The sequence below is a fragment of the Balearica regulorum genome, chromosome 3 (assembly GCF_011004875.1).
Source record: "Balearica regulorum gibbericeps isolate bBalReg1 chromosome 3, bBalReg1.pri, whole genome shotgun sequence".
Classification (NCBI taxonomy): domain Eukaryota; kingdom Metazoa; phylum Chordata; class Aves; order Gruiformes; family Gruidae; genus Balearica; species Balearica regulorum.
Window position 1 is genome coordinate 95,119,584 of NC_046186.1, and position 71,524 is coordinate 95,191,107.

A 71,524-nucleotide genomic window follows, 5' to 3' on the forward strand; every position below is an offset into this window, starting at 1 on the left:
TAATCCAAGAGTACCCTGAGACTAATAGACAACTTCCATTGCACTCAACACCCATTACCCCCCCACACCAGGACCTTGAAAGCCCCCAGTGCTGCCGTACCCTATGATGGGACCTGTGAGTCCCATACCTGGGCCAGACATCCTCCAAAGAGCCTGCTGGGGAAGGAGAGAAAAGCAGTACTCTGGGGAAGAGGGGCATCAGCACAGGTCAAGGCCAGGTAGTGCCAGGCAGGTATTCTTAGAAATTGCTCTGAAAGTCCAGCTTTCAGTTTGAGCAAATATTTGTGTTGGTACCTAATCACAGCTGCCTTTCTCAAGTGCTCCCTGGTAATGCCTTCATTCATATTCCTCTGTATTGTTGTATGTTTGTGGTTAAGAGCCTCCACAGACTCCTCTGCACAGACCACAGAAATGGTGTTACTTCATGCTCTGGCAGATAGATGGGATTGTACTGTGTATATTTACATTTTTAAAAAAGATATCGCTAATGCATTTCTGTAATGATAATAAAAAAAGTCTTTCTTGCCATTACAGTAATAGCTTTGAGCTAATTGCTTGCATTTGCACTCAAATATAGTTCTCCCCTCTCTGACTCATTTCCATTTTTATGGAAATCAGCTTGCTTGCTAGACTTTTAACTCACAGTTCTTGAGGACCAGCTGTTGTCTGACTTCCTCACTCAGGTAGAAACTTACTCTGCTGATTGCAGTAGGACCACTTATGGGGGAAGATGCTACTTAGCACAGGTAAAATTGCCAGAACGCAGTTTACAGGCCATAGGCTGTGCTGGGAGATGACGTATGCTTTCAGTGCCTGAGGAGGTACGCCCTGAGGGATGTAGGCGGCCAGAGCCACCCGCCATAGGAATTAGCTTTCCTGCAGCTCTACCTATTGCCCAATGGCAATATTAGAAATTAGAAGATAAATAAGGGAGCTCTTAGCAACTCTCTCATGTCATGGGCTGCTACAGAAAGACTTCACAGCGTGGCAGTCCCTGTCCCCTCAGCCTCCCGGCTGATTGCTGGCACAAGGTGCCTGATGGCTAACTAATTTCCATGTTAACAGTCCGTTGTTCCCCACAAGGGTCTATGCTACTCTTGGCACAAGTCAAAAAGTGGGACCAAGGTTGCTTTAAATTCCTTTGAACTTCCTGTCTGACAAGTTCTTGGAGCCACAGGGAAAGACAAAGGACTATGAAATTGGGAGCTTGCTTTGGTCAGCCAACAGGTAAGGCAGCCTGTTCCACAATGGATAAGCTGAGGCCATGATCCAACAGGATCCACAGCGGCTGGCAGTCCTGCTCCAGTAACTACAGGATGACTTATTTTCTCTTGAGCACCAAAGCAAGAAAAACACGACTAGGACATGCATTTGGAGTCACCTTCAAACATTTACTGATGAACGCAGTGACTGACTCTGGCAGAGGATTGTTGTGCTTTTCACAGGGGAGCACAAAGCTGATCAGAAAGTGGCTGCTGCCTAGATGCTGCAAAGCTGCTTCTGCTTGGAGCAGACCCAGACTAGCTCAGAAAAACAGATCCACAAGCAACAGACCCTGAACACACAGGAGGAGAACTCCAGGTCTGAAACCTGCGTTGGACACTGACCTGCAAAGGAGGGGATGATATTCCACTGCCTCCCCAATGTTCACATGCTCTTTTTCCACATGCAATCTGGCCATGCAGAATCAGAAGGTAGGAAGGGACAGCTGCCTGAAATAGGGATACCTGCTGTGCCAGTGCCTTTTCTTCTCCAGGGTGATTGAGAGAATCATTAACACCTGCTCAGAACCTGTGTTGCATCTCTGCTCAGCCATTGTGAAGTCCTAGTAACCTAGCACGGGGAGGGGAGCTGGTCTTGAAATACCTGTTTGTGTTGCTGCCAAACTCAAGTTTGGGCTTGAGTTCCCTGAGCTAAAGGACTACATTCAGGTGCAACCCTAGCATCACTTTGCTTGTGTTGGGTGAATTTCCCTAGGTGCCCCTGCCAGAAGAGCAGGGTCTGTTCTGGCCATCTTCCCTTTCCATTCAGCAGCTCAGCTGTTTAGAGTACCACCGATATATTCCCTACATCCCACTTTGCACAGATCCATGTACTCAACTCTCAAACATCTCTTTGCATGTTATTTACCAGTTCTTTCCTCTTTTTCATTCATTCCAGACTTAGAAAAAGCCTTCCAGTCTTTCTGCAGGCAAAGCATCTACAGGTGTCCCCAGGAACTTTGTCCGAAGGTTGCCGTGTCCACTTCAATGCTGGACACAAATTGTGTGACTGTACCCCTGAAAACTGAATGAAGATACTTTATTACTGTGTCCTACTGCATAGATGTGGCCTTTTTTTCTCACTCGTGAACCAGCTGAGGGAAAAATTAAATGAGTATCTTATGGATCTACATTCCCAACACAGAGTTTGTTGCTCTATGTCCCTAAATCTATCTGTCAGCTTCTATCACACATCAGGGCCCTTGCTGGAACAAGGGCTACACCATTCTTAAATTAGCTTTCCTTGTTGGTGTTTAAATGAAAAGAGACATCTAATTTGTGAGTGAAAACGTTTGTCATTTCTTAGGGGGATCCAGACACACAAAATACAATTAACATCTCTGAAGAACGTTGCACAGAGGTTCAGCAGCAGCTGACAGGGAAAATGAAATGAAAACAAATAAAATCAGTTGTTCTAATACATAACTCGAGTGGCAAGTGTAATCTTCTCCTTTTATCTGAGGTTGGAATTGCCTTCCTGCAACAGCTTTCATTATGAAAATGCGGCACTTCTCAGCACCAGAATATTAAGACAACACATGCCCACAGGGGCCCAGATCATTTTAATGAGGAACAAACAATCCAGAATGCAGCTTTTATGTTTTTTCTGAGCTAACACCTGCTTTGCAGCAAATGAACAATGGTAATGATAAGCAAGACAACTCACACATATCTGGGCTGAGATGTGCGTCGTCGGCATCTTTTTCTTCCTACCAGCTAAAGAAAGGCCCGGTGGCCATTGTTACTTTTAGGACTGACAAAACCCTTGGCCACAGGCTGGGGACAAGCTCTGTGTTTTGTCGAGCTGTCAGTCTTGTGGGAGGGTCCTGAACTCCTCAGGAGGCTGTAAAAGTACCCAGGCTAGTAAAGGTCCCCCAGTCTCTCAAGTATTTTACTGAGGGCTGGATGGATCTTTACCCTTATTTTACTGCTGTGGCTCAGGACTTGTAAGACATTTGCTTATAGTCAGAGAGCGAATTAATGACCCAGGCAGAGGAGAAAACGGAAGGTCTGTTCCCTGCTTTGTGGCAGCTCCTTCAAGGGTCCCCAGCTGCATATTTCCTCCCCCCTCAAGTTGGGAGTAGGAAGAGATGGACAAAGGAGGAAGCCACATACCTACCTGTAGTTTTCTACAACTAGTTATTTTAGATACCTTTCTTAAGGCCTGACTGAATGAAATCAGCACCCAGAAAAAAAAAAAAATCCTTATGAATTTACTAATTCTTAAATACAGCTTTATTTTTTCTCTGAATGAGCAGGTAACAGTAATGGCTGTGAAAGTTACATGCCGGAGCTCCTCAAAGTGGAATCTCCCATCCAGACTAGATTTGATGTCTTGGGGCTGAACCCTGCCAAAGTTTATACTGTGGTACGTTTCCCACCTTCCTGGGAACACCCTGTGTTTTCTGCCACTGCTTCTGTCTCTCGGAGAGCAGCTGCCATGTGCTGTCCCAGTTCTGGCTGATGAAGGCAGCGTGACGCCTGGCTGGCACAGCCGACCTGGAGCCAGTGCAATGCCTCCCGCAGAGAGATGCAGCACACTTCAGGGAGAGATAAGCCACCTGGATGGAAATGACCCAAGGGCTGATCCAGGCTATGAGTTGAGCCATGCTGTCCTGTGCAATAATTTAAGAATAGTGAAATGTAACCTAGTGACTGAGATCCAAGTGGTATGGCAGCTAGTGAAAATATTATTAATAATAAATATCTTTAATTCAAACAGGGATTTCCCAGATAAAGACATCCTGGCACTTACTGGAAAAACAACAAATATTAGCTTTGAGAATCATGTGACCTGCCTTCAGTTTTTTGCCATCGTTGTTTTCCCAAAACTGTTCTGCATGTTTTATCCTTGGTCTGCTTCTATCCATTTTTTTTCACCACAGACTGAATGACGGAAGAGAGAATATGCTTATTAAATTCACTAGCAATAAGCTGCAAAGGACTGCATGTACAATGGAGGACGGGGTCAGGATTCAGAATGACCTTGACAAGCTGTAGAAATGGCCTGGGGAAGGAACAGGTTAGAGAAGACGTACGTGCAAGATTTTACACTGTTGAATAACCAGCTGCACAAAAACAGGGTGGAAAAGCATCGGTCGGATAAGAGTTTTACAGAAAATCAGCAATAGACCCAATAGTACCTTAACCCGCAGCAAGAAGCATACAGGGTGCTTATTAGAAAATACTTTTTTAAAAGTATGGAAAGCAGCTTGGTCACATAGATTGCCTGGGAGTGTCCCATCTGTGGAGTCTCCCATCACTCAAGAGCTTCAAGGAGATATTTGGACAAATGTCAGGCAGGAACGATTTGTGTACCAGTGATCCTGGGTGAGACAAGGCAATGGACTACAGGATCTTCTATACCTCTTCCAGCTCTATATTTCTATGGAGCCACGAGCTAGACTTGGTGCAGGACGGCTCCATTGCTGCACAGGGGATTCCAGCTGGGGCACGGGAGAAGGAGGACTACCCAGTTTATCCAAGGCCTTGAGATGGCCAGAGGCTTGAGATTTGGGACAGCCAGGGGCACAATTAACCTTGTAACCACAACAGAATCATTACTGTAAAACAAGCCTGGTGAATTTGCCAGTAGCATCTGCAGAGAATCTAGGAGTAACTTGACCTAAGGATTACTTTTCCTCTAGTTTAGGACTGAATCACAGTTTCTGGTATGGCCAGTAAGATGACTGTCATCACTTAGGTAGTGACTTGCACAGGATTTGCAATGCTGTAAAGCCCAGACACTTGGAAAAAGTTCATGTCCAGAGGAAACTCATGTAGCTGAGCAGCCAGTCTGTGATCTAGCTCTCCCTCTCCAGTCCCGAGAGCTTACAGGTCTCTTGCAGACCTGCCTTCAGCTCAGGTTATAAAGGGGGTCACACTTTTAAGCTCTGGAAGTTCCCCAGTTCAGTCCCTGGTGTTAGCCAGCACAGCAGTCATCCCAGTCACATTGCTGCTGTGTTATTTTTGCTCTGTGGATGTAAAGAGGATTAAAGTCTTCAGAGCTGCCAATCCAGATTCTTTTGGTAGCAGTCTGCTCATTTATGCAAACAAAACCTGCAAAGCTGGAAGGAGACTGACACATAAGATTTAGAGCAGACTGTGGAATAGTGATGCTGCATTTTGCCAGATAGCAAATCTATGTGCATCTCACTGGGAAACCAAGTGGAGACCTCAAAGAAGATGGAGGAGAGCAGAAAGAATGCCACAATTCACCCACACACATTGAAAGGAAAAGGACAGGAAGACCCCCAGAGCCTAGAAATGACAAGATAAGGAGAGAATGTAAATAGCTTCAACAGAGAACAGGCTTTGAAAACGTGAAATTATTTCTGTGCCTTCTGGTTAGTTCTATTTCCCTTAGGGTCTCCACCGTAGTTGGTGGGACAGCGTTGGAAGTGACAAAGGACAAAGAGCACTGTTTTTCTGTTGGCAGGACTCTCTTTTCCTTCCTTCATTTTCCTTGGAACAAGATCGTGACACTCCCATTCTCCACAGCCCGCACCATTTCTCCTTTCTCAGAAGCAGATTTCAAGATTTTCTGGTTATATAAAAACAATAATGAAACCCAATTCAGAAGCATGAACTAGAGATGTCAGCTCTGCCTCTCCCCTTCTCCCTCTCTCTTGTCGTTATTAAGGTGAGAAGGTCATTGCTCCTTTTGGAAAAGGATAGAACAATTTCTTTGCAAGACAAAGGATGTATTTTTACTTAGTCCTCAAAGCATTATTCCTCAAAAATGAAGATCTGTTTCAGGATTACACGCTGAACATCTACATGTAAAACAGAGAATTTCTAGTACAATTAGGGATTTCTCAGAAGGCTCATGAAAGAGAAATTTTTCTAAAAAGGACTTAGTCTTCCATGAGCTTTTGTTCAGTCTGCCAAAAACTTACTATCTTTGTCTTATCCATCATAAGATATGATACATCAGGAAGCATGACACAGCTTAAATGAAGGGTGATATTTTGTAAAAACAACTGACCTCATGCCAACACCCATCTGCATTCCCACTCCACTCACGTCCCGGTTTTGTCTCTCTTGTTTACCAGGGGCTGGAGCCCACCCAGAGCACCAGATGCACACACGGGCATCCGCTAGCAGAAAAATACGATTGAAAGCAGTTACTCGTGGCTAGTATGCTCTAACTTTTGTGTGGGCAAACTCAGTCCTGACAGAGAATGGTGGGAGCAACAGCCCTGGCTTTTGAAAGCCTCTCTGTAGCAAGACCAGGGAGCATAATGTGAAAGCAGAAGTTGTTATACATTCACAGGTTGTCCCAGTGCCGTTCTGTGGGGAGATGGGCCTGCAGCTTCCATTCAGACTTTCCATGCTCCTCCGAGGGTACAGCAAGGGAGCCAATTAGCACTAACGATGGCAGAGGTGATTTAGTGATATGGACACTTGTGTATAAGAAAATGATGGGTGCTGTCAGATCAGTGGAATAAAAAATCATTCCTGGAGCAGCCCAGTCACGTCAGTTAGCTAGAGGCATCAGGTGTCCAGAGAGATGAACTGCAGATCCTGACCTAAATTTAGACTGATGAGCTTTTTTGGTTTTTTAATTTTGCTCATTACTCTGCTGTACTGCTCTTATCCAGCAAAGCACTGAGCCATACGCATAATTGAAAGCACATCCACACCCTGTTATTCATATACTGAAAATTACAGATGTGCTTATCTGAATTGCTAAATGCAAGATTAAGAGCATTACATGGTTATCTCAAGCACCCAAAACTCTTCTGGTCATGCATCCCACAAAGCCAAGATGCTGACAGAAGTAGCATGGGAACTGCTCACGATCCTTTAGGAACTGTAAATGATATGACAGTAACTGCATAGCCACATATATAACTGTTCTGTACATCTCTGCATAGATAAACACATAAAGAAATACTAGTTACATCAGTATTTCTCAAATACATACCTACATAGATTGCCCCCTCCATCTCTTCAGCCTTTCCTAGGTCACCTTGAATCACTGAAATCTTGCAGATGCAGCAGGATTCAGGGCAGGGAAAGAGGGAGGAATCAAGACTTGTCATTTTTAACTTTTGCAGTTCCTAGAAGAATTTGTCTCATCTTTCTTCTCCGCCTTTCCTTTTACTTTTAGATCCTTCACCCCTCTACGAATTTTTGGTAGATGCTCCAAAAGCTCACGCTTTCCCTCCGGGTGAGGCTGCTCACAGATTTTCTGCACAGACTGTCACCGTCTCTTCCATCTGCCTTTCCAAAAAGAAACTTCAATTCTTTCACAGTCCCACACGGGCGCTCACGGGTACACATCTATTTGCAGCATGACTCGGCAAAATTACCTCTGTGCCTCATTAAAGCACCCTAGAAACTCCCACAAACAGCACCAGAGTCTGCGTCTGTAAGTTCTGAAACTGCTTAAGAGTCTGGAAGAGTCCAGACTGCCAAAGAATTTATGAAATAGAGTAAACAGAATCTACACATAAGGGTCTGTGCCAGGCCAACAAGCAATCTCCTGTCCCGCCCACAATTGCAAGACCAGGCATCTTTAATTCCCACTTGCTTCAGGAGTACTCAGCAGGACCAGACCACTAGTTAGTACCTTTTCAAGGGGTGATCCTGTCTGATTGGATGCCTTATAAGATAGGCATCTTACAGAGTATCTTACTAGATGCCCGATAAGAAGTACATTCATTCACTATGGAAGTACATTTTGCACCCAACCCAAGAAGAGCACAGCTTATCGCAACTGAGCATGCAAACAGAATTGCAAGATGTGGAGAGAAGAAGGAAGAAAATTAATGCTGAGAGCTGTAGATCGCCCACCCATCTGTTGTGCAAAGCTAATTTTTTAAAGACTGGAAACGAGTGCAGGAAGGTCTCTGAGCTTTAGGCTAGAGAATCTGAACAGATGAAGGAGAGTGTCTTTTTATTCATTTAATTTCTCTGGTTACTTTGAAGTCGCCGCGGAAGATTTGGATACACTGAGAAGTAACTGGTTTGCTCACTCTTTTCCACAGAAAAATCCATTCAGTAGACAAACAGTTACATTTGATCCAACCTGCCTGTTTAAGAATACATTGTATTATAGGGCACCTGTAGTTAATAGGGCTGTGACATCTCAGCCGTATCAGACAAATTTAATTCAGATACCACAATATAAATGCAACCTTTGCTTTCAATGTGTTCATCAAAGAAGCTGGGAAGTGGAGGTGTGCCTTTATTTCTTTAGAGAGTATGAGGAAGTCTCAGAAGATGGTTATAGATACTAAATCTGTTTAGATTAGAATTGTTTCATGTCATTTTCTCTAGGCATTAAGAGTTAGCATCAATTGGCTTCCTTGCTTCTTTTCTTTACTACAGAAATCCAGGGCTGCTGTACAACAGAAGAGTTTACATCGACTCGAATAATAGCAAAATTATGGTATTACAAGAGTCAAGAGAATTACAATGTGCAAAGATGGAGAGTGTTAAACTGGTCTGGTTACATTCATTTAAGTCCATTCACTACTGGGCATTGCAGATGAAAAAGAATGTTTTTGTTAAACGTTCAGCATCGCTGTCTTCAAAGGAGCTGCAGCAGCCGACATGTCACATTTACCAAGCACACTAAATTTCCTCCAGCAAGATCAAGAATACCAAAACCAACACTGTGGCTGCTCCATGCTTGGAAAATGTAATGAAAAGGGAAAAAAAATAAAAATTTTTAAAAAGGCCTGCTTTTTGTGTTGGTTTGTTTGTGTCAGTATTGGCAAACGCTATCATTTTTCCAGTCTTTCTCAAAATACTCTGAAATTGATATCCAGAAAGGGTAAGCTTCTGTAATTCACAAAATCTTTCACGGGGTTACCTTTTAATAAATGCCAGATCTGGTAAAGCAGGGCAACGCAGACCCCAGAGCGCGCTCCATGCCCGGTCCAGGGTGCCGCAGTGACACCCCCTGCCCCGCCTGATCTGCTGCTGTGCAAGTCCTGCCTCTCCCCCTCCTTCAGCCTGAAGGCATCGGGGACCGAGGAGCTTTACGCCAGAGCTGGAATCCAGCACGCCTTCCATGCTGGGCCACCAGTTTGTCTGGCAGCAGCAGGATGGAGCAGCTGAGAAAGGCCATCAGCATTTACACCAGAGACAAGGGGTTCATTTCTCACCAACCTCCACAGCTTCTCAGAGGAACATAAAGTCATTAGCACTCACTCAACACTAACAGCCCAGATTATCTCAGCACATGACCTGAAGATCCATAATTTCCCTACAGTCCAGTATCCCACCTCTCCCTTGCCCGCCAGTCAGATGGACTCCATGGGCAAGGGGACAGATTAGCCCCAGGAACTGTATAATGCTCTTAACAAAAGGATAGAAGGTCACTTGCTCAAAGTCTCATCACAACCAAACTTGGCCTTTTTAGAGAGCATCCTTCCTTCAAAGCATATCCAAATTCCAACTTCCTTTCCTCCAAAACAAAAAAAACCAAACCCAAACACCAAAACAAACAACTCTGGCTAAAACTAAGATAAATAATCTTATTAGATTTTTTTCACTTAGAGAAGAAAGTGTTTCCTACATCTACTTTGCAATTCAAGACAGGCAGTGACGGTGTGCTGTGAGAAGCTGGGCAGTGGCGGCACAGAAGTGCCTTTCTCTCTCTCAGGGAGAATGAGCGATGCGGGTCAAGGGAGGGACGGGGGCAAACCCAGGTGAAGAGCCAGGGGTGGCACAGGGCGAGCAGAGGCAGCGGGACACTCGGATGGGGCACAAAGCTGAGAGTGAGGCACAGCTATAGGGACAGTTTGGGCTCAGAGGCAGCAGCCCAGATTTGAGGGAAAAGCACACAAAGTGGATGCCGTGACCCTGACAGACACCAGAAGCAAAAAAGACCCCTCACAACACCCGAGCCTTTCATCCAGCCCACAGTTGGGGTCCCGTTGCCTTTTGCAGTGCCGTCCTCCCACCCCAGGGCAGGAACACGCAGAGCCCGGGCGCAGAAGTGATGCAGGCACAACTCCTGAGCCAGTTCCCAAGAGGAAGGGCTGGTCCAGGAGCAGCGGCTGTTTCGGGCCCGCTGAGCCCAGAGGGAAAGACCCACGAGCCCTGCAAACCACTGAGCATCACAGCAAAAGGGGCGACTGCCCCGCCACCCCCACACACAGATCCCCCAGCCCCACTCTCCCGGCTGACAGGGTGCTGGGTGCCGAGCCCACCCCAAAGGAGATTTGATCATAACTCATAATGAGGTCGTCTTCTTTCACGCGAGCGTTTCCATAGCAACAAAGAGGCATTCTAATCTCCAATATAAAACACACAGTGAAAATGACATGGTTTGGTGTTTGGGGTTCTTTTGGGGAGGGGAGAGGTTGTCTTTGCAGCTGCAAGCAGCCCTCCCTGGGCTGCAGCATCCCCCTGGGCCGGCAGCCCCCCAGCAGCGGCTTGCGGCCAGCACCACCACGTGGCCACAGCCACCCCCAGCCCCCCGGTTCCCCAACCCCAACCACATCTGCAGCAGGGCAGGGGGCAAAAGTCAGGGGCAGACGAGAGCTCAGCACAGGGAAGCCGCGTCTCCCCACTGAAATCCTCTCGGTCATCAAGCCTCCCTGCCGCAGCACAGGCCCCGTAGGTTGCTGGAGCAGAGGGAAGTCAAACTGGGATGCAAGTGGGCTTGTGCTTTAGTCTGGTGGGGTGCAAGGTGAACGAGGCAAAGGCTGTCTTCCTCCAGGCCCTGCCAGGGAAGGGGAAAGCACACCCCCAGACTCACCAGTGGACTGGGAAATTAATTCAGTACTATATGCTTTGCAGGACAGCAGTTGTGCGGACAGACTGCTCTCAGGTACGGGGGTGATAGGAAGCACTATGATTATTATTCCCTCTCTCCTGGCAAGGAACACAGGCCTATATCCTAATTCATGATATGCTATTTTCAATTGCTTAGCAGGGCTATCAAGCATCAAACATCCTCCCTCAGCCCTGCTATGACAGGCACAGCTTAGAGCAGAGGGGAAAGTACGCTGTGCTTCATTCACTGCAGTCTAAAGCAGTCCCTGAGAAAAAAAAGCAGCACGTAGAACAAGTAGACCAGCACATAAAAGAGCAATGCACAAGGCTTGGAGCAGGGCTCCTAGGTAGTCTGGTAATGTAAGTAGTAGAAGTATATACAAGTAGTCGCTTCAGAAATAGGAATCTGTGTATGCTAGGTGAATACCAATACTAGCACTGTGGTACTAATATAATTTCTGGGGCTCACTATCGCCGGCACCTGTGAAAGATAAGACTTCCATTTTCTCTGACAACATCCTGGAATAACATCTCTTGTCTCCCTAGTTATGACATTAACACTGATACCATCTCAGTACCTTATACAGGCCTGCAAAAGGTCTACTCCAGATCTCATGTAAGGGTAGACAGAACCCCAAGACAGGGCTTTGCAATCACAGCACCATTCTTCAAAACAAACAAAAAAATCTACACGACACCTGTAGGATTTTTATTTCTGAGTAATTTTTTTAATCTTTTTTATTAGAAATTACAAAGAAACTCTCTCCGGGAGAACAAGGAAAAAAAAGAACCCTGAAATATTTCCAAGCAGTTTTGTTCCATATAAACACAAGCAAAGTTACATATTACATTCACATGCATGTACAAAGCCATTTTAAGTAAAACATCCTTCACACATAACATGTGCATTAGTCTCAGAATTAAGCAGATAATCAGATTGGCCTCACCTACCCTACTTAATCTTATTTTCCTGTTTTCTTTTTAAATCATAAATTTCTATGCAGGCAACATCTCTGTTTCTGCACAGTATTATGCATATTCAAATTAGTATGGATGGTCTTGGAATTAAATCACTAGGCAGCACAGTCTGACATACAGCTGTATACTGAAGTCGTTACACTGTCATTTATACAGTGAACTTTGCTGGATATCAGGCAAAATTCTTCAAAAGGAATAAAAAGGTATTGCTGGAGGTAAAAAGGAATATGATACACAGCACTCTCTCAACTACAATCCTGTATGATTCCCATGCAAAACACTTCAAAAGCCAAGTAATTCACAGATCTTGCTCTCCAAATTGATATCAAAGTTCCCACCAATTTCAATCATGGCAAAATAAATCACTAAAGACATCGATGCTACTGGATATGGACATGGTCAATACTCAATATTGCAGTTTGCCATCCACACACCTTTGGGAAAAGAAGGGAGAAACATGAAAGAACCAACAAAACTGCAGACTCCTGAAGCGGGTGGGTTGGCAGAGCACTTTACCAGCAACCAACAAAAAAATGACAACTGCGAGAGTTGAGCTTCATTCCAACCCACTGCATAATCTAACTGTGGCTTGAAATTTGGGGATTACATGGTCAATGAATTCCTCGCTAGTTGCCCAAGGCTGCATTAACACCTAGCAAAATCTTACTTGATTCATCAAAAAAGCATATTGTCTGTATCTGACTTAGTGAAATTTCAAATCTAGCTCACAATTTCATGCATGACGAGCACCACTGTAGATCTAAGGACAGTAAACATTCAGAGGGGAAGGGCTCACTCAGAAGGTAAAGCTTCCACAGGCATAAAAGGAAACATCAAGCACACAAATGTCAGAAGCAACACTTAGCATAATGGGGGAATGGGAGATACAGATTTTACTCTGCCATCATTTTTAAATGTACAAGCGATGCTGATGCATTTCTCATCTCTGCATAAACATGCAGCCTAAAGAGAACCAGTAACACCTCTCTCTTACGCTGCAATGACACAGCTGAATCAATGGAGGGTGAATTTCCACTGTATTTAAATACACATGAAGCACTCGGGCTTGGCTTGTTGCAGAGTGTGTGTTACAGGGTGAAATGGGTGTGGAAAAGGGATGTGAAATACAAAAACACAATTAAAAGTAATACAGAACACCTGTACATGAGCAATATAAAGAAAGCACTTAAGACTGCTGCTTAGGAGGTTTAAGCTAAGCCCTGGAGAACAGCAGATTTTCATTTTTAGCCCATTTGAAATCTTGCAAATGAGCAAGCGTTGCTGGTGGCAGTCACTCTGTCCTCCAGCTCCTGAAAACAGTGCAAGGGGCTTAAGTGCCCCAGCCTCAAGAATACTTCACTACAACAGATTGGCAAAGCATCTACAGAGAAAGGCCCAATGGCAGGCGTCAGGTGTTCTCACAAAGCGTCAAAGACACAAGGGCCAAATCGAGCTGAGTCTTGAGGCCCTAGCCTACCACATTCTGTGTGTTGTGCAGAATACTGGATCTGCTGGTTTAGGTAAGATGGGCAGTCTGCTTTTAGCCCAGTACTACCATTTTAATGGCAAGCTCTACAAAATGTGTAGAGGAGAAAAAGGACTGGCCCAGCAGGAGGACGTCTCCTCTGATTCCCAGACAGGAAGGGCTGAAGTCAGGTCACTTAACTCAGACATTGATGGTGTGGGTATCTTCAGCTGAGGTAGTCAAGTTGAACTCACTTTATGAGCACAGAAAGGAAAAATAGACATTTCTAAAAATGCCATTCATCTGACCGGCTTTATACTTCTACTTCAAGGCCAGAATGGTGACCTGAGAAGCACTATTTCTCTTCAGCTGCAAATGGGGCCCAGAGGAACAAATTTAGCTGTACACATCTAAAGCTGAGTGAGAAGATACCACCCCAAATGTCTTCCTTGTACCTGTGAAGTTGAACAGCACAACTGCTTTATTTTTTCATGATACGCACTTTTGCTTAAAACCAGTATCATATAGGTCAGTAACCTTTTGGTGTCCATCTAAGCATTCCCCAGCCAGCAACAGCCCTACCCAAATGGAAGAAAAGCTCACAACTCTCACAAAACTCTCTGAAGGATCACAGTGCCTTTTCTGAATTGTAACTAAATCTCAAACACACTTCTAAGAGGCAAGCACTACTATTCTCTTTTTTACAGCTGAGAAAACAGGGACATTGCAGCATGCCTAATGGTGACTCAGATGGAATCAAAATAAAGATTTCCTGATACACTGGTCCACTGCTCTACTACTGACTAGGCTTCAAATAGCTAGAATTTACCCCCCCAGGAGAAACCTTTAAAACTGTGATGGACAATTTTAACTCCAATGTCCATAAAAGCCTGCGGTCACACATTCCTATTAGACATTGAGGAATTTTATGTTTGGCTTCCACTTCTATAAAGTGGAAAAGAAATACAGTTAGGAAAAATGAATTAAGGCTAGGCATGTTATACAGCAACAAAAATACTATGCCTGGAGCTCATTCTTTCAAAAGATAAACTTGCAATTGTAAGGACAAATGGGAGGACTGGTAAATCTCCCTCAAACATCCCAATGGGTTACAGGTATAAAGCCAGTTTAAGTGGCTGTTCATTCTTGATTCATGCTTATTCTAGGTTTTTTTGAGAGAAATACTGACTGAATCAAGTTAAAGACTGCATTGATCAACTGAGGATTGTGCAGAACAAAAAAAAAAAAAAAAAGCCATCAGTCAGCTGAGCCATAAAAGCAAGCAGCAAAATAGATTCTGTTTCAGACTAAGTTGTCAAGATAACAACTTTGAATAGAGAACCTCAGCCAGCCTGCTGCACTCAATCCAATGAGAGCATAGGAAAAATTTGCATTGCCAGTACTGGCTCACACCAACAGTAAAAGCTCCGTCCTTCTCTCCAGAATCTCACATCAACTTCCCTGACCGGATGATCAAGAAATCAACTACAGAAGCAGCTCTGCTGGACTTGTCACTAACAAGAAAGAATTGGTGGAGAATGTGAATGTCTTGTCTGCAGCAGGCATGGAATTGTGGCATTTTAAATCCTGAGAAACGTGTACAAGACAAACAGAGTTCTGGACTTTTAGGATAATATATTTTGCTTTATTCAAGGAATGTCTTGGCAGGGTCTCACAAGGGACTGCCCTAGCATCCCAAAGGGGCCCAGGAGTGCTGCCTTATCTTCAAACACAGCTTTCTCAAAGTAGAAGAACAGTCCTTTCTGACAAGCAGAAAGTAAAGCAGGCATGACAGAAGGCCAGCACAGCTGATCAAGGAACTCCTGACTCAGCTCAGACACACAGGAAAAAAGTACACAGAGGTGGAAGTGAGGATGGGCTGGCCAGCAGGGATATCGAGACACAGCCCAAGCATGCAGGCACTGTTAGGAAAGCCAAAGCTCAGCCGGAGTTGAAACTGGTACGAAATGTAAAGTGCTTTTTTAAGTACACTGGAAGCAAAAGAAAGGTTAAAGAAAACATGGGTTTACCCTTCAACGATGCAGGCAACCTGATGACAAAGCATGCGTTTTGTACTTTGGGGCTGATGTATTCAACACCTTTTTTGCCTGTTTTCACTGGTAAGGTCTACCTTCAGGCCTGCCAGGTCCCTGGGTCTACTAGCAAAGAGTTACCTACAGTAGAGGAAGACCAAATTAGCAAGAACTTCAGCCAAATGGACATACCTACACCCATGAACCAGACAGGATGCATCTGAAGGCACTGAAGGAGCTGGCTGTCGGCACTGTGAGGCCACTCTGCAGCATCTTTGCGAGGTCATTATCAGCAGCAACGGCTCCCCAATCAGTGAAATAGCCTGACCTAAGACTCTCTTGTTGTCCACAAAAGTTAGCAAGAATGTAGCCAGTACCGTGAAGGAAAATTATTATTTCTCTCTACTCAACACTTGTGAAACCATATCTGGAGGACTGAATCCACTTTTGTGCTCTCCAGTACAAGGAGGGTACTGCAGCAATTTCAGTGGGAGGCCACAAAGCTGGTTAGGGGCTGGAGCACAGGACATACAAGGAGAGGCTCAGGGAGCTTGGTTTCTTCAGACTTGAGAAAAGGCTAAGTGACATCTGATTGTATGCAACCACTTAATGGGTGGGTTAGAGAAGACAGAGTCAAACTCTTCTCAGAAATTAACAATGACAGAACAGAAGCAAGAGGCAATGAATGCAAGTTAGAACACAGGAAATTCCAACTGGATGCAAGAATATATTTTTTCTTACTGTGATGGTAGTCAAATATGGGAAAACATCCAAAAAGATTTGGCATCACCGTCCTTGGAGATATTCAAAACTCAACTGGACAAGGCTCTGAGCAACTTGATCTAATTGGCTGTGCTTCAAGCAGGAGGCTGGACTAGAGACCAGAAATTTCAAGACGTCCCTTCAACCCAAGTTATTCAATGATTCCATGGCTTAGCAAATCGCTTCACAACTACTTTCCACTGGTAACTTCCTCATTAATCTGCCAAAGTAAGCCATGACACCATCAAATGTATAGGGTGATCTTCAATCTCATGAGTCAGGCTGGAGTACAGAACCCAGCAAACCAGGGAGCTGAAGTGCACTACACATCAAATGTCTCATAATAATTTTATGCAAGTTCCCTCATACACCAGGGCCAGCCCTGTTTATGAATCGTAGCCACCATAGTACTCTCTTAGTTTCTTTCCAGTCTATTACATACCATCAGGATTAAATAAAAACACTATTTCTTTTCACATCTTCTTCATCTTTTTCTTGCAACGCTGGTTGAAGACAGGTGAGGATCCCATCAGACTGTCAGCAGAATGAGAACCGTAGCTGCTCTCAGAGCCATTGGGGCTCTGTGGCATCCCAGCTTCACTCATGCCTGACATTGGTTCCTCAAAGACATCACTGCCTAGGACCCCATGGCCATGTACATTGGTCTCCTCATTTTCCTGTGGCTCCATTTTTACCTGTGCCAAGTTCCAGAGTGGGGATGCATTCACCTCAGCCCCTAGAGAAAGAAAAAAGCACACAGTAGTAACAGAGTAAAAAGACAAATTACAAATGGCATGCAGATGCAAGGGACAGCAGCACTGGTAAAGAAGGAGCTAAAGCAAAGCTACAGGTGAACTAGGCAGGGGGAAAAAAAACACAACAAAACACACCAACCAGTGTGAAACAATAAAAAAAAAATCTGTTAGTTTGGGGTTTTTTTAAATGGCCAGTAATTGCCATTCCAAAACATACGATGCTATCCTTTCACAGCAATTCTCCATGTGGTTTTCTCCATGAGAAACAACAACTTAAATAGTCCACATTACTCTCCAGGAGTGTCTCAGTTGGCATGAGTACACCAACAGCACATGGATTAGACCCTACATAAGCAGGACTTAGAGGCAGTCCAGAAGTCATTCATGACGATGAGGTCCTTGCAACGTCAGCAACCTCCCTTGAGCTGTCAGACATACTGGACTTCTGGTAGTTCTGCAGGAGAGGTGAAGTGAGCGGGCAGAGCACTAGGTAGATGAATAGACTCAAATACCACTTCCAGCACTGAAATGCAGGGACATCAGAGCTGCAGTCAGCCATCCAGCTGCCTGCCTCCTTGTACTCAACAGCTCCAGGTGTCATCCCATCCTTCAGCAGAATGGAAAGAAACCACTCTTGGCTCAACCTCGTAGACACCCTGCTGGGAAATAGTGCCCCCTTTCTTTTTTTTTTTTTAAATAAACTTTTGGACTAGTGTGCAATCTGACAAGATTGAGGATCTTCTGTACAACATTACAAAACCATATTTCTTGATAAAAACAAATGTTTTTCTCCCCAAGAGCAGTAATTACAGATTGCATTATTTCCGCTTACTTACAGTTTTAAGAGAGACAAAAATCCTATTAAAAATACACTAATTGGGCCCCTTGCTGAGCTGCGCGTAACAGCCCAAAACTGAAGAAAGCCTGAAATCTTCTCACTTTTAAATCTGGTCCCTCTTGTGTCGGGTTAAAATTCATATGGAAAATAAAAAAACCTAGGAAACTAGTTTTAGTAGGTTTTCCAAACTTTGTGTCTCAAAGTGCTTGGCTACAGTTTGAAAGCACAACCAATCCTCTTGTACTGAGCCAAACCTACTACTATTCCCCATTATCAATATACTACTAACAATAGTCCCTTATTACTAGGAATTACACAGAGAACAAATCTTCCACCATACGTTTGTACTGTGAATTCTCCCTTATGAAGGAATCAGGAATCTTTTCCAGAATAGCTTAGCCCAAACCAGGGTTTAGGGGACCTTTGTGGTAACACAGCCTACATTAGCTCAGCAGTTAGACAGCAAGCCAGAATCAAAGTGCTTGCTGGTGTCCAGTTACCTTAATGAAAAGTCGTTCTTATGTTAATTATAAGTAAATGTGTTCCTCTCAACAACAATGGGCACATCATTAAAACGCTATCAGTTCCACAGAGTTGCAGCTCCAGTCTAAACAATAATCAAAGATGCTCACTAAACTTACTGTGTCTTTCTTTCATCAATTGCTCTTCATTGCTCAGCCTTATTCCTTTCAGCTCTATCACCTGTCATTGAGAGTGTCACTAATGACTAAAAGTACTTAAGCATCCACACAGGATGTTTCATCTTCAAAGCACTTTAACTTCAAAGTACTTTACAAATGAGCTAATCCTCATGTTATCCTGCTGGGTGGAGGAACAAGGTCCCCAATTTTGCTTCCATTTCCCCAACTGCAATGAATTGAAGCAGCGAGCCCACAACCGCAATGTCAGGCATAAGCAGAAACACAAGCAGAACACGGAAGGCTGTAACAAGAGTTTTGCCCTCAGACATGGAAGCCTTGCTGCCATCTCTATGGGCCTCACACTTGTGTTTTCAAGATGGTGGCGTCCTAATTGCAGCAGCTTTTTCTCACTCCTTATGATATTATGCTCTCCAGCCTGCCCAGCTCTAGACTGGGACTTCTCACAGTGATGAGATTTCCAAAGGCCCTTGTGAAGTGAAGAGGGATTTTCAGGGAGGAACAGAGCACTTGTATTCTTAATTAGAAAACATCAATTTGGTATCAGAGAGGCAAGAAGCATTTAAAATACAGCTAGCATGCTAACCTCTGGGTCTCAAGTGGTAGATGCTAATAGAAAGCTTTCCAGATGAATCACTTGGAACCCCATACGAGCCAGAGGAGTCTGCTGCTCCCTCTCCCACAAAAATGTAAGCACTTCACATTTCAGAGATACTACGGAAAACAATACGAGCTTCCAGAAAAACATTAGATGGATTTGTGCTTAAAACTCAGCAGAATGTGCTAGTTAATAAAAAAAACCCAAAAACCAAACCAAACAACAAACTAATGGACTCAGAGGTATACTCAAACCTCACCATATATGCTACTTAGTTTCAGGTTAATAGGAGGACAGGCTTTATTATTTTTTAACCATTTTCTAAAGTGAAATAGTTATTATTGCAGGGATTTCCAGAGTTCAGAAGGTTCTATACAACAACCAAAACTGGCTTTGAGAGAAGAATGTCTTCGTCAGTTTACAGAAAATTTAGCACTACTGAACAGTGCACAGAATAAAACTTGTATATAGATATAGAAAAGGCAGCAGACTCTCCCACGCTGGCCACCAGTGTGCTTCAATGCCAACATCAAGGGATGACACTTTGAGGAGAACAGTGCACTCTTATAATCCACTACTTCACTCACCATTTCACTTTACACGGCCTCAACTAACTACAGCAGGCTTTGGGGTAGAGATGTTAGAATAGGAGAGACTCCCACAAGCTCATTTCACATAAGTTGCTGATAAGGTTTCATAAAACAATGACTGTCAGTACCAGGGTAACATCTGAATATGGAGGACTGCATCAAATATCATTATTTCCATAACTCATTCAGTGCCTAAACTATATAGGGTCTTGAATTTACTCCAGGAACATGGCCTTCAACTTTTCAGTAACATGAATCTCTGGACAAGAATCCAAAACTACCAAAGGAAGAAAAAAAATCTGGTACACTCCTTACTAGAAATAAGGATAAAACTCTAGTCTCTTTTAAATTAAAATGTATACATATATATAAACCCAAAAGTTATTTTTGTCTTTGTTACATCACACAGGAAAAAAACCCCAGTACTCACAACTGCAGCAAATACTCTAGTTCACAAAACAACAATAAAGCCCTCAGGCCATCACTGTTGAAAAACAATCTACCTCACACCAATAACAAAGCCAATAACGTAAACAATTCCCTAAAAATAAAGACCACATAAAGCATTTTGTGTTCTAAGGGGTCCATGAATGGAGTAAATACTTAACAAATCCTTGTCATTGATATCTTTGATTCTTTGTTTTTTCATTCAGAAAGCAAGCAAAGGTTTCTCTCCATCCAAATCTTTTTATTAAAACCTAAAAATTTTGTCTCCGTCTCCTTCCTCACATTGGGATCTGCTATTAAAAATGGAAATGAGATCACACGAAACAGCTGATAGACTGTTTCCAGCAGTAGCAAGAAACCCCTACCTGAAGTCTGCGGAGAAGCTTCTACTTCCAAGTTGGCAGAGAAGCGCTCGCTTTGAGCTCCAAGGACTCCAACAGGCAAAGACTGGTCACCAGAAGCCAGATCTCCTTCCAGCTCCTCACTTATGGGGAAAGTAATATCACTAACAGGTTCCTCCTTAATCTTCACAGGCTTTGTGTCTTCTGCTGCCTTTTCGGGGTTGACAATCTTCTCGTACTCTTCAGAGAGCTGCTTGCTAACCTGTCAAAGATCAGTGGGGGTGAAAAAGAGGCCAGAAAGGTCAGAATGACTTCAGAGACTCTAATGGCAATTACATTGCAGTGTGTTCTGTTCCTAGAATATTATTAACATCTGACCTGAACGAACAAGTAAACAGGTTATCAGCTACACAGGAAAGATATTTTTCCCCTTTAAGAACACCTTCTGTCTTGTAACAAAGGACTTTTTAATAAGAGTTTCAATCCATTGACATGTCTGCTTGATAAATATGAGCACCTTTATTTCACAGATGAGGCCCCAAAATTTAAACAGAGCATGAAACAAAAGCAAAGTGTCTCAGTCTTACTTTTTGGTTTTACCTATAAGACTATCCCCTATTTGCCAGTAACAAATTTACTCCATCATTAAAAAACAAGCAGCTCAGATATTCATCAGCTCTGACGTCACCATTGGGCAAAGCCTGGGTACCTTCTGTCAGATTCACAGCAAAAACCACAGAAGTTTTCTCCAGTCAGAGAAGTGAAACAAATACAGAAATGAGATTTAGAACTACCTTGTACTTCTAGAAACTTAACTGTAAGCAATTAAATTAAAAATTTCAGATTTCATCTGCTTCTAACAAATGCTTGTTTATACCACTGAATCCCAACAGTCAGTGAACTGTGCTCAGGAAAAGCCCAAGGTTTTTTAACAGCAGAAGCAAGAAGGAAAAAGAATAGCAAAGCCTGTTTCCACCTTTTAGATATACTTCCAAATACAGAGGCTACTGTGGACCTCAGCCCTGCATGAAGAACAGAACAAATAAGACAATGACCCGCTGCAGGATGACAGTGAACTGCACCAGCAGAATGATGCAGAAAATGCAAATTCCAAAAGGTGATATCTGAATAAAAGCATTTAAACAAAAATGAACCTATTTTTTTGAACAAAAACGTTTTTAATGAAGACAGATCTTGATGATGTTATTTTTATGCAAAAACCTCAGACTCCATCACAATTTACATGCTACATGCACGTACAGGTGTCTCTGATTTATACTGCCTCTGCAAGGCACAAGGTGCCAACCCAGGGAAAAGGAGGACAAGGTAGATGCTCCAAGATGAGTGAACTGGCACTCAGATAATGTGACAAGGAGGAAGGGATGGCAGGGTTTGCCTTTGGTCACAGGCTACCTACTTGATTCAAATCTTGTTTTTTGATGAGGAGTAAAATTCCCACTTCAAATCTTTGCATTTCTGTAAATCCACAACAGGCAGACAGTCTTATATCATTCAAATAAAATGCATTTGTTTAATTTCACAGAATACCAGGACCAAGAGAAACCATACCCTTATTCTTACATCCTACATTGATATGGCACCTCTTATTCCAAGGAATTTAACAATTCCTCTTCTTTCTCCACAGAAGCACAGTCCCCTCTAGAGTGGAAGGTAGCACCTGTGTGACAACTCAGATTAGCACAATACTACCCCATAGTCTTACAGTTTAAGTCACTCCTTGCTTAAGCCAATACAGCCAAGTAATTTTTGTTCATCTGCTTACTTATTTTCTGAAATGGTAAGCAGCCAAATATCCCATTAAAGCAGAAAATTCAGTTAATCAGTCAGTACTGATTTTACCTCTACTTGATATTTTTGGCTGGGCCACTCAAAAGCTGGGGCATCCTCTTAAACCCAGACAAACCATCAGCAGAGCATTCTCAGCCTCAGCAGGGACACAAATAAGGGGGTCTGTCTTCCAGCCAAAAAAAATCCTGTTTCTCTTTTCCTTGACAACTCCCCTCCATACCCAAGAGGTTTTCTAATCTGAGTTTACTTCAGTAAGACCCAGGACTTGCTACAGGAATAAGCAATTGTACTGGGGGTGCATTTATTGGTGCCATCAGGTCCCTACTGCTCTTCTCACCTGAAGCATGTAGCTGTGATAATCCTTAATGCGGTGTTGCCAGAACTTCTGCAGCGAGAGCACACTGCCAATGCCCACTTCATGGAAGACCTGCTCCATGACATCAGGGAAAGGGGTGTGCCCAAGTCGAGCTTCTCGATCCACAGCAAAGCGCAGCAGTTTGGTGAACTTCAAGCAGTACTCGTGGGCAATGTCTGTCAGGGTCTCCAGGACACTCTCATTGGCACACTCAAAGCCTGTGTGAGCCAGGATGGTGGCCATTGACTGGTAGAGAAGCTGCCGGCAGGAGGACCAACTCAGCTCAGTCACTGGCTCCCCTCTGCCTCTAAAAACCAGAAAAGACAAAAATAGCACACGTCCAAAAACCAAAAGGAATTTATCAGTTGAAGAGATATTGTCAATAGTAATGTGATGTACAAAGCAAAAGCAGACTGTTTGGGGTTCTTCTCCACAGCTTCTTCATTACATATGAATACTACCTAGTAAGGGGGTTTATCTGCTTTCCCGTCTTCCCCTCCCTCCAAATCATCACTGCAAATTCTCATTTTCCCTTCTAATACCGGAAGATTCTTTGGGTGATGCATGAATGTGGGATGCAAATCTTCTGAACCCTTAAAGCAACTCCCTTCCCACCCAAGAGCTTTTCTCCTGGAGATGTGAATTAAATAGGTCCTTGACACAAACAAAAAAAGGCATTTTAAATAACATGAATGCAAATCATTTCCCCTCTCAGTTAATTACATTTCTATTCCTTATTATCTCTGATGTCACAGGCCTAATAGATACAAAGGCTTTTGGGATAGACAAGATCTGAATTTATAATGCAAAAGACACACATAAAAAGCAAGAAACAGGATACATATACAGTCCATAAAGGGAACCAAAAAGATCATTTCCCTGCCCTCAATTTCAGTAGCCACTAAGCACAACACTGAAATAATTATTCCTGTATGCAACTGAAGAAGTGAACAGCAGGCCCTGGGAGGAGGCCTGGAGAGGTTCTACCATAAAGCTGCGCTCCCCAGCCTTGGGTTTGAGACCCCTCTTCTTGGTGTTGCTCAGTAGGAAGGACTGACCACGCAGGATGCGGGAGATGGAGAAGAACTGACATGAGCACCTCAAATATTCATTTACCATCAGGCAACCGATTTTTCATCAAGGTGAGTTAACAAATAGAAATTCCACATAGGAAAAAAAGAAGATGAGATAAGGCAAGGCCTCTGAAAGGTAAACATATTTCTACCAGATTTCTCAACTCAGAATTAAATGGATGTGGTGTATTTGCCCATATCAGTAACACAGTCTTCAAATGCTGATGTGAAAAAATCAAATTTCCTTTCTGGTACTTATATACTTTTTTACACTTCATTCAGCACCAAGAGCAGAATTAAACTAACAATTTCACCCTTCATTTGTTTCTGATCAATTTCTCCCAACATCTTCCACAGCCCACCCTGAGATTCACCTTGCTCTCACCCCACATTACACATGTATCACCACACACTCTTTCCAGTAACAAGACCCGATTAAACAGTACACAGACAGCATTAATGCCTTGATAAAATCCTCGCTACTCTTATTTCTCTGATGAGTACATTAGGTACCCTTCAGTCCGGGTGAGATGCTGGGTCACAGAGCCTCAGCTCCCTCTGATCCTCAGAACTGACCCATAGAAAACCACTGAAACACAGCAGTAAAAAAGGTAACAATTCAGGGGAGGGAAAATGAAAGGTTAAACTTAGAGCTATCAGGACCAAAATCGTTCATTTTCAAGAACACCAGCTCAGCACTTTCTGATTATTCAAATAAAGGAGGGGATCACACTGTATTAAGAGCTACAGATGATGATATTTCTAAGTGGATATTAAGAACAGCATGTGGATCTCAGGTCATGGATTCATCCCAGTTATTAATTGCTGGAAAATGACTCACATCCCAATTCCTACTCAATTATGTAACTACTTTGTAAAGAAGACAGCAGGCGCTCTGACAAGATGAATTAAAAGATCATCAGTTCCCTTATAAACCAAGTGTCACCCATACTGGTTTTTTTTTTTTTTAAATCTCCCTCACTCCTCCCTCCACCTCCCAGCAACAGATTTCTGAAGTTCACAAACAGCCATATGTCTCATACAACACTGGGACCAGAAGGTCACAACATTAAAAAAAAAATAAAAAAAATCAGAAAACAACCATCAAAATTTATGCCTATAAAAAAGAATCTCTTTTTTTTTTTTAAGCACATATAAAGGACATCCCTAGCTGTCCAGCAGCCATCAGCTGAGAAACAATGAACACCAGACTACTATTAATACAGAGACAAAGAGCCATTATTGACACTCTGCCATTCAATCAAAACACTATGGACAAACTTAAACTAGACACAGAATTTGGCAAGCCCAAGCAGGATATTCAGCCATTTGTAGAGCACAAGAAACACTTAGCAATGCATACCACTGCTCAGAAGTAGCAGAGAATGCTACATCTCTTTTAAACTCCTAGAGGAAAAGAAACTAATTGCCAGCATTAAAATGCAGTTAGGTCACTATGCTGAAAGGGGTATAATCAACTCAAAATCTAAATTAAAAATCAATTAAAGAGAGAAAAGAAATTTCAGGTACTGTACTCAAATCCAAATCCCCACCTCTTGTTCTTGGTAAGGTCAGTCAATTATGTTTTGGTTTTCTTATGTTTTCTTCTCTTGTTTTCCTGTTTCCCACAATAAACAATAGAAGATGATTAAAAGCCTGATTACACAGCAAAAATTGAAATATTGTTGTAGATGTTAATGGAAAACAACAAATGAGAAAATATCTTTTTTTTTCCTTCACCTTTAACCTTCAGATACTGTCTGATAAGAATGCACATAAACAAAAGCAGCCATACAGACACATGACACAAGTTGAAAGCAGCTATCTGATGTCAAGCCTTCCCAAAAAGGAGCAGCGAACTTATTTTCCCTGATGATCACAAGTAAAGAGCCTTGGTCTTCAATCTCATCCAGACACCTAGCACCTACAGAAGCACCCTTCCAGATACTATCACTATGCAGAATGCCACCCTCTGCAGCACTTACTGCTTTCCTGAAAGGCTCCCCATCCAGCTACCATTCAAAGCCAAGCCTATTTAACATATTACCAGGCTCATACAGCTGCAAGTAAACAAGAGCACTTTAATCCCTAAAATTCTTTCATCCCTAAAATTCTTTTATCAGAGATTAACAAAACTGGCAATCAGGCCTGTGACTTGGAGGTGATCATCTCTACAGAAGATATAGTACGAAATTTATCAAAATACTGGCCAACTTGTTGCTCTTCAATTTTGTATTTCCAATAGGATCTATATTTTTATATATGGGTCACCAACACTAGACGACGTTCCAGACAGAAATCTACCTGCCAAGCCACGAACTCATCAGACCGAAACCCCAATCTTCTCCCACTGCTGCCAGCAAACCTGCAACATGCAGAACTTCACAACAGAAAAAAAAGTTTCTGTTTATACCAATTAGGCTCATTTTCAGGATTAATAACGTTTCAGAACTCAGAAAAGGTCCATCTTCTGTGTCAACAAGATGTTCCCCAACGGCACCACAATCCATTTACCCAAGCTCCTCTCCTGTAAGGCTGCTTTTCTTAGAAGGAAGGAGATCTCGTGGTTCATCTCCCGTGCAACTATATTCAAAGGATAGTGTTTGGGCTAAGTCAGTGCAAGGATCGAGAGCCAAGGCTCACTGAACTGCAGTAACGGATTGAAGAGCTCTGCTCCCTCCTAGGTGAGCATAAGCTAGCAGCAGATGGAGGGAGGGATTGTTTTTCCTATGAAAACATCAATTTTATGAAACATTACATCGTGGAGTTGAATTTCTACCAAATGAGGTGCAACAAGGTCGCTTCACAGCCATTTCCCCCAAACCAGTAAAATAAAGGAGAACATTGGAAAAACAAGATTATACTACTCAGTACATCAAAGAACAAAGCACACTAACTCAAACCAGAAAGTTGTTTCCTTGTGGAAGAGGGCCTCTTTCCACCTCATCCCGTGTAAGCCTCTTTCTAAATATCTCTGCTATGTCTACAGAAGGCTGCACAGGTACAAAAAGAAGCTGCTCAATAGATAATGGCAAGACGTAAAAGATAACATTTGGAAAATAAATCAGGTCCCAGTGGCCCAACCCAGAAGATCAGTTTAAGGGGTTAAGCCAAAGCGCTTAGTGCAGCAGGGAAACTACATTCTGCCTGCTCTAATTTCCACTGCTCCAAACCCTTCCCAACATTCAACCTGCTATCCCACCAACATGTGCTTCCTTACTTCTGTACAGACATTTCTTAACTACAAGCCCTTCTGCCATGAACTGTCTTCCCATTGCAAGCTCTCAATTTTGTTCACAGATTATCTTTCAATGCAAAGCATACATCCGATGTGGTCAGCAACACAAATGAGAGAATGGCAGAGAAATCTGTTAAGAAACCAACCATGCACACACAAGAAAAAGCATCTGAAGAGGCACATAATGAGTAGGTTAGGTTTCTTTTGAAGACGGATCCATGCTAATTGGAGGCTGAACAGAGAAGAAGTAAAAGCTAGCAGCAGTTTCAAGTCTACAGTTCCTTACTTATTCTTCATCGACTACTCTTTAAGCTTACCTTCTGTTTCTATACCAACCAAAACCAAATTTTAATCCCTTATTGTCTAGTCCAAGAACTGTAACATCAACAGTTGTAAATCACCAGGACCAGATGGTAATTCATCCAGGAATACTAACGGAACTCAAGGATGAAATAGTTGAATAGCTGTGATGAGTCACCTGTTGCTTTAAACTGCCTTGGCCCATGAGGACCAGAAGACAGAAAACATGAAAACATTTTTTTCAGCTTCAGAAAAGACGTGAAGAACTGCAGCCAGGGAAGCGTGATATATTCTGGTGCATCAGGAAAATTCAAAGAAATGATAAGAACAGAATTAGAGGACACATGGGCAAATGTGATACACTCAGAAAGTCCAGACAGCTTTTGTAAACGGAAAACCTGCTTTACAAACCTACTACAGTCCTCCAAATCCACCAACAAGCAAGTACATACGAGATGTCCACTGTGGAGCCCAAGTTTTCCCTCGAGGATCTGTACCAGAATCAAGGTTTGTTTCAACACATTTATAAACAGTCTGGAAAAATGGAGGAGAGGAATAGCATCACAATTAAAATTCCTCATGGTACAGATTTTGGGGGGTTAAAAAGACCAAAACAACTGAAAAATAGCAGTAAATTAGGTTCTGCCTCTTCCTCATCTCAAAAGGGATGAGGAGATGGGTGTTACAGGTATGGGGTGAGGCAGAGGGGAGGAAAACCAAAATTAATCTAGGGAATCACAAAATAAAAGACAAGTGTGTGGGGTCACAGGATGAAAATCAGTAACAAGGAAATAGAAAAGGACATGACTATAATAAAAAAACTTGTGGTCTGATTCAGGCTGGTAGCTCTTATCTTCCTTTCTTTCTACATCTAAATATACTTATACACTGCTTCTCAGACCCAGGTTATGCCAAAGAAAAAGGAATTAAAATATGCATTTAGTTGAATACTTTAATTCTGACAATGGCACTTCAGAAGGCAGCATACAATTAAGTACTACCATGTTTTATCAAAAGGAAGAATGGTTTTCCTTAAATCGTTTTACATACCAAGAACATGCGTTGGCAAATCATATAACTTTATTTTTACTATTATAACAGCAGCTGCTATTCTTAATTCATGTCTTAGAGCAGTTAAGAACAAACATGCAACAACAAATTCAAAGCTTCCTTCCTGCAAAAGCATAAATGTGTTTGGTTTAGCAAGCAAATTATAGTCTACGCTGTAGTTCATTATAAATCCTCTATCAGCCACAAAACATTTCATTTCAAAATTGTCTATCCAGTTTTTACAACCTAATCCTTAAACTCCCCCACGTGGCTGACTGCTAAATAACATTCCTCTTCTCTGACCCCAGAAACTCACAAGGGACAACAAAAAGACAAAGCAGCCCCGAAAACACGGACAGAGCCACAGAAAACTGAACTTATTGCTGACGCCACCAGGGAGGACAGAGCAGAACACTGCTCAGGTCTACAAACCACAGGGGCAGAAAGAGCAGGAGTCACCGGGCTCAGACTTTATCCTCACAGGACTGGATTTCCCTTCACCCTTCTCTAGGCTGATTACTTTATTTCTTCCAAGAAGGATGACAGTGTTCTTCCACAAACAGCACTAAAGAATCACTCTACTGTTCAGAGAGACTTCCCAAAAGCAACATCTTTCAAAAAAACGCGTTTTATACAACTTCAGGCCATTAAAGATCTCTGTGGCATTTAACTGATACAGTGTATTTTATTAATGCATATTCTCCTGATTTTAAAAACTAAAATGTATTATCCTCTCCCACATTATGTTCATTGGTGCACAGTCTTTAATCTAAAAACAGAAAGCTATAGTAGTGAGGATTAATCCCTGAATTGAAATGCACATAACCTACAAAGTATCATGAGATCCTGCAAGAAATGCAACACCTCCTCGTGAATTTAGTGTTTCATAGAATCATAGAATGGTTTGGGTTGGAAGGGACCTCGAAGATCATCTAGTTTCAACCGCCCTGCCACGGGGGGTTTGTCAGAGGGGGAGACAGGAGGTGGTGGCAATACTGTTTAATCAAAGATTGGCTGCGGAGGTAGAAGCAATGCAGCCTTCCTTAACATCTTCTCCAGCCTTTGGTGAGTGGAGCCCAGTATCAGAGACAAAAATTCCCTTCACCTATACTCATCTCTACCTCTGACCAGAATAACATCAACAGACAGGGTGTAATGTGATAGTTATTATGTCACAGGTCCTTGGCCACTGATGTCTTACAAATATGTTATCAAATCATCTTTTCAGAATCTACAACTGAACAGCCAAAACCTAGTCATGCATCTTCTGGATTTTCAGTTAAAATAAGTTTAGTTGCAAGTAAGTGACCTAAATAGAAGAGACTTCACATCCTGTAACTAAACTTGTCAAAATACTGTTGAAGATACCAAAACCATTCACAAACATTCAGCATAGTACGAACAAGACAGAAATCAGCATTACACATCCACATTTTATAGACAAGAAACAAAATCACATTTTAAACAAGGTGCATGTTATCCACACAGGAGAAATCTAAGTCTTTCCTTTTCGAAGCCTGTCTTATACTTTACATACAACTGTTTGACCCTTCAACCTAAGGGAATCAACATAACTAAATATATATTTAAAAACACTCAGCTTTCCTTCAGCCAAGAACTAACCCAAAGAAATACCAACACACCTGTAGAAATCACTCTCTGGGTCACTGTGCCTCAGCTGAAACGGCATTTTGGGGGTTTTGCTATCCAGAGGAAGCAGGTCATCAGGGAGAGGTGGAGAGGCCGGACAAGATGGCAGGGGTTCGTTGTCTTCAGTTTTTATGCCCTCGGCTTGCTGCTGGTTTTGAGCCTGAGCCATGGCGATCAGGCTGCGCAGCCGCCTGTTGTGTTGGATGAGCTGAATGGTGTGAATTGTGAGGCTGCAGGGCTCTGAGGGGATGTCCAACATGGTGGTCGGCCGGGGTTTGTTTGCAGATGGCTGATGCAACGGAGGATCTTGGACTTCCACCGTACGAAACTCACGCTGAAGCAGGTCAAAGGAGCTGCGGTTGGCCTGGTTAGATGAAACCGGTATCTCACCCCAATATCGGAGCATTTTTACACAGGTCACGTGTTGTCGTCAGAGCCCAGATGAAGGCTACCAACTACTGTGGTACAAACGAGTCGTGTTGCAGGGAACACTGCTAGGCTTTGGGCAGCAACAGAAACCGGAGCTGGGATGACGCTCTGAATAAAACAAATTATGAATGTCAAGAGGGCTCTTGCTCAGCGCCTCGCTGAACAGCGCAGTTTCCACGATGACATCAGGACGCAGCGCTGGCATTTAACAGATTACATTGCTGCTTCTCCTGAGGCGGGGGGGAAGAGGAAAGAAACGCACCCGTGAGACAGAAATTATTTCTGTTTGTAACAGGAGTTAGTGCTGCTGCACCTGGGACAGGCCGGCACGTCGCTGAGCAGGACCCACGGCGCTCCCTCACTTGCGTGGAGAAACTCCGCGGGCCACACTCAGCTCGCTCGCCGCCTCCGCAAAGCCCCGCAACCCGCCCGCCTTCCTCGGGCCCCGCGGCCTCCCCTCACCGCGGCCCAAGCCCGCCCGCCCTGCGCGAAGCCCCCCCCGCCATACCCCGCAGTGCCCCCCGCCGCTCCGCACCCGGCCGCCGAGCCGGAAGTCGGCCCCGGTCCGCCACCAGAAGCGGCTCCCCCGCCACCAGAGCTCCTTCGCTCCCAGAGAGGTGAAGCGACCACCGCAACCTCTCCCGCTTCTTTTGTGGCCACGTCGCTCCCTGCCTCACCTCTTGCGCTACCTCGGGCGGCGGCTGAGGTCAGCGACGCCTTTCTCCGGAGCTGCGCGGCCCCCTGGAGCTACGCCCTACCCCCGGTACTGCAGCTGCGACGGTGCTCGTCCCCGGAGGACTCTATTTAGAAACGGACCCGGGAAGATGGCGGAGGCCATGGAGACGGAGGCGGCTGCCGAGCCCGCCGGCTTCAAGCGCCCGAGCCGCCCGCTGCCTGCCGCGTCCCGCTCCGCGGAGGGCGACGAACCGGGGCCCAGTCCGCCGCCCCCCGTCCGCCCGGCTGCTGCGCCGGCGGCACCACGCTACGAGGAGCCGCCGTGGGGCAGCCACCCGCCGGCCGGCGCCGGCTACGGGCTGGAGGTGCTGAAGGGCGGCGTGGTGCTGGGCTCGGTGCGGCTGGAGGGCGGCAGCTGGTTCCTGGTGGGGCGGCTGCCCGGCTGCGCCCTGGCCCTGGAGCACCCCTCGGTGTCGCGGCACCACGCCGTGCTGCAGTACCGCGGCGCAGGCTGCTCCCCCGACGGCCCCGATGCCGCCGGCTTCTACGTGTACGACCTGGGCAGCACCCACGGCACCTTCCTCAACAAGGCGCGGGTGCCGCCCCGCACCTACTGCCGGGTGCGGGTGGGCCACGGGCTCCGCTTCGGCGGCAGCTCCCGCCTCTTCCTCCTGCAGGTGGGTCGGGGCCCGGGCGGCCGCGCCGCGCTCCCTGGAGCGTGTGTGGGGTGACTCGTGTGGTAAAGGCTTCCCCGGATCGAGCTCAGGAATTTACCCGGCTCCCTCTCACCTCGCTGGCGTCTTGGGAGGGTGGAAGTCTCTGGGTTGTGAGGCGGTTTGGAAGCTTTGACAGCTGCCCAGTGCTGGTGTGGTTGTTTCTCTGGGGAAAAGCAATCAGCGGGGGGTATCCGCTGACGGCTCTGCGGTGAGGAGTGGGGCTGTGGGGTGTCCCCACCCTGGTGTGCTGGGCACAGGGTAGCTCTGCCGAGGGCTCAGCCTGAGAACAGGCAGGGCAGCTTCTGCTGGTGTGCAGTGAGTGCAAAAGGCATTTCTCTGTCAGCACAATGTATCAAGAAAGTCTCTCTGACAGTAGGATGCATCTGGAAAATAAAGCACTAATGTTTCTTTGTGATCAAGGGGAGCTTTTATTAGTAGGAACTTAGAAAGCACTTGGAGTGCCCTACATGCACTTCAGAGGTTTTGGTTGCTCATTTCTGAAATTCTCCCGTGTGGCACTGCCAAAAAAAACCCCACATAAATTGTGTTCTACCTTTAAAATGCAGTTATATTTGAGATTACACAGTAATGCTTGCTTCTCCCCCTCCTCCTCTTTAGAAAGGATATTAAAATTAATATATTTGGGGATCCAAATGATAAAAAATGGTCTAATAGTTCTATTTTTTGAAAAGCACTGTAATGAGTTGTTTATGTTATTGTACATAATCTGCCTGCGTGTTGAAAATCCTTTTTTTTTTTTTTCTTTTAAAATACACTTTTGTAAAGTTACTGTTTGTGACATAGGGACCCGAAGAGGACCAGGAGTCTGAGTCGGAACTAACTGTGACGCAACTGAAGGCACTGCGTAAGCAGCAGCAAGCAAAACTGGAAAAGACAATGTTGGGAGAGGACTCTGATGAGGAAGATGAAAAAGAGGAGAGAAGAAGCGAGAGAAGTCAAAGCAGTGATATGAGCTGCTCGTGGGGGATGGGTAAGTGATGATGCATAAATCAGCTGATACACCTTGGAAGGTCTTTAAGCCAGTTTTCAGTGAATACTAGGGTTGAAATTCTAGCTGGATGCCAAGTGTCCCAATCTAGTGGAAGTTGTTGAGTACAAATTAATCCTTTTCCTTTTCAAATGAAGAGTGCTGTGACAAGGCAAGCTTATATCTGGTGAAAAGTATGCTAGAGCTCCTTTTAAAATCATGGAGAAGGTAATTTGCCTGTGCCTATAAAAGGCCATGAAACTGGGAGTTTAAGCTAATGCTGTGTGTTTTGTTCCTGTGATACAGTGACATTCATCTGCGAAACGATATCTAACAATGGAATAACTAATAGCAAAAAAGAAGCAGGGTGGGTTTTTTGATTGGATGCAGAAATAATATTCAAGTTAAGGGACATAATTTTAGGATGATATAGTTGATACTTCTTTCAAACTAACGGAAGTTGAAATATACTGGTGTTCTCTTTCTAACATTTCACCATATTTTTTTGCACTTTTTATGTCTTCTAGGGGAGGATGCTGAGGAGGATGAGGTTGAAGAAAACCCTATTGCTATTGATTTTCAGGACGTACAGGATGCCTTCTATATGAAAGATCCTAGGAAGGCCTTACAGGGCTTTTTTGACAGAGAAGGTACTTTTTTGTTTAACTAAAATTGATTTTTTCTATCTAGCAAAGTGTGACATTTGTGTTACTGTTTTCCTTTAGGAATTAAGGTGTGGGAGCTAAACTTTTCTATTACATTGTGCGTAAGGTTTCTTGTTTGGTCAAGTTTGAGGGAGGTGTTTGGGTTTTGTTTTCTTAAAACTTAGCTCACCATTTTAGATCTGAGACTTAGTTACTAATTTCTAGACTGGGAGTTGCAGAGAGCACCTCATATTCCTCTGGGGTGACACTCAAACCACACTCATGTTTTGAAGTTATGATGAAAAATCCAAACCCATCAAATTCCAGACTGTTGTGTTTGGAGATGGCTATGATTGTGAGATAGAATTGGAAAGTATAAAAAGACAAAAGGCAATAATGAATCAATCTAAACTTTTGATGGTTGCTAGCAAAACTTAGAGATGACTCAATTTTTCACTTTAGCAAAGAATCTTCAAGATAAACAATATCTGTGAATCCAGATTGCATAACGTCATTACTTCAGTGTCATTCACTTTAATACGTGTAGATGTAACATTGTTTTTCTTTTGAGTTACATATTCCTGAACAGGACACTTACAGATTTTTGATCTGAAAAAGCCTTGATTGTGGAAAAAACAACAACAAATGAGCATAATATCAACTGAAGATCCTATGGCTTAAAAAAAAAGAAAAAAAAAAAAGGGGGGGCAAATTCAGTCCTTTGATATGTAACAAAGGCATTTTATCTCTTTTGTTTAACCATGACATTCCTCTCTGCTGTAAAGATTATACCTGCTAATTTCAATTTTGGTAACTATATCAACTTTTTCTTTTCCTCTCTAGGAGAAGAGTTAGAATATGAATATGATGATCGTGGGCACAACAGCTGGCTATGCAGGATCAAGTATGTATATCTCCATTCACTTTTGTACATAGAAGCTGGCTTCGTTGACCTCACAAACAAAAACTGAAAGAATTGTCTTGTCCCACTTGCCAAGGAGGCCAGCTGGAATTAGACCTAAGCCTTGATACTGAGACAGAAGTTCGAGGATCAGTGCCTAGCTCAGTGTCTGCGCTCCTTTCTGGTGTGGCAGCATTTGGTGTTCCTTAGAAATGAAAATCAGGAAAGCAATTCTTTCAATTCCCCTTCTTTTGAGAAATACGTGAAATTTAAATACAAGAGAAGAAAGTGGGAGACAGTATCTTTTAATTCCTGATGAGAGACAAAAAAATAATTCTACTGTGTACCCAGTTTCAGTTCTTTTATGGTATAAAGCAGATGGGTTCCTGGAAGAGGCCACTAACATCATTCTTTTATTAGACAAGAGAAGGTGAGGTGGAAATTAAGTCGACAGGATAGATCTTGAATAGATAGATACAACATTTCAATGACTGTACTGCTTCAGAAACCTTTGTTTCAGCATGGTGTAAACTATTTGTTACTGGTGTTACATAGATGCAACATACTGGTGCTTCAAATGATTTGGGTATTGATGTTTAGCCTTTTAACTTCTTGTATTCCCAGTGGAATGAACATAGGAAGAATTATTGTTTGGACTAATGAAATAAAAAATTACTCGCGTGCTTTACGAAATCCCTGCTTGTGTTTTGATTAGTACTGTATGAAACGAAAAGTGAAAATACTTAACTGACACAATAAAAAGACTAGAATGCAATGGAAAGAACAATGCCAATGTGATAAATACAATATCTGAGTAGCGTCTGTGAAAAGCTGTTTGTATTGGAGCTGTCCTCTGATCCTTCGAATTGAACAGGTTGCCCGTGGATGATGCATCAGGGAAGCAGCTGGTGGCAGAGGTTCTCCATTCAGGAAAGAAGAAGGAAGCAATGATACAGTGTGCACTGGAGGCTTGCAGGTTACTTGATGCTCGGGGAGTACTGAGGCAAGAAGCAGGTGAATAACCAGTCAAATGCTGTGATTGTCCTAAAAGCCCTAAACTAAGGATTTGAGATAGCAATAAAATGAATTCAAAATAGCTCCATGGTATGCAAATTTTTTTTTTTTTTCTTGCCCTCTCCTTTACCTTTCCCAGTATCCCGAAAAAGGAAATCAAAGAACTGGGAAGATGAGGATTTTTATGACAGTGATGATGACACCTTCCTTGATCGAACTGGTGCTGTAGAAAAGAAACGACTGAACAGAATGAAAAAAGCTGGTAAAATAGAAGAAAAACCAGAGACTTATGACTCCCTGGTAAGAAGAATTATTATGGCATGCTAGGCTTATTGTCTCATGCGTGTATTGTTACTAAGAAGGAAAATAAAAAATATTTCTTGATCTTTTTGTTAGCGTGAACTCTTAGTATCATTTCAGACCTTTAGATATTAACTGGCCAAGTTAGAATAAAATCGGACTAGATTTGTTGATTGTAGGATGAGAGGCTTTCTGAGGTTTTGAGAGGGGGAAAAATAGATATAGAAGAAATCTTTAGACTTTTTTAACAACAGCAACAAAAAGTGATTTGTTATTTCAGTTGAGTACTTAGTATCCACGTCACAGAAACCATCATTGTGACTGCTACTGACTGGCACGCATCTGCTACCTCAAGCAAACAGGATGGATGGCCAAAGAGAATGAACTACCCTGTTACGGGAAAGTGTCATGGCTTAAGACCAAGTCAATCTGCTAAAAAAGTAGTCAGCAGCTGCTTGTGTTGTCCCTTCCCTGGAGAACAGGCTTCAGTCCTTGAATTCTGTCACTGTGTACAAGACTTTTATTTGTCATAAACTAGGGGAGGCAAGAGCACTTTGCAACTCTGAATAGTGGGGTTTTTGCTTTGTGGACAATATCTGTAAATACCTAAAAAAACTGCTTACGTTATTAAAGTGGAAGCATACTACCTTGCTTTTGCCTGTGTAGTATTGCCTTCTACTTAATGGATCATAACAGTGGATGAATGAAGCACCGGAACATGATAGTTGTAAAATAGCTTTAAACCATCAGAAAATAATTACAAGCTTTCCAGTGCACATCACAAAGAAAGATCTCATTCTGCTTCAAAGAATAAGCAGCTTGTACTGACCAGGGTATGACGACTAAAAGTCCTACGCAAACAATAGGGTGTGGGGGGAGCAGGGGTAGGGATGGTTGGAGGATCACAGTGGTGGTATAACATTGCTGTGGAAGCATTATACGTATTTTTCTGTTTCAGAAAATTATTTGAACAGTATATGAAAAGACTGATAAGTTGTTTAGGAACAATCTAGACTATATTTTTTTTCAGCCCAGGAACTCCTGGTCAAAGATCAGAAATAGAAAAATGGAGGTAATTTGGTAGGATATTTGAGTAACTCTTAAAACGGGATTTTTAAGAAGATAAAAAGATCTTCTAAGCATCTTGTTCTTTCATAGGTCACAAAGCTGAATGAAGCTGAAAATGAGCTTTCTGAGATAACGGAGAAGCTAAAGGCTTCAGGGAAAGGTAAGGCATGAAGTTTATCTGATCACAGTGCCTTCCATAAAGAACAGTATAGAGATTAAAATGTATCTTGTGGATATCTGTAATATCTAAGTTAAGGTAAGGAGGTGAGTGTATAAGCTCCTGGAGCTTAAGAGGGGTGAGCATTATTACTGTTTATCTGCCCATATTAATGAAACTGACCCAATTTGAGGAACACTTTTTTTTCTACTCCCTCCAAAACCATTTATAAGGGAAGAACAAAAAACTGACAGGAGAGCCAGTATCTTTTATTTCACTTCTTTCATTCCAAATGCACCTTAAAAAGGCAAGGTGGGAAAAGAGAAATGTGGAGTCAAAGCAGTTGATGCTTAGCCTGTACGTTCAGTGAACTTGCTAGCTTATGAGGGTGCCATTCAGGTTCTAGGGTTATGTCTTTGTGTACAAAGGTAGAGCCTTTCCAAAGTGGTGACTGTGTCTGGTAGTGAGTTAGATTTAAAAGCTTGCCATACAAATAACTGCATTTGTTACTGCTGATGTCTTATGGAATGAAAGAAAGGCATGAAGGAAATGTGTTTGGGCTGGTTGTTTGTACAAAAAAGCTTTTTAACAGAGTTGGCACTAATAAAGGTTGCAATGTCAGTTTGTCAGAAGAATTTCTCTCCAGGAAGCCTAGCAGCAATCTGACAGCTGGGCTATCTTTTGTGCATTATACAGGTATGTTTCTCTCCAGTAATTCAGCCCCACACTGAAACTCATTTGTATCAGCAGTTTTGTTGGTGATTGATTATACCAGATCACTGTTCAGAAAACCTTACTGTTCCGCTGAGCATTCGAACTGATGGGTCAGTTCAGCGTTTGAAGGAATTGTTTTCAGCATGACTGTACTGATAAGTAGTTAACAATCAGCTAGCAGTAGAAGCTAATGCTTTATCTTGTCTGAGACATGTAATTCCAAGCTTTCATATGTTATGATGCCTTTGTTTCTCCTGATACTGTTTCTTAACAACACTGCTAAATCATATTGTAGTAGGGACTGGGAGAAGGAAGAATCAATTCATTTATAGACTTCTACTAACAGCATACAATTCTGATATATGTTACCATGGTTAGGTAAATTGTAACTGGTTACACAGCTAGTTTAGAGCCTTGGAAAATACTGCAGTCTCAGCACTTATTGCAATACAGTGTAATTCAGTATTGGATGGGAATCTCCTAAAACTAGGCCAGGATAAAACATAGTGAATATTGCATCATCAGGTACTTTGTTTTCTCTGATTTCTTTGGATGCCTTGGATTAATAACAGATGTTGAGTACAAGTGTAAGCCAAGAACATGGGTATTCATCATGGATGATTCTTACCACTGTCATGAGCTGTCTGGCAAAGCTGCTGCATTACATACAGTTCTGAAACCTTAACGCGCTTTTGCTTGCTCAGAACGATTATTTGTAGCCTAAGGGCGAGAGGTAGAGATACCAATGAGTGAATGACAGGCTAAATTGCAACACCTCTTACCAAGCACTTGGGAGGAATTAAGTGGTTGTCCAAGATCGTAGTAGAAGTTCACAAATTGTTCTCTGGAGTTCTTCAGAATTAACTACTGATGGACTGGCTTGATATCTCTTATTCACTGATGCAGCTGAATGAAAATCAAGTACATAGAGCTCTTCAGTCTCATCTTTGGTTGCCTGTTCAGAAGAAAATTATCAATAAGTTGATGGTGCAGTAAATAGCCCTATAGCTTTTTCCCCTGGAATATAAAGTATAATAGTCATGATTGATTTACTTCCTAGCAATGTCAAATTTTACTTCAATAGCGTAGAAAGCTGCTGCAACACATACTGAATGCTAACAGTAACCCTGTAAGCTGAACTACCTGATCTTAGGCACTGTTGGTGAAATCAAGCAGAGAATCCTATTTGCAAGAAGGATAATCTGACTCACAGCAGATCGCACACTATTGAAGCACTCTTACACTGTTCCGCAGCTAAAGAAGCAAGCTGTGGAACTGTACCTTTAATTGTTCTGAATTATCTGTCTAGACACTAAACGTTATCTTTGAAATTTGGTGTTTAAATCAAATTATCATTCTGCTGACCTCCTGCCTGCTAGGAGTTTCAAACTGTTATCAATACCTTTTCATTGATGATTTTTTGTCTCAGCCCATACAAATACTGTAGAGGAAAAAGAAGGGTATTTCTATCTGAATTTCTTTTATGACATGTTTTGTCATCATTTATATTTGCATGGAGGTGAATGCTACAACTGTTTCTTATCTTTTGGAGCCTTTTAATTCTGTATATCTTTGAACAGTTACTGTTGTGGCTTTGATATATTTGCAGATTGTAAACTGTTTTGTAAACTGATAAGCAATGTCCTTTTCAATTTAATCCATTTGTAAACATGAGACTTTTCTCTAAATATTAAAGTCATGTAAAACTGCTTGAATATGTACTCTTAACAATAACTTATACTATTTTATTTGTACACATTTAAAATTTCAAGTGCTTCTTAATTAGCTCAAGCTGAACTGAAAACAACTCATTGGTCACAATTATTCTTGTACATATATACATAAATGCTTATAATGCAGCAAACAAATATCATATTTGCCACTTTTCATACAATATTAACTGCCTCTCAAAAGGCTCATTAAAATTCTAGCAGCAATGTTTTTCTGTTTGCCTCCAAGTTATTTTTGAACACAATATAAAAACTTCTGAAGCATTGTTCAAGCCCAAGAAATGAGTTTTCTTGGGGTTTTTTGTTTGTCATCCAGGGGTAGGAGGCAGCATCGTGCGTTGATTCATTTTGAGCTTTGCAAATGTTACTACATAAACATTCCAGGAAAGCCAAAATGGGATTCCCTGTGCAGTGTGGGATTCTTTGTAGCTGTATTTATTTTAGTCTGTGACTACAAAAAGAACCCCTAAGCCACTTTTTTAGGGATGGCAGATATCGCAGTGAGATGAACAACCTAGAATAGAGACAGTTACCCGTAAGAAACAGTCAGTTTTAGGAGAGGTTTTATTATGTAAGTGGATTAAAGTTTACTGTACGGCTATGTTAGGAGAAATGCTTTCATCTTTCTAGGGCTAACAACCTTCATTATTTCACCATTCAACAGAAACTTGCAGAGAGGATAGTTGTTCATATCTACCTATTCTCTAAAGGTAGGGCTTGATGAGTACAACTTTCATCTCCCCACCTGTAACAGTACGTATCTTCCCTTTATCTTGCCTAGTCCAGTCCCAGCCAGCAGCTCAAGATTCCTTGGACGAATTCATGACCGAAATAAAATCAGGATGCACCTTGGACAGCGTGGCACGAAAGAAGCTTCACTTGCGGTCGTTTGAACTGAAGAAAGAGCAACAGAGACTGAAAGGGTTAATAAAGCTTGTCAAGCCTGCAGAACTGCCTGAGCTGAAGCCCCAGTAAGTCTTGGCTAAAGTGTACAACGATTACTTTTACATTGTTATCATCTGTAGGCAGTTGTGTAAGCCCAGTAAATAGACAGCTTTCCAAACACAAAAGCAGGATGGCCTTCCAAACTACCTGGCTCATCTCTTTAAAGAGCCACTGTGCCTTTTAGATGTTGCAGCATCTATGGTTGAGGCAGATGCACCACAAAGCTGGAGTAAGATAAGCTCACACTGGGAGGATGAGAGGGGGAAGGGATTGGAAGCATGGTGTCAGATTTTTTTTAATTGTTTTTTTTCCCCAACCTGCATCCAAAAGGAACTGAAGAATTTTACAGGCATTATGTACACCATGAAAACCACTTTTAACTCCATGAAATGTACCTTAAAGTCAAGTGTAGTGGCTGTTCAACCACTGCAATTCAAGAGGGCATGTGCTGGGTTCATCATTTGCTAGTGGCAGCTTGATTAGAGGTTTAATTACTTAATTAATTTACTTAAATTGAAGTTTGGCTTCTGAGTGTGTTTTTATATATACATATGTAATTATGTGTGTGCAATTAAATTTAAGGGAGTCTGTGTGATAAATTTTTTTTCTTATTTATTTTTTGCTTCCTGTTATGGCAAGTATCTGACTTCTACATGTATGTAGGGTGGAGGGGTCATCTCCTGCAGTTTCTTCCTTGGATGTTGTGAATGAGAGAGTACTAAAAGGATTTTTATATATCCACTTCTAATTTGCAGATTTTTTTTTTCATTTGTAAATATAAGACTTGTTTGATACTGTGTACATGCTTTTCCTTTATATCTGATTTTTATTAGGAGTGGAAGTAACAGTCTGGAAGCAGAGAGCAAACCTAAAAAGATCACCCTGCCTCTCTTTGGTGCAATGAAAGGGGGGAGCAAATTCAAGCTGAAAACTGGAAGCCTGGGGGTAAGTTGGTGCTGCAAGTCAGAGGCTGTTTCTCACACACCTTCTCAGGCTATGGAGGCTGTAGGTGGCAACCATGTCTTCTCACATGCATGGAAACAGCAGGGAGGTGCAAGCTTGCAACAGTGGAAGGTGCACAGGGCAGCAAGCAGTGGCTGTTGGATGTTGTTTACTGCCAGCAGTTGCCATTCTCTGCCCTTGTACAGCTGGTCTCCTGGGGCACAGGTGCGGTCAAAAGGCAGTGGATCAGGTAGAGCAGTCTGGGGACATCAGGCTGAACCACTGCTATGCCTCAGCAGCTGGTCCTTCATTTTCCTTTGTTTTTCTTGATCTTGTAGCTAAGATCATATCCGAGATTGATTCAGTTTCCAGTGTCCCTCTTACAAAAAGACTGCACTCCTTGTCTATGGACTGGACATATTTTTTCATCTTCCATCTCTACTAATAACTTTTCCTTAAAACCTAACTATTCTTCACCCTGAGAGTGTTTCCTTACTAGCTGCCTCTGTGACAGTAATATAGGTGCTGTCTTCTGTAATGAGTATCTGTGACATCTACCTCCATTTGTCTTAGCACTGATGCACAAGTCTCTCTCCCGCAGAAGTTGCCTGTTAAGCGTCCAGACATCCCTGAAAGCTTGTTAAAAATGAAAGATGATGAACCGGAGGAAGAGGAAGAAGAAGAGGAAATGGAGGAGGAGCAAGGAGTAGAGGCAATAAACAGCAGAGCATCAAACCCCGAAATGAAAATGACAACAGAGGAAGACACAGGAAAAGAAACTAATGCTCCCAATGGTTCTCCTTGCAATAACAAGAATCCAGAATCCCTTCAGGATGGTAAACCATTGTTTTTTATTTTTCCAGTAATGAAGCTGAGTCTATTACTGCTGAATTTTTCAGAGCCATGTGAATCTCCTAAGGTCTGAGGCGCAGGTTATCCAGCAGGTTCCTTTTTCATAGATTTTTGCCATGAGTCCAGAGTGCGTGTGCCAACAGCTGAGTTTCACGTGGTTCCAGTTGAAATTCCACTTGGCAGTGCAGTCAGTTTTTCATGCTTTTGGTGGAATAGAAGAAATCTCCTGGACTCAAGAAAGGTCTTATTTTGATAAGCCATGCTTTCATTAGAATGAGTGTCTATATGAAAACTACAATGTGTTGTTGGCAGGGGAGTGACTTAATAAGAAAACAAATGTCTGTGTAAAGCTTCAGATCCATTTGTAAGGAGGAAAAATAATTTAAAAGTGGTAATGGAGAAGTATCTTCCTTGTATCAGTGTGGTTTATTTCAAGTCCCTCCTTTTCCAGATCAGCTTGATGCATTTGAAAAATCAGTAATGATGTTTCTCAGTAAATGATGTGTTTGATGGCAGAAACCAAATTCTAACTTTTTGTCTTAACGCTGGACAGGTTGCTCTTGAAAAGTATTTTTTAACTGATTGCAAGTTTGTCTTTAATATTGTATTGTAATGTGGTTTAACCCCAGCCAGTAACTAAGCACCATGCAGCTGCTTGCTCACCCCTCCCTCCTTAGTGGGATGGGGAGAAGAATGCAAAAAAAACTCCAACAAAAACCCCACAAAACTTGTGGGCTGAGATAAAGACAGTTTAATAGGATAACAAAGAAAGAGAAGAATAATAATATATCTAAAACAAGCAATGCACAAATGCAATTGCTTACCACATGTGAAAGGGCAAAAAAACCCCAATGCCCAGTCTGTTTCCGAGCAGCGATCCTGCCTCCCAGCTAGCTTCCTCAGTTCTACCTGGAGCATGATGTTACATGGCAGGGAATGTCCCTTTGGCCAGTCTGGGTCAGCTGTCCTGGCTGTGCTCTCCCAGCTTCTGGTGCACCTGGCAGGGCACAGTGAGAAGCTGAAAAGTCCTTGACTTAGTGTAGACACTGCAACTACCTAGCAACAACTAAAAACATGAGTGTGTCATCAACATTATTCTCATACTAAATCCAAAACGCAGCAGTGTACCAGCCTACTAGAAAGAAAAAAAAAAAGAAAAAGCTTCCACTCTCTCTCAGTGGAAGCTGGGACAGGTGGACAAAATAATTTGGAGGACTTTTGAGAGAAGAGTTTTTTCGGAGACAAATGTAGTGAATTGCCTTTTGTACTTTGTCTCAGGGATGCTAGTGCTCCACTCATCAGAGTTACTGCAGAGTGCTCACCTAACTCTTTCTTTTTTCTTCTACAGAGGTTCGTTTTCTGCCTGAGCCAAAGATACTAAGGAATAAATCTCAGATGGGACCCTCACAAGATAAATCTCAAGGTGAGCAATACAATTTAGATTCTATTGTACAGTAGCATGTGGGTTTAGAAACTGCCTATACTTGTCTTCTGTCAGTATAAGGAAACTAAGCCTGGTCTAGAACTGAAAGAATCTAGAATTGAAACGAAGGAATGTGTTTTGCTTGGGAAGTGGTAAGTGCATGGTGAAGACAGGTCACTTCAACTATGTTTCAGTTCTCCTTGCTTTTCATAGTCATTAACTGCTTTGAGATTCTTTGTTTCTAAAAAATAGCATGAGAAGGGAAGAAAAATTATTTTAATTTAGGAGCATAAATGTAATGGTTTTTTCCTCCCTTATTCTCTTGCAGTAGCTCTTAAGACTACAGTACGACAGAACATTCTTTTATAAAGTCACAAATACTATATAACGTTAGCTAACAATCTGTTAATGGCCCCGATGACCGCTCTACATGTACAGAGAAAAATAAATAAATCAGATCCTCAAAATGAAGACACTTTGGTTTACTAAACATATGGAGGAGATCTGTATGAATTTTCTATTTTTTCATAACCCAGACTCTTAAGAATGTCATCCTGTCCTCATAATCTCATCCATAGACTTAAGATGCAAGAGTCTCAATATTTCAGATTAAGTGGCAGAAAAACAAGGCATACTTCTGTCTCTTCTGTATTCCTCTCACCTATGTCACTGTAAAGTTTTGGGTTGTTTTTTTTTTAAATAAGGCATATTGGTCCTGCACATTTCCTACTGTTTCCTTCTAAATCAGTCACTGCAGTGATTACAGATAGAGAATATGTTTTAGAAAATAAACATCTGCCATTAACTGAAATGTGTTACAGAATCCCAAATAGAAGACCTTATTAAACCGCATTCAGGTAGGTGACTGACAGTCTAGTAAACATAAATTCTATGAAAAATAAAAAAGATGTTCAGCAGTCTTATTAATTTTGTTGCAGTGAGCTGTCTTGGATTTCCTTTTGGATTTATCCATTTTTATGTGAACTTCCTTATTTCTGATAGAATTGCTCATTTGTGATGTGTCATGAAACAAATCTTCTTTCTTCCCAGCATCTGAGGCAGTATGTAAAGAACCTGAAGAGGCATCTGAGAAAGTTAAGAAAATCAATAGCTCAAGCAAGGTCAGTTATGACAGTGTGACACCTGCAGCTTAAGAGTTTCAGGAAATTGTTTAGTAGGCTTGTTTTTAGTGAAATACTATCAATTTGATTGAGTATGACTTGGTGATAGTAGTGCTTTTCTGCTAAGGCCCAAATGTAGAACCACACACTGCCATTGGACACAGATTTTGGAGTCTCCAATGAAAAGGTAAAGCACAGCATTTCAAGCATGATAGAGGCTCTCAATTCAATCACAAATTTATTTTTTTACCTTTTCACTTGGCAGTTAGCCTCTTCTAATTGCTGCATCTCCTGTATCACAAGTGTTGAAGAACATAGGTGTTCTCTGGGTTTTGGAATGGCATTGCAAAACTTTCCTTGGAGAGTAGCTTTGGAAGCATGTGTTGGCCAACACAGACCATGCTGTACTAAAGTTGTAGCTAGTCTGTATTGCCATTATCAAACCTCATCCTGCTCTGTAAGTTGTGGAAAGAGATAAGTCTAAAAGATTATTGTCTTTTGCAACCAAATTATTACTAAATTTCAGTGGATGTACCAGATAACAGCATTCCTCCCGGGGGTAAGATTTGTATTAAAATGTAAAATATGTGAGCCCTGCACATTTTGGGACTCAGGCAATTGTTGCCTTCCTGGAGGTGGGAAGGAACTTCTCGGACAGCCTGCTCTTAGCCTAACGATTTTTGTGAGGCTCTACCCTTTAGAATGCATCCCACCCTTCTGCTGACTGCCATCAAAGAAGATTACTATACTTGGTGGGCCATGAGTTCTGACCATTATGATGATTTCTTTGTGGTGGCCATCTAATTTTAGCCCTGCACCGCTTACTTAAAGAAACTTAACTCCCTGCAGCTTGTGTGTGGTAACTGCCGCCTTGTTAGTCCTGGCAAAAGACCCAAGGATTGGGTAGGCACAGCCTTTAGATTTGTCCTTTGTTGCTGGCCTATAAAGCACATTGATAAAGAAAGCAAGAGTAAATTTATACTGTTAAAGCCCAAGTTACAGCATTTCTATGAATATGGGAGAACAAGGCAGCTTCTCATGCTGAGCTGGTCAAGTCAGCAGAGTTCACTCTTAACACTGAGCATTCTCCAAATGCCAGATGGCTTAGCTGTATTCTTTCTCCCATCACAAATCACTTTTTCCACATGCTGTCTCTGCCTTTGGGCTCAGATCTTGCATGGAAAATATCAACCAGAAGTCAGCTTTTTTTTCTTTCTTTTTCTTTCTCTTTTAATATTTGAGGAATAACTTTGAATCATGTAAAACTGGAAAAACAATTTTAAAGTGACTGTTCACAAGCCATATTTAAAAACAGTTCAACTCTGCAGTCTAATGTTTTGGAAAACATTAGTCTTCCAAAAGAACTGTTCTAGAGGATAATTTGGGAAGGAAAGTTTTTGAGGGAATCAAAAATTGCTTCATGTGCATAACTTAAGACTGTGTCATGATACTACAGAATAATGCAAATCAGTGCTGAGTAATTTGGCTATATTTTGAGCTCTTAAGTCTTGCTCTCTACAGTTGTATGAATTTTTTTTTTATAGCTGTTTTGAAGTTGTTGAAAACAAAATTTGTTGAGAAAATGATGCTGATGTGGCAAAACTTAAAAATCTAGGAACAAAAAGACATTGCTGTGTCAACATTTGAATTGCGAGTGACCTGTTCCAATTTGCTTTAAACTTTTCAATGATGCCAGTGAAATGTGAAAAATTTGTGTTTTTTCTTTTCTTTTGAAAAACTCAGTGACCCCTATATAACAGCTGAACTTTTATATGCTCCACTTTTAAAGTCTCCTTAAACCCATACCTGCAGTGGGATGGCACGTTGAAATCAGTAAAGTGCTGCTTGAAAATCCTACTCTAAAGCTTTTCTCTGCATGAATAAATTCTGTGTCAAATGATACTAACAAACATTAAGATGACAAGATTTAAACCATCGAGAAGTGGACAGTTGGCAGTGGTCCTGCTTTGATGGGGAGATTGGACTGGATCACCTCCAGAGGTCCCATCTAACCAGCATTTCTATTATTCTGTGACTCTACTGGGAATAAACTGGATCTATTGAGGGTTTGATATTTCTTCTTTCCTCTGTATTATTGTTTTCACCCCTGACTCTCATAGAAATAACCCTCACCTTCCGGTATTTGTCTCTGAATTAATGAGAAACTCAGTGGCTGTGACACATTGCTGGAGAGCTGCAGCACCTTTAAAATCTTTTCTCCTTTTCCAGGTCCAACAACCTTTCTTTTCCAAACAGTACCCAGATGATGACCCAGACTACTGCATATGGATTCCACCTGCAGGTATCAACCATTTCCATTTTTAGTCTTGTATCTGAAGAATCTTCCTAATAAGTAGTCAGGGTGTCCTTGTAACTTCTTGAGGAAAACGTAATTCAGGAATACTGTACTCAGAACCTGATGTTTTCTGGCATGTTATGCCCCACATTTGTTGTATCGCCATGCAAGTCTTGCAGTGAAATACAGACCATATCTGTAGTAGCTTCATCTCAATGGATGGATACACCTGAGGTTTGTTTCCAGTTTTGTAACACCTGAAAGAACGAACTCCATTCACACCTAGTGATACGATGATGTAGTTGAAAGACAAGCTCAAACCTTCACTAGAGAGAAATGCTCCAGCAATCTTAGTATTCTCGGTTTTCATAGAAGTCTGGGAAATCTGAAAATCTTCTTTGTGGATTTTTGCAAAAGTATTGGAATACAAACTTTGGGCAATGTGTTTTGGAGAGAAGTCTTGGTGGTGCTTTGGTGAAGGCACTGAATAACTGATGCACGCATCCAATATACGTTAAAGTTGAACACATTTTTTATTTTAGTTCCAGAGTGGTTTTAGCTACGTGAGGTTATTCTTAAACAGTGTAATGAATTTTCTGTTTCTCTAAAATGGAAAATTCATTTTCATACATTGAGGTTTTCATAGTAAGTTCAAAGCTTAGCTTGCATTTGGTAAATTCATTACTATACTTTTTTAAGGCTGTTTCAGACTTATAATGTAGATAGGCTGTAAAGGGAGTAAGAAAAATGAGAGTAAATTTCACTGAAGAAAACTATAATCTGGTGAATCATCCTTTAATGAAAAGACTGTACTTCTTTGGCATATGAATCTACTGGAACAAAATACCTGATTCCGTAACTCAGAGGTCTGATCTGGGATAGCCAAGCGAGCTGTGTCCATAAGAGGGAGCTCCTTTTTCTGTCTCTGCCTGCTAATAATCAGATTTATCTTCTGCCTAAGCTGGCATAATGAAGAAACCAGAGGGAAGAAAAAAAAAGGGGGGGGGGGGGGAAATAAAATAAAAATACCCACCAAACCCAGGAATATATGATGTAATCTTGACACTATTAGTAAGGTTAAGAGGAATTATAAGTATAAATCAAAAGACTATTGGAATTGTAATATCCAGTCTGACTTACCCTCTTTGTGCTTGTCTGACTGGTGCTGCCTAGAGACTATTTCATATTTGGATACAAATTTATCTTGTATGAGAGGGGAAAACAAATAATGCGACTCTTCTTTCTCCATTAGGTCAAAGTGGTGATGGCAAGACTCATCTCAATGAAAAATACGGCTATTGAGCTTCAAGTGCTCCAGAGTACGTCTGAGGTGTGAAGTACTGCTCTATTCTGGACTCTTTCACCACACGTTAAGTGAGGGATAAAAGTTTTTTTCCAGACACTGTTCCAAATTCAAGGGCATCGGCAGCCACTCTGGCTGTTAGCTCTCCCTGTGTGTCCTCTGTTTGTCTTCTAGATACTTTTTTAAAAGTAAAAGCCCACATATTATTCTGTCTCTTATTCTGCTTTTAGCCTTGTCCTTTTTATTTGGCTTATAACTGTAGGCTCATTTTTCCCTTTTGTAAATAAAAATATACAAAAAGTATTAAAAAATACACCTCCATATACTTACAGGCTTGATAAAATTTATTCATGTTGGTTTTATGCAATTAAAATGAGAAACACTACTGGTTTGCTTCTGTGGCTGCTGTTTGAAAATACTGTCATGGTAAACACAACCTAAAACTTGAGATGGGGTGGTTTTTTCTTTCCTATGGAAAAAAAACCCTATTTTGGAAAGAAAACTGTTTTCACTCCTCCGTTGTGCAGCTGCTGGAATACTGGGTATGGAGTGAACTGGAAATGGTGAGTGCACAGTGTTATAAAGGTGTAGAAACACTGAAGAACTGTAGAGGCTGGCGCTGCTTATCTTGAATCAGAGAGTGACAGAAGAAATGATGGAAGAGTATCCTGGAAAAGCTTATAATGAAGCCTGTTCTGTCACAACACACGAGCAAAGCACCATCTTAAAGAGCTGGCATGGTTCAAATTATCTTCTTGATAGGTTAATGCAGTTTTGAATATCAATATAACTAGGCTATGAAATTCTTCACCATCAAAGGTTGTTAGAGCTATAAATAAAGTAAGGTTCAAAGAGCAAACGGGCATCTTTTTATAAAGAGGTGACAGTGCTGCAAGTATTGGCTGGAAGGACCCAACCCTTTCCCCATAACCCACAGCGTCTCAGTGCAGGAAACCTCCTCCTGCTACAGCAATAGCAGCCTGCACCTAGAGGAGGAGGCCCCACCTCTTTTTATACTGTGCTCTGATTGGCTGCTTGCCATTTTGTTTCTGACACTGTCCTACTCACTTGATCTCAGAACACCCTCTGATTGGCTGCCCCTTTCCTTTGGACCGGGAGGTCCTCAAGTATAACAAATAGGCTTTTCTGTCTCATATATGAATATATATATATCTGAAGGAGGATACAAATATATATAAAAATATTTGTGTTATTCATGGATCCAATTTCTATATGTATTTATGTGTGTGCCTATTTAGTGTGTATATACTATATATATATAAAAAAAATTATAATTTAGATATACATCCATTAAAGGGCAGGTACAAATTGGATAAACATTCTTTAATAAGAGGTAATGAAATGCATAATGGCAGTTTAAATGTGAATGGAAGTAATTAAACAAAAGCAAAGGGCAGGTTCATGCCCCTCACTTTCCGAGGCTGTGGATCAAGCCCTGTTTGGGGTGTGAGGGGAGTTAAAGAGGGCAGGGCGGTGTGAGCAAGCTGGAGCGTGCCCCAGGGCTGTAGACCCCCCCCAAGGAGGCCACCAAGATGCTGCCAGGGGCCTGGGACACTGCCAGGCCTGCCTGTCCCTGCCCAGCCCCCCAGGCTCTCAGGTTAAAATGGATCTTTTCTGTTTGTGGCACTTAGAGTCAAGCCTTTAACTTTGAAGCAGCGCTTTCCTCCAAAATGCAAGTACCGCTAGGATTTGGGACCTGAAGACCCCAACATGGTAACATGGTCATCACCCATCAGCTCCCCTAAATAGTCACCAGCTGGGGGGATCCATTCCCCTGGGTGACTCACAATTGTCCCAGAACCTGTCCTGTGATAAAGGCAAGGGTCATGCAGGGCATCTGAGAGGCTGTAAAGCTCTCGGCACAAGCATACAGCGGCAGGAAAGCTGCAGAAGCGCTACTGTTGCGCTCCAGGGTCAGATGTCCTTCAGCATGCTTCCACCGGACAGTGGTGGCATCCTCATGGATAAATTGCAGGAGGGCACGTCAGAAGCTGGGGAGAAGGGATAACCGTACAGCTCCTCTGGTTCCACCATGGTAACGCTGGAGCAGTGAGAGTCACTCCAATTTTACCCCACTGAGAACGTAAAACAGTTTGGCAGCTTGGCATTTTGTAGAGTTTTATTTAATATGCTCAAGCTGCAACGCAGCACCTTCTTTCTGCCTATAATCCTCAACGCGTTTAGCTTGCTTTTTGGTCAGCATCTGCGCACCAGGCTGGGCAGCCTGAAGCTTCCTGCTTCTGGCGGAGGCATAGCTTTACAGCAGCCAAGGAAAGACGGTTCCCCTCTGTTCAAACTGCCAGACCTCACAGCTTTCACAGACTCAGTAGCCCTTCTGCAGAGCCTTGTTCAGTTCCAGGGTGCACCAGGCAAGGGACTTCATTGCTGTGGATGCAGAGGACCTGGCAGGTTTCAAAGGGCAGCACAAGGGAAACAATAGTTTGCCATTTATGCTTGTGGGAAGCACAGGGAAAAAGAGCCCGTGAGATGCACACACCTTTACTTCGACCACCATCCTGAAGTAGGTGGTCAGTATGTCAAAATTCAAAAAAAAAAAAAAAAAAAAAAAAGACTTCTGGATTCCCAAGAGAGTATTTTTTTAGTTTTGCTGATGATAGGATAGAGGCGAACAAAATCATAGTGATGTAACTTTTCATTGAGGGCTGCTGAACTGACAAATGGTATTTGTCCTGCTGCCAAAAAGCACGTCTCTGGGGATCAGGGACTGGGCAGTTTGGTCCTGGCTCAGACCATGAGGTCCCCATCTGTTTCTTTTCATAGTGGCTCACCTGTGTTCCCATACAGATCTGGTCTCTTTAGGTGGTCCATCTTTTGTAGCATTGTGTAATATGAATACCCAAAAGTGGTCCCTACTGGATGGTTACAGTCATTCTCATGGTACCATTCAATACAACCATGGAAAAAGCACCCATTATATTTGACAGCTGGTGGAAAAAGCACCCATTATATATGAAAGCTGTTGGCATCCCATCAATAATCATTTGGCCATCCCAGAAGTAGGGTCCTGTTTGATACTCATGGTCATGTAACACATGACAGGTTTGAATATTTTCCTTTTTGGCCAGGTATATGTGTCATTGGTCAAATATCTCCTTTTTCTCCAATGAGTACCATATACCAGAATGTGTACATGCAAGTACAGGCCACCATGTTATACAGAAAGGGATCTACACAGCGATAAACCTTCACCTTTTCATCACTCTCTTTCGCAAACACTGTGTGACTGGCCATCACCATAATCTTATTTCTGTATGATCTGCAGGCCTCAAAATTTTTATATCTTACTGGCAATAGTAACTCAGTTCTTACTGCAAATCAAAGATCTCCTTGTGGTCTGTGTATATGTCAAGAATTGCTTTTTTTTCCCTTAAGCACCGTGCTGTGCACCCTGTCATAATCCTATTGTGGAAGAGGGCCTACATATAACTTTGATTTTCAGCAGCATTGAAAAAATGAAGGAAATAACTTTTGCAGACCTCAATACCCAACACTTAGGGAAGACTGCTTAGTTTCATGGGTAAAAAATTTAAAGAGTCTATGAAAACAAATACTCTAGCTGCACATCAGTTTAGCACCCTGAGTGATTAATTACACACCCACTTTTTCTTTCAGAAACTGGCTGACAACCAAGCCGCCTTTGGCGTTAAAGTGTGGCCCTGAAACTCCGTGTCATTAAGCAGCTGAGTAAAGTCCACGTGTGCCCTTTTAAGCTCCCATTCTCTTTCAGTTTTCCTTTCCACTCCTCCTTCATCCCATGGGGCATCTGGCACTAACTCCATGGCAAAAATGCAACGTGGGCCGTGCGCCCAGTTTTCTGCATGCGTCTCATCTCAGAGAAGTGATCCCTGCTCCGCATCTGGGGTTTTGATGACGGGCGTGCAGTGCTGCTGCTGGCTTACGTCACAGGTCTGTTCATGGCACAGAGCCCGCTTCCAGCCTCTACATTTGAGATGCTTTTCCACACAGATCTTGCACTTTTTCACGTCAAATCAGAGCCAAACAATCTGGGTTCCCCAGACCTGCGCAGGAGTCTGTGGCTGGGGGCACCTCCTTCTCGTGGCAGCGTTAAGTGCGCAGTCACGCAGCAAGCAGAGCCGGCAATAATATGTACAGCTGTGGGTGTGATTATAGCGCGTATGGCAAAGCTCACAAAGGTTTCTTGCCCCAAATACCTTTCCGGACCTCCCAACACCATAATGATGTTCACTGTATCTGAGGAAGAAATGGGTCTTGGGGTATCTAGGACTGTTGCTCGGCTTAAAAATCCCCTAGGATTTTTTTCCACTCAGATAGGAGGACGATGAGTGTATTAATACACAGCAGGTCCTTGAACAAGGGGATCCCGCTCAGCACGACCTTCCTGCGCACAGACCACTCTGGTTTTTCACGGAGCTCTCTTGGTCTGCTCAGCAGTTCTGCATCAGTCAGACCTCTTGCTGCTCTAAGTGCCTTGAGACCTCCAGCAAAACAGAGAAAACCATCACTTTTTGTCTGTAATGTTAGAATGGGGATAGGCTGCAGGGTCAGGCGGAAAGTCTGATCACATCTCAGCTCTCTCTGACTTTGTATCAGTGTACTGACACAGTCTGAACTGTTTTTCTGAATTTGTAGTGCTTAAATTAACAGTGGAAGGCTCTAGTTGAAGCTGTGCATGTAGACAGCTTCAAGACCAAGCTAAGCAAAAATCACCAGCATCGAACATCTGGCAGAAGTCATCAGAAATTTGCTCTACACCCCAAACAAGTGCCGTGTGAGCTTAATGCGGCAGTACCTCATCCAAATAAACAAACCTGTACTTGTCCGTGTCCTGCCTATCCCTGAACATTTGGACGGGGCATTCCCACTGCCATGTGCGCTCTGTGGAAGCCACGGGTTGGGCTGACGCCCCCTCCATCATCCCACTTACATTTAACAGTGGGGGTAAAGACAGACTTTCAAATACACACCCTGGGGACTTGGGAGGGCAGCTGCTTACGCCATAAGCGGTCTAACAGGACAATCTTGACTGTGCGCTGGGGTTTCTGCCTCTGCTGCGTTGACCAATGAATAAGAAAACATACAGCAAAGGCTGCATCTCAGGCGTAGCTGTAAGGTTCCCCCCACGCCACGGGCAAATGGAGCTCATCCCACCACCCGCTGCTCTCTGCATGACACCTCCGCATCAGCCAGCTCTTCTGGTTTGCAAGGTCATCTTTTTCCAGATACCCCTGGGGCTTGGTGATTCTGACCCAGCACAGCTGCATTTTCTCTCCGCTTCTTTCAAAACCACAGATTAGAGCAGACAACCTCCAGATGGAGCTCACGGTGCACAGACTTCACCCTACCTCACGTCTCCTCCGAAGGCGAGGAGGGAATCCCGGCTGTATCTGTGGGTACGGTCCCCTGGAGGATGTTTCCTATTGCTTATCTAAGGAAAACTGAAGCTACGTGTAACACTCCGCTTTCTGGACTGGAAAGGAGCATTCATAAGATCCTTCAAAGCATTCAAAGGAGCGTAACACCTATTTGGTTACCTACTTGTCGAACTGGGTTTACAGCACTGTAAAAAGCTACAGGATGCAGAGAGCTGTCATTGACAAGTAGACCCAGCCAGCTCACGGGCCTTGCTCCGCCATTCAAGAAGTGATTGTTTAAAGCTGCTATTTCCTGCACGATTAGCTGGTATTTTCTTTGCAACATGTGTTTGCCTCATTATCATACTTACTTACTTTCCACTGCTACAAAACTTCCAGTTCTGTATTCACTTAATAAATACTCTTAAATTTATGGAACATCAATGCCCTTAAGGCACATGAGCACTTAATATTTGGGCAGCTGGCTGCAAGATATTTTGGTTTGCAGTTCTATGCATAAAGCAATATATATGTTGATACCTACGTAGCAACACATTTTGCTGTTCCGGGGCACAGAATTATACACACACACAGCATAGCTGTAGACATGATATGGGGAATTTTTTTTAGGTTTATGTTTTACATTCTGAAAATGAAGCGCTGTTTTAGGAGGTCTCAGTTTCATTTTCAAAGTGAATGTGAGGTAAGATGTGAAAAACGTTCTTTAAGTTGAAAGAAAGGTCTATATATCAGCACGATTTGCTTAATTACACTTTTAAATTGTGGAATCGTTTTGTTGATTTTGCAGCTGTGTGGATGTATATGCAGGTGTATGCACACATTCAACCATGAATATATTGCTTTGTTTCTCTGCTCTGACCTGTGAAACCACTTGAAACTCATGTTTATGCTTTTGCTGGACGCAGGCTGCTGAAACTGCAGTCTTAGGGCATTTTGAGCGACCCGCCTGTTTATGCTGAGTACCTGTTTCAAATCCAGTTTCTTGTAACACCTAGAAATGAGATATGCAGGCTAAGAATAGCATACGATATGAATCCACCTGCAGGTGATTGCTCAAGGGAAGTCTAATTGAGATTAGGCTGGTGGAACAGCAGATCAAAACTCACCTGTGCTGGCCCAAGCGATGAGAGCGCTTGGACGCACAGCAGAAGGCTCACCAGCTCCCCCAGACTCGAGGGAAAGGCACCGAGCCTCCCTTTTTGTAGGGATCCCATTTATAGCGCTGTATATAAAGATATACTTGCTGAAGTCTTGACCGTATGGTCAGCATGCAATGCGTGCAGGACTTTGGTTTAAATGCAACACATGGATTCTGACGAAAATTGATGTTCATGTGAACTGCAAAAATCTTCATACCTAAGGCAATTTTTTAAAAGCTGGCATATGTAATACAAGCGCTCCTGAGTCTGTTCCAAAAGGGAAAAAATTACCCAGCGGCTTTTACACTTTCTTCTGTTTGGCAATCGATTATTTTCCTGCAGAAGCCAGGGACTAGCAGACACCTTTTGAAGCCGTCCCTTGACAATAGCTTTTCCTGATTTAATCTGATCTTGTATCTTTTCTCCCACCAGACTTGGTTGGGTCTGTTTTGCTGTCGCTGGTGGGTGCTCCTCTGTTCTGCCATTGCTCCTTCTGTATGTTGAGCCCAGTTTAAGCTTCATCGTTCCCCGTGGGGCAGAACCACTTTGTGCTGAGCCTCTTCCTTTGTTCATCTTCGTCCTCAAGCCCACCTCCACCTTACCTGTACCCCAAAACATCCCCTTCATACTTTTGTCCCACTCCTGAGCTGCAGAACTGGTTTGCTGGGAGTTGAATTTAACCAGAAATCACCCTGAACCACGATTTTTCTCCCTCCCCCAAGTAGAAATCGAATCTGAATCTGTATTTCAAAGTTTTGAGTGATGCCTCCAGTCCCAGTGGAACCTGAACCAAATATTTTTCTGTTGGATGCCTACTTGTCTCCCAGCTGCCCCTTTTTTTTGGGGGGAGCCTTTTTTTGGGGGTCCATCCAGTGCAGAACAAATTGGGCAGTATCTCTGGCTAATCCCGGTGTTGGCTGGTTTAGCTCCAGCCTGGGTCTGCAGGCTGTGTGCTTACCTCTGCCAGGAGTCACCCGAAAGGGTTGGCTCCCAAACCGACAGCTGTCCCGGGCAGGAGGCATGTTTGCCGTTCGAGCAGAGCTGAGCAGGCTGCTGGGCTGTGAGCTGACAGCATGAAGCGGCACAGCACTAGGCAGCCGAGTAGCCAAATCTCTCCCTTCTTGTCCTCCCTAATCAGAGTGGAGTTGGGGAAGGTCTGAGATTTGCTCTTATAAATTTGTTTTGGGGGGAAAAAATAGCAGAGCCGTCGGCTCGTGACAGGGTGGGATGACGTTGCTTTGCAAAAAGCCAGAGGAATATTGATGTGAAATCTCATAACTTATTCATCTCCTTATTCCCCAACCATAAATAACCACCCCATTCCCATTACACCTCTTCAAGAAACAGCAATCCAGACTGTTCCGTAACAGCAAGGCAGTAACATCCTAATTGCTCTTACATGCTAGGGTAATTATAATGGGGTCTGTGGTGGAAAGATGATTTATTTTCCAGTGTTGAAAGCACAGCTGTAAGTACACAGACCTTCTCTGTGCTTCCTCCTGAAACAGCTCTCTTGACTTCTCAGGTGTCTCACCGCAAAACAGATGAAACCATTTTCTCTCTCCAAATTAGCAGATTTGCCTGAGAACTGTCATCTGCTCTTGCGAAGCAGTCAGACAAGGAGACATGCCGTGAAGCGCTGATGCTCTGCAGATTCTCTTCTGCTGCTCAAAACACGTAGACAAGTATTAAGCAGTTTAGGCTCAGGCCCAAGCAGAATCAACTGCTGAGGTTGCATCCTGACCTGCTCCCAACCTCTGACTTTGCTACAGCATCTACCTCTTGCTGCCCAATGTGCCCAGCAGTAAAATGTGGCTAATTTCACAGAAATGCAGCTGTACTCAATGAGTGAAACCTTGATCTCTCTGAAGGACACTGGCACTAGGTCTAGGACTTTTGTCAAAAGCTTTGTTAGCCGGGATTGAAAGGTGCCATCAAGTGTCTCCTCCCCCTGAAGATGGGGGTGATGTTTGGGGTGGGAGGGAGAGAGAGGAGGATGGCAGGATCTCTTTTGTGTAGGAAAAGGCAGAATTCAAGTTGTGCTTGAAATGACTACAGAAAAGCTTTCTAGATACTTGGATGGGCAGCCAAGAGGTAGCAAATGGGCAGGAGATACAATTTTATCATGCCAAAAAAATTACCCTGCTTAGCTGTTGTGGCACCTGGGTAATTAAAATACTGTCTCAGATTACGTCCGGGTTGTTCCTCCAAGACAAATGTGAAGATGTGCTCTTTTCAGAGTAAGGAGCAATGGTTAGACGTTACAGCTCTGGCTGTATGATTGCTTTCATCTTATAACATGAGAAAAGCATGAATGGAAAAAATCCTCTCACATTCATTAGGGAGAGAATTGGCTGGGTGGCACCCAGGTAAGACAGTTTAATCTCTTTTGTATTTTATCAGAAATAGATTCCGTGCCTGTGAACACTGGCCATATATTTCTCTCTAATCATCCTTTCACAGGCTAGATCACACCAGCTATGGTCTGTTCAGGGACAGAACGACTATGAAATCTGGAGTGGCTTCCCCAGCAAGACGGTTGCTTCACAGTCAAGCAGCTTCCTCAATTTTGCCGCTATGCTGGGACATAATTTGGCTTCATTCTGCTTATGGCTGTAAGCCCAAGATGTATGCAGCTGTGCCCAAGTCCTGTATCCAGCAGCTCTTCTCCAGTCCTGTAGAGCTGATCTATATACAGAGAGAGAAGCAGGGTATCTACAAACAATATTGTTATCTTGTTTAAAAATGATATAAAATCTACAGCAAATCAGATTTCAGTGTTTTATCGTGCCTCCCCTCTATCTGGAATGTGCTGAAATGTGTCATGACTGTAGGGTTAACCCAAACCAGTTAAACTCTTTTAATAACGATTTGTCTTTGTCCTTACTAGCTGCAAAGACTCGCTTAATGTTCTGTTGTGCTTTTTAATAAGCATCCAGTGTCAACAGGACTTCATTAGAAGAGGGTTTTTTTAACTACATTTCTTGCTCCAATTTGTATTTTGTAATAATCATGTTTAAAGAGGAAAGAAATGTCATGTCCCAAGCCATGAGGGGGGCATGTGTCTAAATGATACAAAGGAACTGGAGCTGTGCAACAGCAGGAAAGGGAAGAAAATGCCAGATCCTCTCTGCAGCCGCTTGGACTTTACTAGAAAGACGAATAGCTGCGCTGGGCCAGACCAAGGTTCCGCTTGGCTTGTTATCTCTTGGATGCACAGAGGAAGAAGCGTAAGAAACCATGTGTGTGTGTGTGTGTGTGTGCTCCTATGCATATATATGTGTGTATGTATATATACGCACATACGCGTATATGTCAGACTGTCCTCAGAGGTGCACAGTGGTAGGACAGAGGCAACAGTCACAGGAAGGAAAATTCCGATTAGATATTAGGGAAAATTCTTCGCACCTGGGGGGGCTCAGCACTCAACTGGGCAAGGGTCTGAGCGATCTGACCTAGGATGGGCTGGCTTTCTGGGGATTAAACATGATCACCTCCAGAGGTGTTTTCCAGCCTGAATTATTCTAATTCATATATATGTTTCTACACACACATGCACGTACACATATACATTTTTAAAACATATGAAGATACATATATGTATATATGTGGTACACTCCCTCTGCATATTCTGTATGGAATAGGGTGACTTAACCTGTTTTACTGTTGGCTAATCTTTTCAGTGAAAAGCGAGAAGACCTTTTGGACACGATCCTCCAGACACACTTGTTCAGCGGTGTTGCTCATGCAAATTTCAATGAAGAGACCGTTCCTCCTGAATTGAGTAGGGTTCCTAGCATGGGCTGTTCTCACGAAAGGGTTTGCAAAATCTGACTTTTAGAACTATAATTTAAAGTCAAACTAAAGAAAGCATGCTACAAAACAGACTTCCGTGACCAGCTAAGCTGCTGGATCTTTCTTTTGTGAGTCTGAGTAAGTGTTTGGCTGACAGATGAGGATGGTTGTTGTGGAACTGGAAGGTCAGATATCGGGGAAAATTATGACCTTTCTTCTGTAAGGAATGAGAGTGTGAAATGAGCGCTGTGCATGAGGGAGTGAACGGACTGTTGTCTCTTAAACTCTGGTTTTAGTTCTTGCTTTGGATCCTGTTACCTTTTGCACAGAAACTTAGTTTATTTCTACATTCCCTTCAGCCTAAAGCAATTTATAGCTCTTGTTCTTCCCCTTGTGAGTGGGTGGGAAGCTCTTATTTCAGAATCCTTTAAATAACCAGACTCAATTTCACCCTCATAAATTTGATCTCCAACACACATCCCCTTACTAAATAAGCAAATATTTTTCCTAAAACCAGTTTGGCTTATTCCAAGGTTGACCTTTTGTCAACAAAACATGAAGATATTATCATGATTGGAAACACTTCTCTCAGGCCCATAAACCAGGCAAACAAAAAGGGGAGAAGGGAGGGAGGAAAGGCTGGGGCTTAAAAACCTCATTTTGGAAATGTCAACTGGGCAACCAAACAGCATGAATCATAAAAAAACAGTGAAAGAGGCAGAGAAACAATGTGCGAACAGTTATTGCAGCGAAAGAGCTGTTAATTCATTGTATACATAACAAATCTGTCCACTAAGCAGGGAAACAATATTTCACTTAGTCCCATGGCTCAGCCAGGGGTTTTTCACGCAGCAGGCTGGGTTCAGATGGCTTGGCCTCCTCGGGTGAGCTAGGTCGGGGAGAAGCCACCAGGGTGCTTTGCAGAGGTCCTCAGCTCGTACACCACCACAAATGGCTCACACCGGCTTTGCCAGGAGGAACGCCAGGGATGCATGGGGTCCCTTCTCCAACCCAGCTGTGGTTGCCAGCCTGGTAGGCAATTTTCATGTGCCACGGGTGAGGGAGCAGCTTCTCCAAGGTGCCTGTCACCTTCCCTTGCCAGTGAAATTAAAGGTAAGGGGTGTTTGCTCTTCATTTCCACAACAGGAATCATCCTGGCCAGGGATGCCAGTCCTGTTGCCTGCTCCGGAGGTCCTCCAGATATCTCCTGCCTCCACTGGTCCCCAGAGGTCCAAGCACATGACTTTGACCAGTGCAGTAGCAGGATGCCCCAAAGCAGCCAAGTGTAGTTGGTGGGCACAAACTGGTCTCTGTTTTTCCTCTCCCAGTCCACGCCCAGGCAGGTGTCAAGTGAGGTGAGTGGTTAGGCATAGCCTGTTCAAACAGCCTGCTTCATAAACCTAAGTAAAGATCTTTCCAGAAGCTAAGAAATGCTGTTCCCTTGACTTCTGTAGTTTTAGTGTCATTGCAAGGAAAGGCCTGGCGTGAGCGCAGGAGAAATGGTTCAGTAAACTCCAGACTGGCATAATTCCTACTGGGGATGGCTTGCTACTCGTCATACAGGCCTTCAGTAGCTGTGGGACGGGGTGACCTATCTCAGTGACCTCTCTTGGACATGCCCTTTCCCAGCCCATTCAAACCCCTCCCATGACAGCAGCACTTCTGTCCACCGTCAGAAGTTGCTGGCTTGTAGCTGAGCGTTGCAGGGAAGAGGCTGGCTGGGCAGCCACAGGGCCCGGCAGACCAGGCTGTTTGAGCTGGCTGATCACACACCTACTCTGTCCTGCTTCCATCTTTTCTTCCTTTCCTTAGACAAGCTGCATCCTGGGCTAGACCCTGTGCATCGCCGCCAGTGCCATCATCAACTCTGAAATGACATAGGAGAGTTGGTGGAAGAACCAAACAGCGAGTGCATGATGCTGCACTAAAGGGTCAAGATATCACAAAAAATATACCCAGGATCAGGCACAGGGCAGATAATGCCCATTATCTGCCGTGGTCACTGGAGTGACAGGAGTCTGTCTCTGTTTCTGTGTCCACATTACAGCTTGCTATGCTTTTACTGGATGTCTCCCTGTCGTCACAGAGGGTAGAGAGAAAGGGGAGATGAGAACACAGTTCTTAACAGATTTAGGCAAAGGCTGAAGCCATAAATCAAGATCTTCAATGCATTTCATCTCCTTCCCTTTCAGTATTTAACAAGAAAACAAATGCATACACAGGAAATAAGGAACAGATGTGCAAGCGCATCTTGGGACAAATAAATTAACATGTAAGTAAGCAGGCAGGGAAGAATAGCAATAAAGGGTAATTAGACCACACAGGCACCATCAACATGGGGCTGTATCTCCAAATATTGCTAACACCTGAGAAGACCACAGCAAATTGAACTCTTCCATTTTTGGCTGTGGCGGTCCCACGTCAGGACTTTGTCTATCAGTACCTGACGCTTTGGTGACTGGATGGGTAGTGATGCTCCCCAAGAATAAACAACCACGGAGGGATATGGGAGAGAACCAGCAAGAATGCCCCACTTTGCTCCTTTTGGGGCAAATTCCCTCTTTCCACAGCAACTAAGCAAACCAGACAGAACTTAGGGCAGGGACTGGAAGGCCAATCATATCCTGTAGCTGCTCTTGGGTTTGAGTGTGGCTAGCACCTTTCGTCTCCCACCCTGTATACAGAAAGGTGTTTTATTTCTACTGGACCTATTGAGGTTGAGACATTCTGCCCTTGTCACCAGTGCTGCATAAATCCTCACCCAGCAGTGTTCCAGGGCACCAGCCTGCAATGCTGTGCAGAACACGATCCTGCAGCACCCACAGAAATGCAGTACAGCCTTGATGAACTCCTCAAAAGGCCAACAGCAGCCCTTGGGCACTGTCGAGTCTTAGATGGCAGGGCAGGGCTTGGCTCTGAGCGCCTGGGTAACCTCAGGACCATATGCCTACCATGCTCCCATCTTGCTCTCCCAGTCTCTTCCTTGTGTGTCTTAGACCAGCATCTCTGTATGTGTTTTACTCAAAGGTCTGCCCAGCCTTTTCTGAATAAACTGAAGGGATACATGGCGCAATCACCACAGTGATTTGTACTTAGGCCCAAGTGAAAAATTAAGCTCAGCTTTGAGTGTCTGTTTATTTCTTTGCGTTCACCCCAGTTTTGACTGCACGCACGGGACTGCATCTGCAGGAAGGTGATGGTTTGCACTGTACTTTGCACCATTCGCTGAGCACCTCCGGATGCCTTGAGAACTGTGTGGACTGCAGGCTGGCAAATACCGTGCTGTGTGAGAGGAGAGACGACTGCCCTGCCGTAAGGACACCTGAGGTGTTACAGCTGCCAGAAAAAGGGAAAACCAGTGGCACGAACACAACAGTACCTGCGTGGCACTTCTGCGCCCAGCTGTTGGAAGGGAAGCTCTGCTTATCAAATGTTCTTGGGTCAGCAGAGCCCACCACAGCTCCCAAAATGTCCTCACTGCTCCACCATCAGGCTGTGCCTGCCCCTCCACACACAGCCCTCCAGGCAGCTCCTTTCCAGCCATGCTTGAGGACTGAGATAGCATTTCTTTATCCAGGTCCATTTGCAAAGTTTCCCCAAGGTGGCGTTTGACTGGGGCTTTCGCCCAAGGCCTGGGACGTCCCCGCTGCTGCTCCCCACTGCCCTCTGCGATGTCTCTGGGGATTCAGGGAGGCCAGACAGCGATGTGCCCTGAGCCTGGTGAATTACAGAGCTGGCAAAAAATACTAATGTCATCCCTGTGACCAGCCCACCTCCCACTGCAGAAGGGAAGGGGAGGTCTGCGCCTCCTGTCTCACTTGCTTGTGAAGTGCAGATAACTGCACTCTGCTTTCCAGCTAGACCAAAGCATTTGGTTAATATCGGAGTTCATTCCTATATTCCCCAGACAGGCCAAAGGACGGGCACTTGGAATAAAATATCTGTGTGAGGCCTCCCTCCCAAGTTACGAATGACACAAGCATGCTCTTTCTTTCTTTTACCCCTTCCCTCCAACCAGAAGACACATTGTTCCTCCTCTGCCTGCTTCATCTGTCATCTACCTCCCTTGGACCTTGCTTTTCAAGTCCTAGCAGCATTGTCTCTTCTCCTGTTCCTCCTCTCCTCTCTGGCCGTATATTGCACAGATCACTCGACCATGCGCTTGGCAGGAGCTGAGCCTCGTTAGGTCTCTTTAGTTATCATGCTCTTGCATTAGCTACCCAGAGACATGCTGGAGGTACATTGCAGGCTGTCCTTCAGTCATCAAGCACTTTGGTGGGGTGTTGGCATGAAGGCCTTCGCAATTCAACAGGAGGAGTCTGAAAAATAAGTAGCACCAAATTCTGGCCATATTAAGCACATTGCAGAGACCTATCCTTAGCTCCATGGAGCTATTCCTGGGAAAATTTGGTTAGCAAGAGTAATATTTATGTTAAGCATGAACCAGAATCAAACCTCAAGCACAGGTTTCAGTTCTGGTATGGCATTTACTGAGTGCAATCCCAACAATATAAGAAATCTCTAAAACTTCAGGTTTGCATTTCACACTCTGTCTTACATGGGTGTGTGTCTCTAGCCAGGCTATCTGGGCATTCTGCAGTGTCGAAATAACAAGCTTGCATTTAGCTGGAAGATCCTGCCCAGGACTCCCATGTATCGGCCACTGAGTAGGTCCAAAGTGCATGACAGGCTATGGAAAGGTTTCTAGAAACCACTCAGGGTCCTGGTGAGAAGCAGCCACCTCTGAACACATTGCAGCCCTCACTGATGGCTTCCAACAATGTGAGAGCGTCATTTGTGAGACTCCTAAGGAAATTGCATCCAGTTGTCATTGCAAAAGAGAGAATTTAAGGCATGCACAATGTAATTATTCCCACTGGGAACTGCCAAAAACAACAAGGGTGGCACCCCATTGCTGTGAAGAAAAAAAAAAAAAGCTGTAGAATATCTACTGTTGTGTGTGGCCAGGACTTTGATGTCCCATCTCTGAGCACAGCCCTTCCCCACAGCTCGCCCTCCACCAGCCTCCGGGGCCCTCCAAGTGCCACAGGAGAGCACCGACCAGGCTGGAGGCAGAGGTGAGCCCTGCCAAGCAGCCACAAGCTGCCCAATGTGGAAGCACGGACCTGGACTCTGGCAGAAAAAGATGCCTCAGGGCTAGGCCACCAGCTAAAGGTTTGGAAGGTCAAAATTTCATTTACAATATGTTATCATAAATCACTTAGATCCAGGTGGGCATTTAGGTACTGAGTTCTCCTGGATTTAACTAAGAGTTTGATGTCTAAATACTTTTGAGGATCTGTCTGTAAAATAAGGATAACAGCACATCAAATTTTCACGGAGGTTTTGTGAGGAGACATAAACTCCACCCGGTGAGGTAGGCAGAACTGGCAGACACAGAAAGGTATGCCTTAGGGGCATTGCCCTTCTTCACCAGGAGCTCCTGAGCCAGGACCAGAGCAGGAGGCTCGGTGCCACTGCCATCCAGAGGACTTCCCATCGATGTCCACAAGCCGCAAGGCTTCCTACTCAGGTAGCTCGCTGCTTTTGCAGAAGTCCTGCTGCAATCAGAGAAAGGTAGCAATCACTGGGCTGTCAGGCTACAAGGGCCAGGGAAATCACTCATCTATAAGCTGTCCCAGGCTTCCCCACCACCCTCTAGGTTCTGCAAAATGTCTTCTGGTGTCACCAGAGTTTGAAAAGACTTGGGAACACCTGGATCAGATCTAGGCTTCATTAATGTGTAAAATGTCCTCTTTTTTCTCTAACCAAGCTCTTCTCCCAGCATACAAAGCAAAACATAGCAAAGAGCTCTGGGGGAGGCTGTGCCTGGAAGAGGCTCAAAAGAACCTAATCTCATTCTTCTGTGTGTGTATGTTTTTGCTTTGTATAGTCTTTTGTATATGCTTTTGCTCCAGATGTCGGCAGCAGAACTGAGCAGCCAAGCTGCGGACCACAGAGCAGGCGGAGAGGTGGTAGGGCTGTCACAAGCGTGCTGACCAGGCGGGGTGGGCATCCCGCACAAAGGGGGCATCGCCCTCACTCTCCCCCACGGCAGCACCCGGGCTTCCCAGCGGTGACTCTGTCGGTATGAAAGACAGACCAGCCCCCGGTTGTTAAGAGGAGCTTTGTCTCATCTGATCTGCCGTGAGGAGGACAGCTCAAGTGAAACCATTGGATGGGTATGACCTATGGCTGGAGCTGGACATCATGGGCATGGCACAGCCCTGCCTGCTGCCAAAATGCAGGAAGCGTCCCACTGATAACCAGTTGTACAGTGAAATGGCCAAAGCCCACATTGATTAATCTCCAGCATCAGCTATAGTTTTCAGTAGTTGTTTTGATCTGTGTGTTAAATAATACCAGTGCCTCACTGCAAGTACATTTGCAGAGGTTTAACAGCAATTAAACTCATATGTATCTCTCGCATGGGAGCTCGGCTTCAGTGAATATGGTTTCCATAATCAAGTGGTATTTTGTTTACATGCCATAATTATGATATTAAAATCTATACACAAACCTCAGTGGAGACAGCAATCTTTTAGTGTATGGCGGTCTTTGCAACTGGCAGCAGGATGCAGAGGTAAAAGGTGACAAGATGGATGTGATGTGAGCACCCATAAGATTAACCAACACCACAAATACAGCAAGACAGGCACGGCTTCCAACTCTTCAGCAGAAAGCTACTAGATGGCTAGCTGAAATCCCTGAAAGACGAGCACCAGTGGGACACCAGTGTGGGATGCTCTGTCACCCAACAGGGTCACAGCATGGATGAAGTATTCATCCTCGTAGCTGTGGTTGTAAGCTTCACACAGCTAGGGCTCACATTTAGCATGAAGATGACGCTCCCTTCAAGCAACAGGATGTAGGATCCCAAATCTGAATCCTTTAAAATTGCCTAGGGTTGCCAGAAAGGGCTCACAGTTGCACAGATGAATTTACTTTGTGGAGTGAAGTTTTTGGAGAACCAGAGAGAATTTCAGAGGACTGACAAAGACAGTATGATTCAGCATCAGCTGCTATAGATCAAACACAAGTGGCTCAGTACCAGTTCTGGTTCAAAGCCTTCAGCACCTCACTGGATTTGTATCTCCCACCTCGTGGCTGTCTTCCCCATGAGCAGTGGGAGCTTTTGGAGAAAGAAGCTCTGTTTGTACTGAATGCTTGACCCAGAGATTTTGCCTAGCAAGTTATAGCCAGCGCCCCAGTGAGGACATAGCCAGAACATTTAGCTTAGCAGATAATCAGTAAGAGGTAGTGAGGAGAAGTATCTTGAGATCTTGTGTTTTCCCTCCGTTCTGAATGTGGACAACCCTGCCCCATTCCAGTGCAAAGTCAGATCACTATGGCGCGAACAAACCTGTCTTTCCCCTGGAACTGGGGGGGAAAGAGCTCAATGCAGGCAAGTAAAGGTGAAAAGAAGTCATTTTCACGCTTTTCATCTCTCCACTTCACAGCCTGTGCTTTTTCCTGCCACCCACATCATCACCCCAGCCACACTGCAGAAAGGAGTGACTGGAGACAGCTCGGTTGGGGTGTCCCCCTCCAGCCTCAGCCCAGGGGTTTGGTGGGGAAGGTCAGCGTACAAGGTCTAAGGGAGGGCTGAGGCTCTGGGCAAACCCCCTGCATGGACCAAGGCAGAGGGGTCTCCTTGGCAGTGTGGGTGCGTGCTGTGCCTGCCCACGGGCACTGTCACAGCCAGCGCCTGGGCACGTCCTGCCGAGGACATGTCAACTCCGCCATGCCGGTCAGCTGGACACCGCTGCTCAGGCTCTCTGGGCTGCATTGCAGGATCCAAATGACTGCTTGTCTCCTCTTTAAAATCTGTGGCCACAAAGGAGAGTTAATTTCTTTGTCATGTGTTGAGTCAATGACTTTCCTCCAAGTAGAGGAGTTGTGGGGAGAGAAACAGTCGGGCTGAGATTAAATGGTATCTCCAGTAATAAAAGGGAAGCAGATTTGCCTGTAGTGAGCTTTCCTTTCCGAGAGCCATGCCTGGTTAATCTCAATTTCTACCTAAGAGATAGCAGAGCTGTCAGGACATACTCCATGTGGCCACACAAGAAAACACAGACATGACCCCTTGGCTCTTAGGAACGAGTGTAAGGGGGAGGGGGGGAAAAAGCACTAGCAGGGGAAAAGAAAACTACAAAACCCAAATCCATACAGCACACAAATGTAAGAGCTCCTATTTTTACTCAGTAATTTACACGCCTGGCCCCCTTCCTATTTCTTCCATTTTTAATCTACAACAAATATCTCTGAACTGTGCTGAGACAATAAATCTGGGCCCCTTTGAAGGCCTTGGGTAGCAATGCAACAAAAATACACTTTATAAACTAAACATTTTAGAGATTCATTTTTCCTTTGATCTGCAGCATGGTACCCCCACTGCATACGTATGCACACACCGACGCACATATACATCCTGCTGAACCCAGCGTGCTGCGGTCTATTGTTCCCCTGCCACTGGCGATGGACATCAGAGAGGTCATAGCTGGACGTCATAGGTAATATACACCCTCGCAGGGACGCACATGTGAGCAAAGCCTTTTTGGTAAAAGAGCACCATAAAAGATGTGACCACTCCAAAACCAGTAAGCAGCAGCATTTCAGGTCACAGTGGAAGAATTAATTGTTCAATGGTAGGGGCAGGAAGTGGTTGTAAGCAATTTTAGAGTTTGTTTATTTTTAAAGCACAGCAAGAGAAAAGGAAAGAAACTTCATTGCATGACATCTTTCTTGTACCCCCAGGGACCATCAGCAAGGGTCATGTCCACGAGATCTGCTGCACAGACTTCAGCCCCTGAACTAGCAGAGTAAGTGAGGGCAATAGCTATTTGTCATCCATTGTGTAAGCCTGCTCTGGACACTTTGCCTGTGGGTTTCACAGACAATTGTTGACAGTGAAAAAAAATAACAAGGCAGCGATTCCTTCGCCACTCTAGTATCTGTACATCCGAGTCCACGTGCCTCCCACAGCCATGGAGCTGAAGGGATGCAAAGCATTTATGAACCACGCGTTACTCACCAGTGCATCACCCACCTGCTTCCCAGATACAGCCAGCAATACGGCTGTAGATTAGCAAGCAAGCATGATTTCTAAGCACAGCAATTTGGAGAAAGAAATAAAAAAAAAATCCACAGCTCAAAGAAAGAGAGTGAAATTTGGTGTGAGAGAAATGCATGGCCCACACTCATATTTCACATTCACAGTGATGTGAAGTCCTCGTTTCATCAGATCGGTCTCCAGGAATCGATATTCATAGAGCCCTGTAGCAATAGATGAGGGTGATCGATCCTACTGAGTCAGAAAAGAGGTTGTCACATCTAGTGATATCCTGGCCTGTCCTCTGAGGACTGTCAACCAAGAGCCGACCTGGCTCGAGCCTCTTTGACTTACATGAACTGACAGGATCACAGTAGGAGCGAGGAGGTCCATGAGCATATTGCCTAAGCTGCAAATAGATCAGCTGCAGCACTTGCTGTGCAATGTGTATGTTGGAGGTCAAAGCATGGTGTTAAATCCTGTGGAACAGACAGAAGGTCGCTGCCTCTCATTCTTATTACTTTTCTTGATAATGCCGCCTCTCACTATCCTGCCATCCTGTAAGCAACAATTCAAACTGCAGAATACCAACTTCTGCTGAAGGTGAAGAGTTCAGCTCTCATGCCTACAGGAAAGCACACTCACAGTGTGAGATGAGATTAATTAAAGCAATGTTGTCTTCCTGAGTCTGAAGAGAGCCTGAAGCAACAGCTGTGAGAGGTGGAAAAGCCTTTATTCCACATTAAGTTCCTAATTCTGGGACAATTGATTTAAGTTACCACTGTTTGACTTATTAGCATTTTAGCAAAAATATCCAGCTTAGATGTCCACGCCAGGTCTTAAATAATCTCCTACACTTTCCCTGTTGCCATATTGCCTTTTGTTCAATTGCCTGCTCAATTCCCTTTTGCTCGGTAACAAGATCTTCAGTTTGTTCCCTGCAATTTTTAATGGAGATAGAGTTTTCCAGTGCATCAGTCTGGTAGTGTGGCAAAACATGGACCCAGCCAAAGGAGTGAGAGGGGCCAGGGAGAAGAGAGACAGAAGGATGCCCAAACCTTGTTCCAGAACCAAGATGTTTTCTGGGCTCATTCCTGACACCTATGCCCAAAACAGTTGGGTTGTCACCAGGAGTGATGGAGATAGATGGATGCAAGCCGTGCTGCCCCCTCATTAGTTTGAGTCGGCAAGCGGAGGGAAGCGCTGGTGTTTGGGCAGATGCAGGTCTGTGTCACAGAAGGCAGAAGGGCTAAGCAAAACACTGCGTCCCCCACTGTCCATTACAGGTACTTCCATAATAATTTTCCAGGCTCCTTTTAGCCATCTCAAAAGGGCTTGCTCTCCAGCTGCCTCTCAGATCGCCCTCACACTGGCCCTGCCCTGGTGTAACACAGCAGATGCCAGCGACGACCCCACTGATTTGCCAGGGCATTAGCAAAAAGCGATTCAGGCCCTGGATTTCCCTCTGATCCTTTGAAGAGGAGCTACAGACAGCAAAGGCTTACATACTTTTCAGGCTTTTCTATCTTGCTTTCAGGGTCCAGAGAAGTGACAATCCTCAGGGCCCGAACACTGAATCTTGCAGCCCAAGTGTACCCCAGTAGTGAACTACCCCTAAGAAACTGTAGAGAAAGTCCATACTGTGATCTAGGTCTTCTAACCATCAGCACTGTCAAAGCCAAGCTTCAGGCAACTCTTGCAACCAAAATCAGAAGATTCTTCTTAAAATATGAGATTTATTTTTTAAAAGGGTTGAGTTCTTTGTTTTGCTTTCTTGCTTTGAAGGCTACGTGCAAGCTTTCCTCTCCCCTCAGGAGCCCTGATGTCACTGGTTTTAAGATGTGAGAGATGAGAGCCACATGTAATCACAGCACTCTAAGAGTTGGAGCTTCAAGAGTATTCAAAGAGCAAGCCCTGAGGGCTAGGAAAGGGGGGGTAAGTTTGTCTCTTGTGTCTCAGGTCACATACTGGGGCTGGATGTACAGTGCACGGGAGTGGTTGGGGGTGGCCAGTATTATTTTCTCCAAAACAATTAATTTTGCTTTCAGACAGTTCACATGGAGAATAGGTATGGGACTAAACAGTGGCTACATCCTCTGTGGAGCAGAGAATTTAGGGAGGTGTCACTTTTGACCCTCCCTGCTCACAGTTTGCCCCTCAGATGCCATGCCAGCACACCAAGCCATTGCACAGTGGTGACTGGATGCCGCATGGGAAGGGTATGATGCCCATGAGCACAAAGTAGATGTTGAAGTATGGTGGGCTGCTGCCACTGGAAACACCTAAGGGCATTCCCAGGTCCTGGCTGTCATGCTCTCTGTTCAGGATCAGAGGAGCTCAGAAATTAGGGCTGGAAAAGACCTCAGGAGGTTGTTTAGTCCAACACTGGTCCCAAGACAGTATCAGCTATCCCTACACTGGTCCTGACGTGTTTGTCCAAGCTCTTCTTTAAGACACCTCCACTAATGGATTTTTGCCACTCCTTTATGTGATCCATTACAGGGATGACCTAGGACATGCTTAACAGCCTGGGCAGGGAACAGAGAAAGCAGACACTGAAGTGACTTTACTCTCCAGGATAAGAGAAAAGAATTCAAACAGAAGTAAGGAGAAGGATGGGAAAACTGAGAGGAGCAGCAAAAAATCTGCAAATATTTTGATTCATGTCTCCTTCAAACCTCCAAGAGCTACACAAAGCCCAATCCTCTTCACATCTGGAGGCCCAAGAGGCTTCCAGATGGCCTACAAATGAAGAGTCAAAGCCATGTCAGCACTCCATGAGGTCACATCACCACTGGGAGGTGATGCGTGAGAGCGTGACTGTAAAACCCCAGTCTTTGTCACAACCCGGCGCTGACCCCAGGAGTAAGATTGCGTTGGGGAAGACAATTACTGGCACGTGGCACTGCTCCCTCCCATTAAAACAGCCTCTTCAGGTTGTCAGACATTGGAAGTGCCAAGGCCAGGGCCTCGATGCTGCAGCAGCTCTCTAGAAGTTGGCTTGTTTCAGTCCAAGGTTTCCAAGCGGTTGCAGCCCTGTAATAGCAGAGCAGCTCCGCTCGGTACACTTCGATATTACCACTGCTGTTGATCTTGGCGTATTATTTATCCATCTTCCCAGCCATAAATTTCCTTCCTGGACTCTGTGACTTGCATTATAACCGCACTCTTTGCGCTGAGACTGCAAAGCCCTGGGGATGAGACTTTTGCTTCCGTACTTTCTATTTAGGGCTATGCAGCTTTATGACACTAATAGAAAGAGTAACTTCCCAGATGACTTTGCAGCAAGCGCAGAAGTTTTTTGAAAAGCTACTTCTTGGCTACTTAGAAGGTCACTGATAAGAGCAAGGATAAATCTCAAGCCTGAGCCGCTGCCACATGGGGAGGAGGAGATCCTGGTAGCTTGCTTGCAAATACAACCAGGATCTCTGTCATGTAAAGTCTTTCCCGTTCTCCCAAATGGATCAGCATGAAAGTCCACCCCAGAGTCTCATTACTTGGCCTCTGTTTCCCAAGTTTAAAGCCCTGAAGGAGGTGAGTAGCCCCACTGTATTACCACCAGAGGCTCAGCTGCCTGCACAGATCTTTGCACCAAACAAATCTGTCATTATCTCAAACCCTTCGAGCTCCATGTTGGGCACCGAAAGGACTGCCATGGTTGCTCGAGCAAGACCAGAGTTTGCACTGCACGTGTTAACGCCTGTGTCTCAGAGAGGCCCGGAGCTCTCCAGGCTCCTGGCTCATGCAGATGACCTCAGAAGGCATCTGATGACAGTGCGGGCCAGCATCAGTTGGCTCATGCTCTGGTTCCCCTACCAAAGTCAATCCTTTCTACCAGCCTTCTTGCTCTGGACCTCTGCGAGGTCTGCTGTGGGTCTCTTTTCATTGGGGTGAATAAATTTGAACAATGCTTTCCATCCCTGCCTGCCTCGGCTCGGAGGGGTCCCTTGAGCGTGCCATGAAAGGAGAGACACATCTGGGCT

At 43.7% G+C, this 71,524-nt stretch overlaps 2 protein-coding genes across 5 annotated transcripts; one reads left to right on the forward strand and one right to left on the reverse strand.

The window, feature by feature from the left end:
- Window positions 1–11,690: 11,690 nt before the first annotated feature.
- SUPT7L (SPT7 like, STAGA complex subunit gamma) lies at window positions 11,691–31,152 on the reverse strand. 4 transcript variants are annotated; one of them, XM_075749033.1, is made up of 5 exons: window positions 31,048–31,152; window positions 29,935–30,600; window positions 22,613–22,937; window positions 20,491–20,728; window positions 11,691–16,974 (listed from the first exon to the last, which is right to left on the reverse strand). In XM_075749033.1, the coding sequence occupies exons 2-5, from the start codon at window positions 30,345–30,347 to the stop codon at window positions 16,712–16,714; spliced, it is 1,239 nt and encodes a 412-aa protein (XP_075605148.1). In that variant the 5' UTR covers window positions 30,348–30,600; window positions 31,048–31,152; the 3' UTR covers window positions 11,691–16,711. The 4 variants fall into 4 exon arrangements, with proteins under 4 accessions (XP_075605148.1, XP_075605150.1, XP_075605149.1 ...); XM_075749035.1 differs by lacking the exon at window positions 31,048–31,152 and adding an exon at window positions 30,684–30,782 and having other exon boundaries at window positions 29,935–30,478; XM_075749034.1 differs by lacking the exon at window positions 31,048–31,152 and adding an exon at window positions 30,684–30,766.
- SLC4A1AP (solute carrier family 4 member 1 adaptor protein) lies at window positions 31,116–48,542 on the forward strand. Its single transcript, XM_075749032.1, has 14 exons — window positions 31,116–31,722; window positions 32,566–32,752; window positions 33,277–33,399; window positions 34,237–34,297; window positions 35,169–35,308; window positions 35,448–35,608; window positions 36,767–36,836; window positions 40,059–40,248; window positions 41,056–41,167; window positions 41,766–42,000; window positions 43,365–43,439; window positions 44,490–44,560; window positions 46,790–46,862; window positions 48,109–48,542. Exons 1-14 carry the CDS (start codon window positions 31,195–31,197, stop codon window positions 48,156–48,158), a joined length of 2,076 nt encoding a protein of 691 aa, XP_075605147.1. The 5' UTR covers window positions 31,116–31,194; the 3' UTR covers window positions 48,159–48,542.
- Window positions 48,543–71,524: the final 22,982 nt, after the last annotated feature.

Coding starts and splice junctions, on each gene's coding strand:
- SLC4A1AP (XM_075749032.1), top strand. CDS start 31,195: ATGGCGGAGGCCATGGAGACGGAGGCGGCTGCCGAGCCCGCCGGCTTC. Junction 42,001..43,364: donor TCCAGAATCCCTTCAGGATG/GTAAACCATTGT, acceptor TTTCTTCTACAG/AGGTTCGTTTTCTGCCTGAG. Junction 44,561..46,789: donor AAATCAATAGCTCAAGCAAG/GTCAGTTATGAC, acceptor CTCCTTTTCCAG/GTCCAACAACCTTTCTTTTC.
- SUPT7L (XM_075749033.1), bottom strand. CDS start 30,347: ATGCTCCGATATTGGGGTGAGATACCGGTTTCATCTAACCAGGCCAAC. Junction 22,938..29,934: donor CCAGAGAGTGATTTCTACAG/GTGTGTTGGTAT, acceptor TCTGGTTTTTAG/AGGCAGAGGGGAGCCAGTGA. Junction 20,729..22,612: donor ATCACAGCTACATGCTTCAG/GTGAGAAGAGCA, acceptor GATCTTTGACAG/GTTAGCAAGCAGCTCTCTGA.